This window comes from Lolium perenne, chromosome 3, assembly GCF_019359855.2.
Source record: "Lolium perenne isolate Kyuss_39 chromosome 3, Kyuss_2.0, whole genome shotgun sequence".
In the NCBI taxonomy this organism is placed as follows: domain Eukaryota; kingdom Viridiplantae; phylum Streptophyta; class Magnoliopsida; order Poales; family Poaceae; genus Lolium; species Lolium perenne.
This window is the reverse complement of record NC_067246.2, coordinates 172022544-172094632: the sequence shown is the minus strand read 5'-3', so window position 1 is coordinate 172094632 and position 72089 is coordinate 172022544. Positions and strand designations below refer to the sequence as shown.

At 43.9% G+C, this 72089-nt stretch overlaps 2 long non-coding RNA genes across 2 annotated transcripts; both read right to left on the bottom strand.

The window, feature by feature from the left end:
- Positions 1-36751: 36751 nt before the first annotated feature.
- On the bottom strand, positions 36752-39547 carry LOC127318377 (uncharacterized). The gene is made up of 5 exons (XR_007861796.2): positions 38960-39547; positions 38629-38870; positions 38467-38536; positions 38325-38377; positions 36752-37834 (listed from the first exon to the last, which is right to left on the bottom strand). It is a non-coding gene; the product is annotated as an uncharacterized lncRNA (long non-coding RNA).
- Positions 39548-41465: 1918 nt separating this feature from the next.
- Positions 41466-43454, bottom strand: LOC139829827 (uncharacterized). The gene is made up of 5 exons (XR_007861799.2): positions 43121-43454; positions 42790-43031; positions 42628-42697; positions 42490-42542; positions 41466-42002 (listed from the first exon to the last, which is right to left on the bottom strand). It is a non-coding gene; the product is annotated as an uncharacterized lncRNA (long non-coding RNA).
- Positions 43455-72089: the final 28635 nt, after the last annotated feature.

Genomic DNA, 72089 nt, shown 5'->3' with positions numbered 1-72089 from the left:
AAAAATATGTCAAACTGAACATGCGTACTGAATCCACAAGGGCATTGCATTACCCAAATATGTTAACCCCTCTTCCGCGGCCTACAATACGCAATTCTTCGAAGCCTTGACCACCAACATGAACAAGCTTGTTTGGAAGGCTTGCCCCCCCCCCCCCCCCCCCCGAAGATTAAATTATTTGCTTGGTTGGCTCTTCAAAATCGGATTTGAACGTCGGATCGCCTCGCAAGGAGGGGTAGGACCAATTCCGGTCTTTGCCCGCTTTGCAACCAAACTCAAGAGACGGCGGCTCACCTCTTCTCCCATTGCCGCTACTCCAAGCGCCTTTGGGGAATGGTCAAGGGTTGGATTGGCATCCCCTCCATTCGCACCCATGAGTGGACGGACGACCTCACCCTTGAGGTTTGGTGGGCGAAGATGTTGAAGGATGCAACGGCTAACCGGAAGGCAATGGCCTCCTTAACCATGCTTGTTAGTTGGACCATTTGGAAGGGTGTTCAACCACAAGTCCGCTCCCCCTACCATCCTCCTCGACATCATCAAGACCGAAGCTAAGCTATGGGTGCCCGCGGGTGCGAAGTGTTTGAGTTTTGTAATAACGGGAGAGTAATCCTTTAGTTTGCTTTTGGGTTCGGAACTTTGTCTTGTCAAGACTCTTCTTCTTAATTAATGAATGGTGGCAAATCTTTTGCCCCTTGTTTCAATTTTTTTTTTTGTATCTGTGATCACACGAATGCACACAGATTATTTCTAACTGAACTGGCCGAATTCCATGCGTATGCTCTGGTGATTAATTGCCATTTTGTCTACCCCAGAGATTGCAGATCCCTATTTCCAGTTGAGAGTGCGGAGTCCGCTTGCCCATCAGCGTCCTACTCAGAACCCGGCAATAGCTTTGTACTTTGCCCATCGCGGATTGATCCTGCTCCATCGAGCCCACACGGCTGCACTCGCCATCTTCCCTCGCGGCCGTAGCATCCACCGCAGCGTCCGCTCCGCCCTCGTAGATAGGAACGCTGTAAAATGGAGACACGGGCACACGGCCTCCCGGTCAAATCATGGAGCAGATATTTGCAGCTGTGCCGTCGTCGCAAGCGCCATGGCCCGATGGCCGAGGAAGAAGGTTGCACACACGTACCTGCTCACCAGATCCAGCGGGAAATCCAATTCGTTGATTCAGGTCGCCGGCGAAATCCTGCTCTACTCTTCGCCACTTCGCCGGCACAGTCCCCGCACACCCCGCTTTAGCACCTGCTCAAATCGCCGGAGGGGGCTCTATTCTGCTCGGGAGCGACACCAAGGGTGTGTTTGGTAGCCCGGGGCTACTCAGAATCTCTATCTCTTATCATACATGCTCCCCTTAGTTATGTTGAGGTGAGACTCATCACATGTTTGGCAACCCGGTATGTGTTGAGCTATGCTCACATGAGATGGTGTTTGGTACAACTTATGATGAGGAGAGCATGGCTCACAGCAGTTTTACAAAATGGTCCAACTTTTTAACAAAAAGGCCCTGGAACAAACAGATAGAAAAGCAATCCAGCCCTCAAGATTGCATCTCACGCCATTGACGAGCTGGGCGGCGCGCTGGCCGGAGCTGGGCGGCCATGGGCGGCGGAGGGCGGTGCTGCGCGGCGGAGGGCGGCGCCGGCGACGGAGGGCGGCGCTGAACGCGGGTCTGCGAGGCGCCGTCGGCGGGTCGTGGCCGACGAGGGCGGCGGCCGCGTGGCAGCGGAGGGCGGAGGGCGGCGTTGGCGGCGGCGGCGGCGGCGGCGGCGACGGGTCGTGCCGACGAGGCGGCGCCGGCCGGCGGGTCGTGCAAGAGGGCGGCGGCCGGTGTGCGCCGGAGGGCGGCGGCCGGCGTGCAGCGGAGGACGCGGCCGACAGCGGCGTGGCCTGGGCGCGGCGGAGCTCGTCCATGGCCTTGGCGCGGCGGAGCTCTGCGTGGAGGCGCTCGATTGTGGGAGAGGAGATGGGGGGAAATGAGAAGAAAAGAAGGTGGGGGTGGGGGTCTGGGGGGTGGCGGTGGGTCTGCACAGTGTTTTGCGGGATGAGGAGAGCCTGGGTCTGTTGTGAAGCTCGATTTGAGCTTCGCTCCTCAGCCCGGCTCTCAGACGTTTTCCGTATCTCTTCGGCAGTGCTCAGATGAGAAGAACCGGTCTAACAAACACTGTCTCCCCTTAAAATCTCGGTTGGGAGGAGAGATTCTGAGTAGCCCCGGGATACCAAACACACCCCAAGTTTCAGGCGGTTCGCTCCGGGAGACACACGCCGACGGCCGCACAGACACGCAAATCTGGACCCGTGGTCCAGGAAGCCGCCAGTGCAATGTACCGCGGGTCCAGATCTTCCCCGTAGCGCAGCCGTCTCCTAGGCTGGTTTCTCTCCGTCCGACCAGCATTAATGATGCTGGCCCGTATACCGACCTTACGCGACAACCCCCATGTATTATCCATTTACTAGCGTGCCTACCCCATCTATTTCTGAGTCATCAATCTTCAAGCGTGATACCACGATCCAGATATCAGGTTTATTTGGACCCGGGAGCCAAAACTCCACTCCCCTAAAGTTTGGACTATTACTACCACTAGTAATGTTGATGCTTCACATGTTGCTAAACCTCCTACTATCAATGGTAAAATAATTGGTGTTGGCAATGTTTCTACTTCTAATACAAAGCATGCATAATTGCCTGAAACTGCTGAAATTGTTTGTGATAAAAGTGCTGAAATTTTTCACAGTATTGGGGACAATGATCCCATTGCTTTAGATCATAATGGTTTTGATTTTGATAATTGTCATATCTCTGAAGTTATTAAGTTTTTGCAAAAACTTGCTAGAAGTCCTAATGCTAGTGCTATAAACTTGGCCTTTACAAAACATATTACAAATGCTCTCATTAAAGCTAGAGAAGAGGAATTAAAACTTGAAGCTTCTATTCCTAGGAAGTTAGAAGATGGTTGGGAGCCCATCATTAAAATGAAGGTCAATGATTTTGATTGTAATGCTTTATGTGATCTTGGTGCAAGTATTTCCGTTATGCCTAAGAAACTCTATGATATGCTTGACTTGTCACCTTTGAAATATTTATTTGGATGTTAATCTTGCTGATAATTCTATAAAGAAACCTTTGGGGAGGATTGACAATGTTCACATTACGGTTAACAATAACCTTGTCCCCGTTGATTTTGTTGTTTTGGATATTGAATGCAATGCATCTTGTCCTATTATTTTGGGAAGACCCTTTCTTCGAGCTGTTGGTGCTATTATTGATATGAAAGAAGGAAATATTAAATATCAATTCCCTCTTAAGAAAGGTATGGAACACTTCCCTACAAAGAGAATGAAGTTGCCTTTTGATTCTATTATTAGAACAAATTATGATGTTGATGCTTCTTCTCTTGATGTTACTTGATTTACACTTTCTGCGCCTAGCTGAAAGGCGTTAAAGAAAAACACTTATGGGAGGCAACCCATTATTTTATTTTACTACAGTAATTTTTATATTTGAGTCAAGGTGCTTGTTACTACTGTAGCAATACCTTTGTATCTTTACTTTATTGCATTGTTGTGCCACGTAAAGTCTTTGATAGAAGGTTGATACTAGATTTGGATTTCTGCACAGAAACAGATTTTTAGCTGTCACGAATTTGAGCTGTTCTCTCTGTAGGAGAATCTAAAAATTCTGTAAAAATTCATGAGTAATCCTCAGATATGTATGCAACTTTCATTCAGTTTGAGCTTCTTCATCTGAGCATGTTAAGTGCCTCGAAAAAATTCGTCTTTACGGACTGTTCTGTTTTGACAGATTCTGCCTTTTATTTCACATTGCCTCCTTTACTGTGTTTGAGTGGATTTCTTTGCTCCATTAAATTTCAGTAGCCTTGGGTTAATGTCCAGAAGTGTTGGGAATGATTGTGTCCTCGCTGAACATGTGAATTTTTGATTATGCACTAACCCTCTAATGAGATTGTTTTGAGTTTGGTGTGAAGGAAGTTTTCAAGGATCAAGAGAGGAGGATGATATAATATGATCAAGAAGAGTGAAAAGTCTAAGCTTGGGGATGCCCCCGTGGTTCATCCCTGCATATTTCAAGAAGACTCAAGCATCTAAGCTTGGGGATGCCCAAGGCATCCCCTTCTTCATCAACCACTTATCAGGTCACCTCTAGTGATACTATATTTTTATTCCGTCACATCTTATGCGCTTTACTCGGAGCGTCTGTGTGCTTTTATTTTTGTTTGTGTTTGAATAAATTCGGATCTTAGCATTCCTTGTGTGGGGGAGAGACACGCTCCGCTTTTTCATATTGAACACTGGAGTTCTTAGTTTTACTTTTAATGTTCATGGCGAAAGTTGAAAGCCGCTTCATTTATTGCTATTTAGTTGGAAACATAAAATGCTTCATGTGGTAATTGGTATATCGTCTTGAATAATTTGATACTTGGCAATTGTTTTGAGCTCTCAAGTAGATCATGTGTAAGCTCTTGCATCATGTGGTTTAAACCTATTAGTGGAGAACTACCGTAGAGCTTGTTGAAATTTGGTTTGCATGATTGGTCTCTCTGAAGTCTAGATATTTTCTGGTAAAAGTGTTTGAGCAACAAGGAAAACAGTGTAGAGTCTCATAATGCTTGCAATATGTTCTTATGTAAGTTTTGCTGTACCGGTTCATACTTGTGTTTGCTTCAAACAACCTTGCTAGCCAAAGCCTTGTACTGAGAGGGAATGCTTCTCGTGCATCCAAAACCTTGAGCCAAAACCTATGCCATTTGTGTCCATGATACGCGTGAAGCACACGTCCGTTGGGAACCCCAAGAGGAAGGTGTGATGCGTATAGCAGCAAGTTTTCCTTCAGTAAGAAACCAAGGTTATCGAACCAGTAGGAGTCAAGGGCCACGTGAAGGTTGTTGGTGACGGAGTGTAGCGCGGCGCAACACCAGGGATTCCGGCGCCAACGTGGAACCTGCACAACACAATCAAAATACTTTGCCCCAACGTAACAGTGAGATTGTCAATCTCACCGGCTTGATGTAAACAAAGGATTAAACGTATGGTGTGGAAAATGATGTTTGTTTGCGAAGAACAGTAAAGAACAATGTTTGCAGTAGATTGTATTTCAGATATAAAAGAATGGACCGGGGTCCACAGTTCACTAGTGGTGTCTCTCCAATAAGAAATAGCATGTTGGGTGAACAAATTACAGTTGGGCAATTGACAAATAAAGAGGGCATAACAATGCACATACATATCATGATGACTACTATGAGGTTTACTTAGGGCATTACGACAAAGTACATAGAACGCTATTGTGGTGACCCTGCATACCACTGCATGTTGTATATGCCAGTCGTTGATATAACATTCACGAAGTACCATTCCGCAAATATTACATCCCTCAGAGTAGTACAACAGAACATAGCAGGTCCATAACTCATTCATTTAATATTACAAATATCATACACATATCGTCTCGGAGCTCCTCTTGGGTCCTAAGAGGAATACTCCTGGGTTCGAGGTGAACCCAACTTAGCTTACAATATAGATGTCTCATTAAGTTGTACATTTATTCTCTCGAGCAGCTAAATACTAAGAGTTCGGGCTGCTCGGCTACTACTACTACTTGATGTTCTAGGCTTGATCTCCTCCGGAAGCCTCCCCGGTTCCGTAGACTATGAGATAGTCTACGCCTTCAACACCTCCAGAGAGGTCTGGTTCTTCATAGCCGATGATCTCGGCTCCTTCAGTGTGGTCGTAGTCCTCCTCCAGACGACTCAGACAATCTAAGCAAGGGATTTAAGATTGGGATGAGTACGAGCGTACTCAACAAGTTCATTATAGAGAAGAGGTGTTTAATGCACTAGCTACGATATTAGACCAGAAAGTCTAATACCAATGCAAGTTTTGATAAACATTTCTTCAAGAGATTGCTTTTATTTCCAAGAGCTATGTCCGTCAGCCTTCACCGGTTTACTAGAACTTCATGGAGCTCCTTTCCGGCCGCGTACGCAGTTCCATATCCCGGAACAGGGAGTGACATGTCACGGTTCTTTACACTCTGCAGAGGTGTGTTGCTTTACCCATAAGAGATCTTAACCTTGGTGCCAACCGGGCAGCTTTCCCGTCCACACTTCCTTCGGTGTGAGGCCCGGTATAAGGTCAAGCCAATCATGTTCCTCCGCTACCTCGAACACCCACCCTTTGTTGCATGCCCCAACCCTGGGTCCTCGCCGGTCACATTATTCCCATATATTTCAGGGTGGACCCCGACCACGACGACAGTCTGGGATCGAACCAAACTCCTTCGCCGGTAGCTGCAACCCATCATAGACCGCAATACCGTGGGGACTTAGGACTCCCCAGCCTCACCATCTTGCTCCTTCGGGCGACAAGTGTACTACGGACAATGCCGTGGGGACTTAGGACTCCCCAGCCTCACCAGCTTGCCCCCTTGGTTTACAAGTGTACTACGGTAAAGCGCGTCCGTTGATGAACGAGAGGTGGAAACACTTTTGACTACTCCGTCCCACTCCGGATCTTATGGTTAACACGGGTATTACGGCACAAGAATCACTGGCGACATTTGTTGTTAGTCCTAGATGGATATAAACCCTTGCAATGGAACCTCCACCATATCAACACAATCCATGGTTCCATTGCCAACCACTTAGTCATATTCATAGTTATGAAAATAGTGGTTTTGGTTTTTTGTGCAGTAGTGATAACCATAGTACTTTGCAAGTAATTTGATAGAAATACACAAATGACATGAGCAAGTGATGAACTTGCCTGAACACTGCAAAATTTTGCAGTTGGATGGTGTGGACTGACCCTTGTCCTCTGTCTCTGAAAAATAGCATCATTATCCGATAAGGGCAATGGTTAAAGAAGCAATTATGCATGATTCCAGTTTTTAGGGTTTGTTCCCCCCTTCCGATGTCGTTATTATTTCATGTGAGGGTTAATACTAAGAACAATTTGGAGATACTTAATTTAGGGTAAAATACAATCTTGAAATATTGTCAAGATGTTTTTAAAATCCAATGGCATTAATGGACTTATTTTCTTTGTTGAAAATAATATGTGTGATTTAAATCCTTATTTAAATCATCAAATTAAGACTTATACTTATTTGTCTTTAAAAATTTCTCTTTGTTATTTTATTTAGATAGAGAATTTTATGCTGATCAATTTTCATATTTTTAATTATTTTTTTAGAGTCTTTATCAATTTTTTATTTGATTTCAAAGTTTCTGATTTTTAATGAAATTGTGAAAAGACCAAATTGCCCTTGGGCCCCACCTGTTAGGGTGGCCCAACGGTTTAGGTTGGCCGACCCACCTGGTCCGGCCCAACCCACTCACTCTCTCCCTCTCGCTCTCGCTCGTGTCCGAACCCTAACCCTAACGAGCTCTGGCGACGCCGTGGTCGCCGCCGTCTTCGCCGATATTTTCTGGCCACCTCCGGCCATCGCCGGCGACGAGATTGGTCGCAATCGAACAGCCGCACGACGGCGCACCGTTCGGTCCGCGCCGATCCGTGTTTCACCGCCGCCTCCGTTCGTCCCCAACGCCTCTGCGGCACGGCCGTGGTGATCTGTGGTGCTCCGTCGCCCGCTGTCGATCCAGGCGCCGTGGCGGTGCTGGAGCGCCCTTGCTCGGCGACGCCAGGCTAGGCGCGGCTTGGCGCTGCCATGGTGGCATGTGCCGCCGTGCCGCCATGGCACGCCGGTGCTCTGCTCCAGGTACACGCTCCATTAATCCCCTCCTCTCTCTCCTTCTTGCCTGCTCTTCTCTTCATCCTCTAGCTCTGGCCATTGCTTGCTGTTCCTTGTGCTTATGCTGCTCTGTGGCCGTGCTTATTGCTCTTATTTCTTCTTTGTGCTGCGTGTCTTTGTGTGCTTGTGCTGCTTATGCTGATGTCTTTCTTCTTTGTGTGAAGCCCTGCCTTATCTCTGTGCAAGAATTTCTAGTTTTGAGTGTTGGCTATGATTGCATTCTTTGTCTAGCTCTACCTCTGTGCCTCTGTTCTTGTTAATAAGCTTGCTAGATATCAAGTGTGTTCATGAATACTGCTCTGGCTTGAGTTCTGTGTGTATTACTTGCAATTTTTGCAAGTGCCAGAGCAATGGTGTGCTGTTCCTTGTGCTCAAATTCATGAGCATGCTCAATTGAGCATTACTGTTGGCTTAACTGTATGATTCAGTGATTAGTGATATGTGCTTTATTTGTTTAGCAAGATCCAGTGGTTCATCAAGCCTTTGATGTGCTTCTGGATACAATCATATGATTATTACTTCAGTATGTTTTTATTCAGTTAAGGCTTGGGTGTAATTCTTCAGTAGCTGGCTCATTTCTGGTGCTATGCTTGGTTATAACCATCTGTAACAAGTGTTAGCAAGCTCTGGTGAGCATGTGATCAACAATGGCTTGTTGATTAATTGTTAAGCTTCTGTCTGGGCCTATCTGGTGCTCATTCTGGTGTCTGTGTGACACATGCACTTGTGCTAGTGTAGGCTCTGCCTAATTTAGTGTTTGCTGTTGCTTGCAGTGATCCACTGGATCATTTGCAAGTGTCTGTTTCATGATTTACTTTTGATATCAATTATCTGTGTTGCCTTTGTTGATTGAGTGGATAATTGATGTGAACTGCTGAGCAGTATTGATCATGTAGATTGATTAAGTGAAGCTAGAGGGATGCCAACAGTTGTTGGGTACCCTAGCTCACTCTGAACCCATCTGGGTAATGATGCAGTGGCCTGGTGTGTGGTTTTTATTTACCTATGCTTGTCAGTGAAGCTTGGCTTCCTATTTCTGACAATAGACATGATCAACTTGATGCATTAGTGATCTGGTGCATCCTATGCCCTATCTGGATGGAAACCAACATGTGTTGGCACCTCCTGTGATGCATGAACTCCTTGGAGTGATGATATGCTTCTCTTGTGGCTTTACTTTGTGGCTAGGTAGTTGTTGTGACCCTAGCAATGCTTGATGTGCTAGTAAAGATTGCTCCTACCCCTTCTGTATGCTACTGTGCAATATTACTGGTAGTCATATGGGCTTCCAGTATAATTCATGTTGAAATGAAAATAGACATATAAATGTCTATATTCTGATGGTCTTAGAAGGGCTAGTGTGATCTGGTTGTACTTGGATAAGTCTTTGGGATTGTTTTCTTTCCTATTTCCATTTGGATGATGCTACCACTATTCTGGTTGGCATAACCATGGGTATAGGCTTGGTTGATCCCTGGTCCTTGCCATTTCTTCCAGGTTTCACTTGGTCTCTGACCAAATGATGATCAAAACAGGGTTACCCCACCCTTTGTGTGCTTGTGATCATGCATGTGCAATTTAGGAACAAAACCATCTGGTTTGTTCATGATGATGTGTATACCTCACTCCAGCTCCTAGAAATAGGGTTGGTGTAGAGGGTTTGCTTCAGCAATGACTTGGTGCTTGCCCTGCTCCTCCTGCTGGCTTGTGATGCTTGATTTGAGTCAGTGGTATTCTTGAGCAGGTTGAACAGTGAAGTTGTTCTTCCTGTTCTTGTGTTCTTGGTTTGCTGTTCTTGCTACTGGTTACTTACTCTGGTGCCTTGTTGATGGAATGGTTAGGGTTTGGCTGTGAAAAGCTTAAATATGGCCAGCCTTTGCTTCCCTGGTCGACAGCTTCACATCCCACCCTGGTGATTCATTGTGTGTGTGTGCTGCATGCACACATGCTGTGTGTGCAGCCTGTGTGTGTGAGTGTACAAGCTTGGGACTTGGGCTGATGAGAGGATCAGCTCGGCTGAACCTTGTTCATATCCATTCCATCTCATTTTTATTTGCTAACCTGCCAAGTGGCTTTGCCACTTGGCATAATGCTCTGTTTGTCATGTGTGTGTGCAGGGATCAAGAAGATGATCAAGATGCAACTCAAGATCCTCTTGATCAAAGAATTCATGAAGATCACAATGTAGTTTAAGTCATTTTAATTCCTTGTAATTTTCCTTTTTCTTTTTCTATTTCTTCAATTCTTGTAATGTGTTGTAAATTCATATTTCAATTCTGGATATTGTAATTGACATTGTATTTTTTGTGAATATCAATAAAGCTCAAGTTTCTCTCTAATGAGCTTTGTCTAAGTGTTTTATTATTCATATTCTTGATTAATGATAATTGTTTAATAAATCATCTCAAGTTTGAATTATGTGATAACCATTTGATGTTTGAATTTGAAATTCAAATTCAAATTTGGTTTGAATTCAATCATACAACTTAACTTGTAATTCAATCATGCAACTTAAGATTTCTATGCAATATCACTTCTCTCTTCTCAAAACCCTAATTTAGATAAGTAAGAACAAGTTCATCGCACTCTCGAAACCCTAACCCTGTAAGGTGTCGAGAGAGAAACCTGTCCCCCTTCGATGCAGTTTTGTTTTAAAAGCGAGAAATCCCCGTAAATTACAATGCAATGCACATCCCTTTCTAAAATCTACCCCTCGATCGTCTCTAAACCTGGGACATTACAGCCTTTCCCCCTTAAAGAAAACTTCGTCCCGAAGTTGTGGTTGTAATACCTGAAAAGTTCGGGGTATGTTTTCCTCAGGTCTTCCTCCTTTTCCCAGGTGGCTTCCCTCTCGGGATGATGCTTCCATTGTATCTTGCAATATTTTATGGCTCGATTCCTGAGTTGTTTCCAGTTCTCCTCGAGAATCTTCGCTGGCTTCTCGATGTAGGTCAAATCTGGTTGTAACTCGAGCTCTTCATGTGATACTGGTTCATCTGGGGTCTTTAAACACTTTCTGAGTTGCGACACATGGAATACGTTGTGAACCTGAGATAACCTTCCCGGTAGTTCCAATTCAAAGGCTAACCCTCGGTTTTGACTCAGAATCTTGTCGGGGGGAAGACCCCGGGTTGGGCAATGGACGCGGAGCAGCCGGCTGGCCACTGGCCGGCTCGCGGCAAAGGCCGGCTGAGGTGCAGCCGGCTGGCGCCGTGGCCGGCTGGTCCGGAAGCCGGCTGGCTCTAGGTCCTAGTCGGCCTGGCTACGGCCACCAATGCTGTAGCTGGGCCGGCTTCTACAAGCCATATCCGACTGGGGGTTTGTACCTCAGACCGACTCGAGGCTGGCGAGTCTTGCACTAGAAGGAACCGGGTTGGTGATCCGGGTTCCCAAAGTCCACGCTGACTCATCTTCCGTAAAGCGTGGGGCACTGTGGAGCAATAGTGCCCCGCGCCGGACAGGCCGTCAGGGCTTACGACGATCCGTACTGGCTACAGTGGCTGACGGCGACAGGGACACCTCCTCTCCATACCGCTGACCTTGGCAGCCGGATGGGACAGGCCACGACGCCTCAACGACTCCTGACGTCACCGCCTCGGGAAGGAGCGGAAGCCGGAGCCGGCCAAGCCGGCCAGTAAACTATAGGGTCTTTTATGTAAAGTGCCGGCGCCTATATAAGCCGCACTACCCCCTCTCGTGCAGGGGATCGATCATTCTCACTTCATTCCACCCCTAGCGCTGCCCTGTGAGAGAGACCATCGTCTCCCTTAGCCTCCCAGGAGCAGCCGGACACAGCTCTAGGAGCACCATCGTATTGTGTGATCATCATATACACTCATAGCAGGAGTAGAGGTTTTACCTCCATCGGAGGGCCTCGAACCTGGGTACGTCGCCGTGTCGCTCGTCCCCATACCCGCATCCGGATACCGCCGTGAGATCTCTCAGGAACCACTTCGATTAGCCACCCTATGGCATATGCCGTGACGATACCACGACAAATCTTGAAAGGTCCGATGTACCTAGGGCTTAACTTTCCTTTTACTCCAAATCTCTGCAGTCCTTTCATCGGGCTCACCTTGAGATATACCATGTCTCCAACTTGTGGCTCCCATGTTCTTCTCTTCTGATCGGCATAACTCTTTTGCCGACTTTGAGCTATCTTCAACCTATCTCTTATAATGTCAATTATTTGTTGCTTTTCCTTGACATAATCAGGATTGAACTCTTTGCTTGCTCCGGCTTCATACCAACATATCGGTGATCTACACTTCCTTCCATACAGAGCTTCGAACGGTGCCATCTTGATGCTGCTTTGATAGCTGTTATTGTATGAAAACTCTGCTAGTGGCAAGTGCTCCTCCCATGATCCTCCGAAGTCTAGGGCACAAGCCCTAAGCATATCCTCTAGAATCTGGTTAGTTCTTTCCGTTTGTCCACCTGTCTGAGGATGATAGGCGGTGCTATAGTCCAACTTGGATCCTAAAGCTTCGTGTAGTTGCTTCCAAAATGCTGACGTGAACACGGATCCTCAATCCGACACGATCTTCTTGGGCACTCCATGTTTACTCACGATCTCTTTGATGTAAAGATCGATGAGTTTCTCTCCTTTGTCCTGCTGATTTACCGCTAAGAAGTGTGCACTCTTCGTCAACCGGTCCACGATTACCCATATCATGTCCTTCTTTTTATTGGTCATGGGTAGTCCGGTGATGAAATCCATTCCTATCTCCTCCCATTTCCATTCTGGAATGGGTAAAGGTTGTAACTTCCCTGTCAGACTCTGATGTTCAGCCTTCACTCTCTGGCAGGTATGGCATTCCGCCACGTATTGTGCTATTTATCTCTTCATGTTGTTCCACCAGAATAGCTCCTTTAGATCCATGTACATCTTTGTACTTCCCGGATGAATGGAGTATGGTGTTTGATGGGCTTCCCGGAGTATTACTTCTTTGATTTCAGCAATATCCGGAACACAAATCCTCTTCTTAAACCATAATGATCCCGATTCACCTCGATGAAATTCTGATGGTCTTCCCTCATCTATCCTTCTCATCTCCTCCACGATAAATGGATCGTCCAACTGACCCATCATTATCTCATTCTTCAGGTTAACATTTAGCTCATCGGCTACTTGCAAAGCCGATAGTCCTTCATGAGCTTCCTTCTCCCAAAGTTGTATTTGGGCTTGACTTATTTCCTTCCTCAACTTCGGTGATATCTCTTGTTCCACTCCTCCGGTGCTCTTCCTACTCAAGGCATCTGCTACAACATTAGCCTTTCCTGGAGTGTAATTGATGGTCAAATCATAATCCTTGATCAGTTCAAGCCATCTTTTCTGCCTCATATTGAGTTCCTTCTGAGTGAAGAAATATTTGAGACTCTTATGATCTGTATAGAGCTCACACTTGGCTCCATAGAGAAAATGTCTCCAAGTTTTGAGTGCAAATACAACTGCTGCTAATTCCAAGTCATGTGTTGGATAATTCACTTCATGAGGTCTGAGTTGCCTCGATCCATAGGATATTACCTTCCGATCTTGCATGAGTACGCAACCCAATCCATGCTTGGATGCGTCACAGTACACGGTGTAATCCTTGCCAACTTCCGGAACTGCTAACACCGGTGTTGTGGTAAGTTTCTCTTTTAGAGTTTGGAAACTCTTTTCACACTCCTCGGACCACACGAATGGTGTGTTCTTTCTTAACAGCTTCGTCATTGGTCCTGCTATCTTGGAGAATCCTTCAATGAATCTCCGGTAATATCCTGCCATTCCTAGGAATTCTCGGATTTCCTTGATAGTCTTGGGTGCTTCCCATTCTAAAACTGCTGCTACCTTGCTCGGATTAACAGCTATTCCATCTTTGCTGATGACATGACCAAGAAATTCCACTTGATCCAACCAAAATTCACACTTGCTAAATTTGGCATAGAGTTGATGTTCTCTTAGTGTTTGCAGCACTAACCTCAGATGTTCAGCATGTTCTGCTTTATCTTTGGAATAGATCAAGATATCATCAATGAATACGATGACAAACTTGTCTAGATAGGGCATGAAAATCTTATTCATGAGATTCATGAAAATGGCTGGGGCATTGGCTAATCCAAAAGGAACTACAAGGTATTCATGATGTCCATACCTTGAGACAAAGGCAGTTTTCGGAACGTCTTCCTTCTTGATCTTTATCTGGTGATAACCGGATCTTAGATCAATTTTGGAAAAGACTCCCGCACCTCTAACTTGATCGAATAGATCTTGTATCCTTGGAAGTGGATACTTGTTCTTGATTGTGACATTGTTCAAATTCATGTAGTCTCCGCACATCCTTCTTCCTCCATCTCTTTTATCCACGAAGATCACAGGTGATCCCCATGGTGAAACACTTTCTTGTATGAATCCTTTCTGTTCCAAGTCATCCAGTTGCTCCTTAAGTTCTTTCAACTCCTTAGGCCCCATCTTATATGGTGCTTTAGCAATCGGAGCTGTTCCTGGAATTAGGTCGATAGTGAATTCTATCTCCCTATCTGGTGGCATACCTGGTAATTCCGTAGGAAACACATCCTGGAATTCATTCACTACAGGTATATCCTCTAACTTCACCTCCTTCATGCTGTTCAACTGTAGCTCAACTTCAATCTGTGTATGTTTGTCGCCTTGGTAGATCATTCTACTTCCATCGAGGCTTTTCAAAGATACCGTCTTGTTCACACAGTCGATCAATGCTCCGTTAGCTTCTAACCAGTTCATACCAAGAATGACATCAATGTCCTTCATCGGTAAGATGAACAGGTCTACGTCAAACGCGCACTTATTGATCATGATGACTTGTTTTTGTTTGGTATGGGTTACTACTATCGTTCCCCCCGCAGAAAGTATGGTTATGGGTGTATCTAACTTAGTGCAACTAATCCCATGTTTGATGATGAATTGCTGAGAAATGAATGATGTAGTTGCACAAGTATCAAAAAGTACTTTGCCAGGATGAGTGAGTATCTGGAGCGTACCTATCACCGCCTGATCGGAGTTAACCACCTCCTCCAAGCTGGTGCAGTTCAACTTGCCGAAGGGTTTCTTGTTCTTCCAGTTCCCTCCGGTGTTTCCTCCTCGGCTTCCTCCTCCTCCAGACTGACCTCCTCCATTCTTCTTATTGGGGCAATCCTTCATCATGTGCCCCTCCTGACGACACCCGAAGCAAATGATTCTGGGTTTGCGACAGTCCTTCGAAGCATGTCCTTTAATTCCACAAATACGGCAAACTATTTGATTTGCAGTCTGAAACGCTTGGTTCCTCCTGCTACTGTAGTAGTAGTAGTAGTAGTAGTAGTTGTTGTACCTTGGCTTGAAATTCAAGCTGGTATTGGGCTTGTTATTGGAAAACCTCTTAGGCTCAAACTTGGCCTTCTTCCTCTTTTCCTCCTGCAGTTGTTTGAAATCATCTTCCAGAGTGATGGCGGCATCCACCAACTCTTGGAATTCTGTCGCTCTCATCATTCGGAGTTGTACCTTGAACTGGGGACTTAATCCCCTCAAAAACCTCTTCTTTTTCTTGTCCTCGGTGTTGACTTCTTCAACAGCGTACCGGGACAATTTTGAAAACTCCCTGACATAAGTCAGGATTGCCTTGTCCTTCTGCTCGAGACTTTCAAATTCTCGACGCTTCAATTCCACAATGCTTTCAGGGACATTGGATTCCCTGAACTTCCTCGCGAACTCCTCCCAGGTAAATATTTTTCCAGCCGGATAAACGGCTACGATGTTGTCCCACCATGATGCGGCTGGTCCACACAATAAGTGGGTAGCGTAACGAACCTTCTCCTTGTCGTTGCAACCAACAGTATTGAGCTTTCGCTCAGTGTCCATAAGCCAATCTTTCGCGTCCATTGGCTCGGGCGCGTATGCGAAAGATATAGGCTTGGTGTTCTGGAAGTCTGCTAAGGTGACTCCCTGATTCTCGGGTCTCTCCACCCTGTTCTGCTGCAGCAATTCCTGGAAGAATTTGTTCTGCTGCTCCAACGTGATACGTTGCCTCTCCTCCACCATCTGCATGTACTGGACGAAATTCTGCTGCGTCATGGGTGGTGGTGGTGGTGGAAACTGATTTCTGGCTGCTTCATCAGCCTCTTCCTTTTGCTTCGCTTCGCGCTCCATGCGCTGCGCTTCGGTCTCCTCTCCTATCGCTCCCGACATAACCCCCTAGTTCTGCAACACAAGATGATACTCATAATTACTCCATGCGCAAGTTTTCTGAGCTCAACTTTGTGCACAGAACTAGTCACGCAATGGAAATCAAGAAGCAAATCCAAATCATACAAAACATATACCATGTATATACATACTTAAGTGGTCTTATTACAATACTCAAGTCGATGTAGTATGCAAACTCACTTATTAAAGTATATGTACAAATTTCTACAAATATTACACACTACAATACACGTGGTACTTGTGTATTGTAGTCCCGCCTTCCTTGGTGGACTCTAGTCGATCTTCACTCCCGGTACATCCCAGGCTTCCATCCGGTCGAACGTGTCGTCCTCCTGATAGACCCTGGAACATAAGGTCTCCCCGTCGGCTGGTAGTCAGAATCAGATGATGATCCTAGGGAGAAATCAGTGTTCACAAACTGGTCGTTAAGTGCATCATAGTCCACCCATCGGGTGTACTCCCCTGTAACTCCACCATAGGTGTTTCCAACATTTGTATCCGACTCAACCTGTGTCGGATACCCTCCATCAACACCTTCATTACTAGGATAACTCTGGTTCTGGGTTGTGGCGTCCTCATTCATCTCTCCATCATAATACACTAAAGTACTATGAGTTCCCGTATCAGATCCCCAACGCCAACCCGTGGAGTTTTCTATAGGAGTCTCGGAACGCTGATTGTTTCCGGATTCCTCTCCACCCTCATATCCCCCATACGAACTACCCAGATAGTTCCCAGGTGTAACGGGTGTAGTTTCACGCTCAAGAGGATCAATACTAATGTAGTCACCAGCTGAGTAAACTGGTGTGTGCACCACATTCTCCATTGGTTCTGTTCCCCTAGTCTCCTCCTTGGGTTCAGTAAACTCCTCTAGCATCGTATCAATTGCTCCTATCAAATGATGATTCAGTTGAAAGAGCAATGATAGTAAGTTGCGGCTATTGTCCATGTATTTTGCAGCTGCTATTGGTTTGCGTTTTTCATATTTGAAGTGGTTAAGCATGGGATCCTCTTCCTCCTGCATATGAGGAATGTGGGTGAATTCGGAACCCATAAGCTCTTTCGTCTTATGCTCCCGAATGTCGGTGATGGCTCTCATAACGGCTATATGGTAGGCTGTGTTGATAGTTCTGGCTTCCCCTGCTGGCATTACTACGCTCATTCCCAAAGATTCGGGAAGTCGCAGTCCTACCCTACACTTTGCCAATACAGTACCATCGTAGTACATGTATTTCTTTACTTGGATCTGGGGATCACACCCAAATTCAAGTAACATGGCACGTAGAATATCCGCAAGTCCTCCTTCATATTCACTCAGTGTGGAATCCATCACTTTCACGTTTCGTCCCGGACGTGAACTTGCCATGTTGGCTGTAGAAATAGAAAGAATATAAGATTAGTAATAATGCATCATAATAGAGATAATAAAGAATTATCGCACTAAAAGATATGATTGTTGTATTCTCAATTGAATATACACCATATTTTTAGAGAATTCTTTACTAGTCCTATTTGACTCCTAACATTTGGTCCCATTTACTAGGTTCCAACCTAAGGTCAAAGCTTTTGCTCTGATACCAACTGTGGTGACCCTGCATACCACTGCATGTTGTAGTATGCCAGTCGTTGATATAACATTTACGAAGTACCATTCCGCAAATATTACATCCCTCAGAGTAGTACAACAGAACATAGCAGGTCCATAACTCATTCATTTAATATTAGAAATATCATACACATATCGTCTCGGAGCTCCTCTTGGGTCCTAAGAGGAATACTCCGGGGTTCGAGGCGAACCCAACTTAGCTTACAATATAGATGCTCATTAAGTTGTACATTTATTCTCTCGAGCAGCTAAATACTAAGAGTTCGGGCTGCTCGGCTACTACTACTACTTGATGTTCTAGGCTTGATCTCCTCCGGAAGCCTCCCCGGTTCCGTAGACTATGAGATAGTCTACGCCTTCAACACCTTCAGAGAGGTCTGGTTCTTCATAGCCGATGATCTCGGCTCCTTCAGTGTGGTCGTAGTCGTCCTCCAGACGATTCAGACAATCTAAGCAAGGGATTTAAGATTGGGATGAGTACGAGCGTACTCAACAAGTTCATTATAGAGAAGAGGTATTTAATGCACTAGCTACGATATTAGACCAGAAAGTCTAATACCAATGCAAGTTTTGATAAACATTTCTTCAAGAGATTGCTTTTATTTCCAAGAGCTATGTCCGTCAGCCTTCACCGGTTTACTAGAACTTCATGGAGCTCCTTTCCGGCCGCGTACGCAGTTCCATATCCCGGAACAGGGAGTGACAGGTCACGGTTCTTTACACTCTGCAGTGGTGTGTTGCTTTACCCATAAGAGATCTTAACCTTGGTGCCAACCGGGTAGCTTTCCCGTCCACACTTCCTTCGGTGTGAGGCCCGGTATATAAGGTCTAGCCAACCATGTTCCTCCGCTACCTCGAACACCCACCCTTTGTTGCATGCCCCGACCCTGGGTCCTCGCCGGTCCCATTATTCCCATATATTTCAGGGTGGACCCCGACCACGACGACAGTCTGGGATCGAACCAAACTCCTTCGCCGGTAGCTGCAACCCATCATAGACCGCAATACCGTGGGGACTTAGGACTCCCCAGCCTCACCATCTTGCTCCTTCGGGTGACAAGTGTACTACGGACAATGCCGTGGGGACTTAGGACTCCCCAGCCTCACCAGCTTGCCCCCTTGGTTTACAAGTGTACTACGGTAAAGCGCATCCGTTGATGAACGAGAGGTGGAAACACTTTTGACTACTCCGTCCCACTCCGGATCTTATGGTTAACACGGGTATTACGGCACAAGAATCACTGGCGACATTTGTTGTTAGTCCTAGATGGATATAAACCCTTGCAATGGAACCTCCACCATATCAACACAATCCATGGTTCCATTGCCAACCACTTAGTCATATTCATAGTTATGAAAATAGTGGTTTTGGTTTTTTGTGCAGTAGTGATAACCATAGTACTTTGCAAGTAATTTGATAGAAATACACAAATGGCATGAGCAAGTGATGAACTTGCCTGAACACTGCAAAGTTTTGCAGTTGGATGGTGTGGACTGACCCTTGTCCTCTGTCTCTGAAAAATAGCATCATTGTCTGATAAGGGCAATGGTTAAAGAAGCAATTACGCATGATTCCAGTTTTTAGGGTTTGTTCCCCCCTTCCGATGTCGTTATTATTTCATGTGAGGGTTAATACTAAGAACAATTTGGAGATACTTAATTTAGGGTAAAATACAATCTTGAAATATTTTCAAGATGTTTTTAAAATCCAATGGCATTAATGGACTTATTTTCTTTGTTGAAAATAATATGTGTGATTTAAATCCTTATTTAAATCATCAAATTAAGACTTATACTTATTTGTCTTTAAAATTTCTCTTTGTTATTTTATTTAGATAGAGAATTTTATGCTGATCAATTTTCATATTTTTAATTATTTTTTTAGAGTCTTTATCAATTTTTTATTTGATTTCAAAGTTTCTGATTTTTAATGAAATTGTGAAAAGACCAAATTGCCCTTGGGCCCCACCTGTCAGGGTGGCCCAACGGTTTAGGTTGGCCGACCCACCTGGTCCGGCCCAACCCACTCACTCTCTCCCTCTCTCTCTCTCGCTCATGTCCGAACCCTAACCCTAACGAGCTCTGGCGACGCCGTGGTCGCCGCCGTCTTCGCCGATATTTTCCGGCCGCCTCCGGCCATCGCCGGCGACGAGATTGGTCGCAATCGAACGGCCGCACGACGGCGCACCATTCGGTCCACGCCGATCCGTGTTTCACCGCCGCCTCCGTTCGTCCCCAACGCCTCTGCGGCACGGCCGTGGTGATCTGTGGTGCTCTGTCGCCCGTTGTCGATCCAGGCGCCGTGGCGGTGCTGGAGCGCCCTTGCTCGGCGACGCCAGGCCAGGCGCGGCTTGGCGCTGCCGTGGTGGCCTGTGCCGCCGTGCCGCCATGGCACGCCGGTGCTCTGCTCCAGGTACACGCTCCATTAATCCCCTCCTCTCTCTCCTTCTTGCCTGCTCTTCTCTTCATCCTCTAGCTCTGGCCATTGCTTGTTGTTCCTTGTGCTTATGCTGCTCTGTGGCCGTGCTTACTGCTTCTTGCTATTCTTTGTCTTTGCGTGTCTTCTGTGTCTTGCTTATGCAGATGTGCTGCTGCTGTGTGAAGCCCTGCCTTATCTCTGTGCAAGAATTTCTAGTTTTGAGTGTTGGCTATGATTGCATTCTTTGTCTAGCTCTACCTCTGTGCATCTGTTCTTGTTAATAAGCTTGCTAGATATCAAGTGTGTTCATGAATACTGCTCTGGCTTGAGTTCTGTGTGTATTACTTGCAATTTTTACAAGTGCCAGAGCAATGGTGTGCTGTTACTTGTGCTCAAATTCATGAGCATGCTCAATTGAGCATTACTGTTGGCTTAACTGTATGATTCAGTGATTAGTGATATGTGCTTTATTTGTTTAGCAAGATCCAGTGGTTCATCAAGCCTTTGATGTGCTTCTGGATACAATCATATGATTATTACTTCAGTATCTGTTTATTCAGTTAAGGCTTGGGTGTAATTCTTCAGTAGCTGGCTCATTTCTGGTGCTATGCTTGCTTATAACCATATGTAACAAGTGTTAGCAAGCTCTGGTGAGCATGTGATCAATAGTGGCTTGTTGATTAATTGTTAAGCTTTTGTCTGGGCCTATCTGGTGCTCATTCTGGTGTCTGTGTGACACATGCACTTGTGCTAGTGTAGGCTCTGCCTAATTCAGTGTTTGCTGTTGCTTGCAGTGATCCACTGGATCATTTGCAAGTGTCTGTTTCATGATTTACTTTTGATATCAATTATCTGTGTTGCCTTTGTTGATTGAGTGGATAATTGATGTGAACTGCTGAGCAGTATTGATCATGTAGATTGATTAAGTGAAGCTAGAGGGATGCCAACAGTTGTTGGGTACCCTAGCTCACTCTGAACACATCTGGGTAATGATGCAGTGGCCTGGTGTGTGGTTTTTATTTACCTATGCTTGTCAGTGAATCTTGGCTTCCTATTTCTGACAATAGACATGATCTACTTGATGCAGTAGTGATCTGGTGCATCCTATGCCCTATCTAGATGGAAACCAACATGTGTTGGCACCTCCTGTGATGCATGAACTCCTTGGAGTGATGATATGCTTCTCTTGTGGCTTTACTTTGTGGCTAGGTAGTTGTTGTGACCCTAGCAATGCTTGATGTGCTAGTAAAGGTTGCTCCTACCCCTTCTGTATGCTACTGTGCAATATTACTGGTAGTCATATGGGCTTCCAGTATAATTCATGTTGAAATGAAAATAGACATATAAATGTCTATATTCTGATGGTCTTAGAAGGGCTAGTGTGATCTGGTTGTACTTGGATAAGTCTTTGGGATTGTTTTCTTTCCTGTTTCCATTTGGATGATGCTACCACTATTCTGGTTGGCATAACCATGGGTATAGGCTTGGTTGATCCCTGGTCCTTGCCATTTCTTCCAGGTTTCACTTGGTCTCTGACCAAATGATGATCAAAACAGGGTTACCCCACCCTTTGTGTGCTTGTGATCATGCCTGTGCAATTTATGAACAAAACCATCTGGTTTGTTCGTGATGATGTGTATACCTCACTCCAGCTCCTAGAAATAGGGTTGGTGTAGAGGGTTTTCTTCAGCAATGACTTGGTGCTTGCCCTGCTCCTCCTGCTGGCTTGTGATGCTTGATTTGAGTCAGTGGTATTCTTGAGCAGGTTGAACAGTGAAGCTGTTCTTCCTGTTCTTGTGTTCTTGGTTTGCTGTTCTTGCTACTGGTTACTTACTCTAGTGCCTTGTCGATGGAATGGTTAGGGTTTGGCTGTGAAAAGCTTAAATATGGCCAGCCTTTGCTTCACTGGTCGACAGCTTCACATCCCACCCTGGTGACTCACTGTGTGTGTGTGCTGCATGCACACATGCTGTGTGTGCAGCCTGTGTGTGTGAGTGTACAAGCTTGGGACTTGGGCTGATGAGAGGATCAGCTCGGCTGAACCTTGTTCATATCCATTCCATCTCATTTTTATTTGCTAACCTGCCAAGTGGCTTTGCCACTTGGCATAATGCTCTGTTTGTCATGTGTGTGTGCAGGGATCAAGAAGATGATCAAGATGCAACTCAAGATCCTCTTGATCAAAGAATTCATGAAGATCACAATGTAGTTTAAGTCATTTTAATTCCTTGTAATTTTCCTTTTTCTTTTTCTATTTCTTCAATTCTTGTAATGTGTTGTAAATTCATATTTCAATTCTGGATATTGTAATTGACATTGTATTTTTTGTGAATATCAATAAAGCTCAAGTTTCTCTCTAATGAGCTTTGTCTAAGTGTTTTATTATTCATATTCTTGATTAATGATAATTGTTTAATAAATCATCTCAAGTTTGAATTATGTGATAACCATTTGATGTTTGAATTTGAAATTCAAATTCAAATTTGGTTTGAATTCAATCATACAACTTAACTTGTAATTCAATCATGCAACTTAAGATTTCAATGCAATATCACTTCTCTCTTCTCAAAACCCTAATTTAGATAAGTAAGAACAAGTTCATCGCACTCTCGAAACCCACACCCTGTAAGGTGTCGAGAGAGAAACTTGTCCCCCTTCGATGCAGTTTTGTTTTAAAAGCGCGAAATTTCCCCGTAAATTACAATGCAATGCACATCCCTTTCTAAAATATACCCCTCGATCGTCTCTAAACCTGGGACATTACAGCTATCCAGCATGCATCTATGCCTAAAAAGTCCACCTTCGGGTTAGCATCCGCACCCCTTCCAGTGTTAAGTTGCAAACAACAGACAATTGCATTAAGTATGGTGCGTAATGTAATCAACACAAATATCCTTAGACAAAGCATCGATGTTTATCCCTAGTGGCAACATCACATCCACAACCTTAGAACTTTCTGTCACTGTCCCAGATTCAATGGAGGCATGAACCCACTATCGAGCATAAATACTCCCTCTTGGAGTTACAAGTATCAACTTGGCCAGAGCCTCTACTAGCAACGGAGAGCATGCAAGAACATAAACAACACATATATGATAGATTGATAATCAACTTGAAATAGTATTCCATATTCATCGGATCCCAACAAACACAACATGTAGCATTACAAATAGATGATCTTGATCATGATAGGCAGCTCACAAGATCTAACATGATAGCACAATGAGGAGAAGACAACCATCTAGCTACTGCTATGGACCCATAGTCCAAGGATGAAATACTCACACATCAGTCTGTAGGCGATCGTGGTGATGAAGAGTCCTCCGGGAGATGATTCCCCTCTCCGGCAGGGTGCCGGAGGCGATCTCCTGAATCCCCCGAGATGGGATTGGCGGCGGCGGCGTCTCTGGAAGTATTTCCGTATCGTGGCTGTCGGTAATAGGGTTTTCGCGATGGAGAGTTTAAGTAGGCGGAAGGGCAGAGTTGGAGGCGGCGCAGGGGCCCCACACCATAGGCTGGCGCGGGCCCCATGCAGGCTCGTGGCCCCACTATGGTTAGGGCGCCTCGTGGCCCCACTTCGTATGCTCTTCGGTCTTCTGGAAGCTCCGTGGAAAAATAAGACCCTAGGCGTTGATTTCGTCCAATTCCGAGAATATTTCCTTTGTAGGATTTCTGAAACCAAAAACAGCAGAAAACAGGCACTGGCGCTTTGACATCTCGTTAATAGGTTAGTGCCGGAAAATGCATATAAATGATGCAAAGTGTGTATAAAACATGTGAGTATTGTCATAAAAGTAGCATGGAACATAAGAAATTATAGATACGTTTGAGACGTATCAAGCATCCCCAAGCTTAGTTCCTACTCGCCCTCGAGTAGGTAAACAATAACAAGGATAATTTCTGAAGTGACATGATATCATAATCTTGATCAATACTATTGTAAAGCATATGAGATGAATGCGGTGATTCGAAGCAATGGTAAAGACAATGATTAAACAACTGAATCATATAACAAAGGCTTTTCATGAATAGTACTTTCAAGACAAGCATCAATAAGACTTGCATAGGAGTTAACTCATAAAGAAATAGATTCTTAGTAGAAAGTTTTGAAGCAACACAAAGGAAGATATAAGTTTCAGCGGTAGCTTTCAACTTCAACATGTATATCTCATGGATAATTGTCAACACAAAGTAATATGATGAATGCAAATAAGCAAGTATGTAGGAATCAATGCACACAGTTGACACACGTGTTTGCTTCTAAGATAGTAAGAAGTAGGTAAACTGACTCAACATAAAGTAAAAGAATGGCCCTTCGCAGAGGGAAGCATGGATTACTATTTTTGTGCTAGAGCTTTTATTTTGAAAACATAGAAACAATTTTGTCAACGGTAGTAATAATTCATATGTGTTATGCATAAGACATCCTATAAGTTGCAAGCCTCATGCATAGAATACCAATAGTGCTCGCACCTTGTCCTAATTAGCTTGGATTTACATGGATTATCATTGCATAACATATGTTTCAACCAAGTGTCACAAAGGGGTACCTCTATGCCGCCTGTACAAAGGTCTAAGGAGAAAGTTCGCATTGGATTTCTCGCTTTTGATTATTCTCAACTTAGACATCCATACCGGGACAACATAGAAAATAGATAATGAACTCCTCTTTAATGCTAAGAATTCAGCAACAGATAATATTCTCATAAGAGATTGAGGATTAATGTCCAAACTGAAACTTCCACCATGATTCATGGCTTTAATTAGCGGCCCAATGTTCTTCTCTAACGATATGCATACTCAAACCATTTGATCATGATAAATCACCCTTACTTCAGACAAGACGAACATGCATAGCAACTCACATGATATTCAACAAAGGTGTAATAGTTGATGGCATCCCCAGAAACATGGTTACCGCTCAACAAGCAACTTATAAGAAATAAGATACATAAGCTACATATTCTTTACCACAATAGTTTTTAAGGCTATTTTCCCATGAGCTATGTATTGCAAAGACAAAGAATGAAATTTTAAAGGCAGCACTCAAGTAATTTACTTTGGAATGGCAGAGAAATACTGATACGCGTACAGCACGCGTCCGTTGGGAACCCCAAGAGGAAGGTGTGATGCGTACAGCAGCAAGTTTTACCTCAGTAAGAAACCAAGGTTTATCGAACCAGTAGGAGCCAAGAAGCACGTTGAAGGTTGATGGCGGCGAGATGTAGTGCGGCGCAACACCAGGGATTCCGGCGCCAATGTGGAACCTGCACAACACAACCAAAGTACTCTGCCCCAACGAAACAGTGAGGTTGTCAATCTCACCGGCTTGTTGTAACAAAGGATTAGATGTATAGTGTGGATGATGATTGTTTGCAGAAAACAGTAGAACAAGTATTGCAGTAGATTGTATTCGATTAAAAGAATGGACCGGGGTCCACAGTTCACTAGTGGTGTCTCTCCCATAAGATAAATAGCATGTTGGGTGAACAAATTACAGTTGGGCAATTGACAAATAGAGAGGGCATGACAATGCACATACATGATATGATGAGTATAGTGAGATTTAATTGGGCATTACGACAAAGTACATAGACCGCTATCCAGCATGCATCTATGCCTAAAAGTCCACCTTCAGGTTATCATCCGAACCCCTTCCAGTATTAAGTTGCAAACAACAGACAATTGCATTAAGTATGGTGCGTAATGTAATCAACAACTACATCCTCGGACATAGCATCGATGTTTTATCCCTAGTGGTAACAGCACATCCACAACCTTAGAACTTTCTGTCACTGTCCCAGATTTAATGGAGGCATGAACCCACTATCGAGCATAAATACTCCCTCTTGGAGTTAAGAGTAAAAACTTGGCCAGAGCCTCTACTAATAACGGAGAGCATGCAAGATCATGAACAACACATAGGTAATAGATTGATAATCAACATAACATAGCATTCTCTATCCATCGGATCCCAACAAACACAACATATAGCATTATAGATAGATGATCTTGATCATGTTAGGCAGCTCACAAGACCCGACAATGAAGCACAATTAGGAGAAGACGACCATCTAGCTACTGCTATGGACCCATAGTCCAGGGGTGAACTACTCACTCATCACTCCGGAGGCGACCATGGCGGTGAAGAGTCCTCCGGGAGACGATTCCCCTCTCCGGCAGGGTGCCGGAGGCGATCTCATGAATCCCCCAAGATGGGATTGGCGGCGGCGGCGTCTCTAGAAGGTTTTCCGTATCGTGGCTCTCGGTACTGGGGGTTTCGCGACGAAGACTATATGTAGGCGGAAGGGCAGGTCAGGAGGCGTCACGGGGGCCCCACACGCTAGGGCCGCGCGGGCCCCCCTTGGGCCGCGCCGCCCTAGTGTGGCGGCGTCCCGTGGCCCCTCTTCATCTCTCCTTCAGTCTTCTGGAAGCTTCGTGGCAAAATAGGCCCCTGGGCGTTGATTTCGTCCAATTCCGAGAATATTTCCTTACTAGGATTTCTGAAACCAAAAACAGCAGAAAACAGCAACTGGCTCTTCGGCATCTCGTTAATAGGTTAGTGCCGGAAAATGCATAAATATGACATAAACTATGCATAAAACATGTAGATATCATCAATAATGTGGCATGGAACATAAGAAATTATCGATACGTCGGAGACGTATCAGCATCCCCAAGCTTAGTTTCTGCTCGTCTCGAGCAGGTAAACGATAACAAAGATAATTTCTGGAGTGACATGCCATCATAACCTTGATCATACTATTGTAAGCATATGTAATGAATGCAGCGATCAAAACAATGGTAATGACATGAGAAAACAAATGAATCATATAGCAAAGACTTTTCATGAATAGTACTTTCAAGACAAGCATCAATAAGTCTTGCATAAGAGTTAACTCATAAAGCAATAAATTCAAAGTAAAGGTATTGAAGCAACACAAAGGAAGATTAAGTTTCAGCGGTTGCTTTCAACTTGTAACATGTATATCTCATGGATATTGTCAATGCAAAGTAATATAACAAGTGCAATATGCAAGTATGTAGGAATCAATGCACAGTTCACACAAGTGTTTGCTTCTTAAGGTGGAGAGAAATAGGTGAACTGACTCAACATAAAAGTAAAAGAAAGGCACTTCGCAGAGGGAAGCATTGATTGCTATATTTGTGCTAGAGCTTTGGTTTTGAAAACATAAAGAGTGCATAAAATTAAAATTTTGAGAGGTGTTTGTTGTTGTCAACGAATGGTAGTGGGCACTCTAACCTCCTTGCCAGGCAAACCTTCAAAGAGCGGCTCCCATGAATTATTTTTATTTTTGCGTGGCACTCCTTCCAACCTTTCTTTCACAAACCATGGCTAACCGAATCCTCGGGTGCCTGCCAACAATCTCATACCATGAAGGAGTGCCTTTTTATTTTAGTTTTATTATGATGACACTCCTCCCCACCTTTGCTTTCTCAAGCCATGGCTAACCGAATCCTTCGGGTGCCGTCCAACAATCACATACCATGGAGGAGTGTCCATTTAGGTTAATTAATTTGGGACTGGGAATCCCATTGCCAGCTCTTTTTGCAAAATTATTGGATAAGCGGATGAAGCCACTAGTCCATTGGTGAAAGTTGCCCAACAAGATTGAAAGATAAACACCACATACTTCCTCATGAGCTATAAAACATTGACACAAATCAGAGGTGATAGATTTTGAATTGTTTAAAGGTAGCACTCAAGCAATTTACTTTGGAATGGCGGAGAAATACCATGTAGTAGGTAGGTATGGTGGACACAAATGGCCTAGTGGTTGGCTCAAGGATTTTGGATGCATGAGAAGTATTCCCTCTCGATACAAGGTTTAGGCTAGCAAGGTTATTTGAAACAAACACAAGGATGAACCGGTGCAGCAAAACTCACATAAAAGACATATTGTAAACATTATAAGACTCTACACCGTCTTCCTTGTTGTTCAAACTCTTTACTATAAATTATCTAGACCTTAGAGAGACCAATTATGCAAACCAAATTTTAGCAAGCTCTATGTATTTCTTCACTAATAGGTGCAAAGTATATGATGCAAGAGCTTAAACATGAGCACAACAATTGCCAAGTATCAAATTATCCAAGACATTTTACCAATTACTACATGTAGCATTTCCCGTTTCCAACCATATAACAATTTAACGAAGAAGATTCAACCTTCGCCGTGGATACTATGAGTAAAGCCTAAGGACATATTTGTCCATATGCAACAGCGGAGCGTGTCTCTCTCCCACACAATGAATGCTAGGATCCATTTTATTCAAACAAAACAAAAAAAAAACCGACGCTCCAAGCAAAGTACATAAGATGTGATGGAATAAAAATATAGTTTCACTAGAGGAACCTGATAATGTTGTCGATGAAGAAGGGGATGCCTTGGGAATCCCCAAGCTTAGACGCTTGAGTCTTCTTGAAATATGCAGGGGTGAACCACCGGGGCATCCCCAAGCTTAGAGCTTTCACTCTCCTTGATCATATTGTATCATCTCCCTCTCTTGATCCTTGAAAACTTCCTCCACACCAAACTCAAAACAACTCATTAGAGGGTTACATGTTCAGAGGTGACATAATCATTGTTAACACTTCTGGACATTGCACAAAGCTACTGAAAGTCAATGGAATCGAAAAATCCATCAAGCATAGCAAAATAGGCAATGCGAAATAAAAGGCAGAATCTGTCAAAACAGAACAGTTCGTAAAGACGAATTTTATTGAGGCACCAGACTTGCTCAAATGAAAATGCTCAAATTGAATTAAAGTTGTGTACATATCTGAGGATCACTCACGTAAATTGGCATAATTTTCCGAGTTACCTACAGAGAATTAGGCCCAGATTTGTGACAGCAAAGAAATCTGTTTCTGCGCAGTAATCCAAATCTAGTATGAACCTTACTATCAACGACTTTACTTGGCACAACAATGCAACAAAACTAAGATAGGGAGAGGTTGCTACAGTAGTAACAACTTCCAAGACTCAAATATAAAATAGAAGTACTGTAGTAAAAACATGGGTTGTCTCCCATAAGCACTTTTCTTTAACGCCTTTCAGCTAGGCTCAGAAAGTGTATATCAAGTGTTATCAAGAGATGATGCATTAACAGAGGGGTTTGGAGTTTTCTCAACCATGCATTGTATTTTGGATACATAAGTTTCAGAGGCTCCCTTTTCATTAGTCTTGGGCTTGCTACTCTCATCAAACAAATTTTGAGGGACGAGCCAAGCATAGTTATCATTTAGAGCTTCATGCATAGCTAGGAGCTTGCAAGGTATTGGTACTTTAATTTCCCCACCATCATTAACATTATTAGTGTACTTAATTCTATCCATATCCATCTTTTCAAGTGTTCTTTTAAAATCGGTGATCATACGAAGCCTCTCATGCTTACTGAAAACTTTTCTAGCTTCTTTGGCTATATCCTCAAATTCTCGCACTAGGACTTTTAGAACAAAATCTCTCTTCTCTCCCCTCTCCATATCAGAAAGTGTAAGGAACATGTGTTGTATCATGGGGTTGAGACTAATAAATCTAGCTTCCATCATGCGTACCAAACAAACAGAGGCATCTTCATAGGTAGGGACAGCTTTTGCAAGGGGTATATCTTTAAGATCTTCATGCATACTAACATGGGTGAAAAATTCTTCTATATTATCTCTCCCAATTATAGACCCTTGTCCTACCGGTATATCTTTTACAGTAAAATTAAAAGGAAACATGATGAAATAAGTAAAGCAAATGCAAGTAATTAATTTTTTGTGTTTTTGATATAGAGTGCAAAAAAGACAGTAAATAAAGTAAAACTAGCAACTAATTTTTTTGTGTTTTTGTTTTAGTGCAGCAAACAAAGAAAGTAAATAAAATAAAGCAAGACAAAAACAAAGTAAAGAGATTGGATGTGGAGACTCCCCTTGCAGCGTGTCTTGATCTCCCCGGCAACGGCGCCAGAAAATCTGCTTGATACGCGTACATCACGCGTCCGTTGGGAACCCCAAGAGGAAGGTGTGATGCGTACAGCGGCAAGTTTTCCCTCAGTAAGAAACCAAGGTTTATCGAACCAGTAGGAGCCAAGAAACACGTTGAAGGTTGATGGCGGCGAGATGTAGTGCGGCGCAACACCAGGGATTCCGGCGCCAATGTGGAACCTGCACAACACAACCAAAGTACTTTGCCCCAACGAAACAGTGAGGTTGTCAATCTCACCGGCTTGCTGTAACAAAGGATTAGATGTATAGTGTGGATGATGATTGTTTGCAGAAAACAGTAGAACAAGTATTGCAGTAGATTGTATTCGATTAAAAGAATGGACCGGGGTCCACAGTTCACTAGTGGTGTCTCTCCCATAAGATAAATAGCATGTTGGGTGAACAAATTACAGTCAGGCAATTGACAAATAGAGAGGGCATGACAATGCACATACATGATATGATGAGTATAGTGAGATTTAATTGGGCATTACGACAAAGTACATAGACCGCTATCCAGCATGCATCTATGCCTAAAAAGTCCACCTTCAGGTTATCATCCGAACCCCTTCCAGTATTAAGTTGCAAACAACAGACAATTGCATTAAGTATGGTGCGTAATATAATCAACAACTACATCCTCGGACATAGCATCGATGTTTTATCCCTAGTGGCAACAGCACATCCACAACCTTAGAACTTTCTCGTCATCGTCCCTGCATTTAATGGAGGCATGAACCCACTATCGAGCATAAATACTCCCTCTTGGAGTTAAGAGTAAAAACTTGGCTAGAGCCTCTACTAATAACGGAGAGCATGCAAGATCATAAACAACACATAGGTAATAGATTGATAATCAACATAACATAGCATTCTCTATCCATCGGATCCCAACAAACACAACATATAGCATTACAGATAGATGATCTTGATCATGTTAGGCAGCTCACAAGACCAGACAATGAAGCACAATTAGGAGAAGACGACCATCTAGCTACTGCTATGGACCCATAGTCCAGGGGTGAACTACTCACTCATCACTCCGGAGGCGACCATGGCGGTGAAGAGTCCTCCGGGAGATGATTCCCCTCTCGGCGGGGTGCCGGGAGGCGATCTCCTGAATCCCCCGAGATGGGATTGGCGGCGGCGGCGTCTCTGGAAGGTTTTCCGTATCGTGGCTCTCGGTACTGGGGGTTTCGCGACGAAGACTATATGTAGGCGGAAGGGCAGGTCAGGAGGCGTCACGGGGGCCCCACACGCTAGGGCCGCGCGGCCCCCCTTGGGCCGCGCCGCCCTAGTGTGGCGGCGTCCCGTGGCCCCTCTTCGTCTCTCCTTCGGTCTTCTGGAAGCTTCGTGGCAAAATAGGCCCCTGGGCGTTGATTTCGTCCAATTTCGAGAATATTTCCTTACTAGGATTTCTGAAACCAAAAACAGCAGAAAACAGCAACTGGCTCTTCGGCATCTCGTTAATAGGTTAGTGCCGGAAAATGCATAAATATGACATAAACTATGCATAAAACATGTAGATATCATCAATAATGTGGCATGGAACATAAGAAATTATTGATACGTCGGAGACGTATCAAATACCATGTAGTAGGTAGGTATGGTGGACACAAATGGCATAGTTTTTTGCTCAATGATTTGGATGCACGAGAAGAATTCCCTCTCAATACAAGGCTTTGGCTAGCAAGGTTGTTTGAAGCAAACACAAGTATGAACCGGTACAGCAAAACTTACATAAGCACATATTGCAAGCATTATAAGACTCTACATTGTCTTCCTTGTTGTTCAAATACCTCACCAGAAAATATCTAGACTCTAGAGAGACCAATCATGCAAACCAAATTTCAACAAGCTCTATGGTAGTTCTTCATTAATAGGTGCAAAGTACATGATGCAAGAGCTTAAACATGATCTATTTGAGCACAAAAATTGCCAAGTATCAAATTATTCAAGACATTATACCAATTACCACATGAAGCATTTTCTGTTTCCAACCATATAACAATGAACGAAGCAGTTTCAACCTTCGCCATGAACATTAAGAGTAAAGCTAAGAACACATGTGTTCATATGCAACAGCGGAGTGTGTCTCTCTCCCAAACAAAGAATGCTAGGATCCGATTTTATTCAAACAAAAACAAAAACAAATAAAAATATGCAGACGCTCCAAGTAAAGCACATAAGATGTGAGGGAATAAAAATATAGTTTCACTAGAGGTGACCTGATAAGTTGTCGATGAAGAAGGGATGCCTTGGGCATCCCTAAGCTTAGATGCTTGAGTCTTCTTGAAATATGCAGGGATGAACCACGGGGGCATCCCCAAGCTTAGACTTTTCACTCTTCTTGATCGTAATGTATCATCCTCCTCTCTTGACCCTTGAAAACTTCGTCCACACCAAACTCAAAACAAATCATTAGAGGGTTAGTGCATAATCAAAAATTCACATATTCAGAGGTGAAATAATCATTCTTAACACTTCTGGACATTGCACAAAGCTACTGAAAGTTAATGGAACAAAGAAATCCATCAAACATAGCAAAACAGGCAATGCGAAATAAAAGGCAGAATCTGTCAAAACAGAACAGTCCGTAAAGACGAATTTTTCTGGGGCACTTAACTTGCTCAGATGAAAGAGCTCATATTGAATGAAAGTTGCGTACATATCTGAGTATCACGCACGTAAATTGGAAGATTTTTATGAGTTACCTACAGACGGGGCTACTCAATTTCGTGACAGCAAGAAATCTGTTTCTGCGCAGTAATCCAAATCTAGTATCAACCCTACTATCAAAGACTTTACTTGGCACAATAATGCAATAAAATAAAGATAAGGAGAGGTTACTACAGTAGTAACAACTTCCAAGACTCAAATATAAAATAAAAGTGCAGAAGTAAAATAATGGGTTGTCTCCCATAAGCGCTTTTCTTTAACGCCTTTCAGCTAGGCGCAGAAAGTGTGAATCAAGTATTATCAAGAGATGAAGCATTAGCATCATAATTTTCACAATTTGTCACAATAGGTATATTAGATGCTCCATCATCCGTAGTGGTACTAAGAGCTTTGTCAGTTTTAGGCCTATAATAGTTTTTTTTTGGCTTAGGCACCTTAGCGACATACATGAACTTTTGCTCCTTACCCCCATAAGATTTCTCCTTAAACTTAAGAGAAGAAAAAGTTGAACCCAAGGTTCCCATAGCTTCTTCAAGTTCACTAATCCTATGGGTTTGATTATCATGAGTAGCACAAGTTTCTAAGATGGCAATCCTCTCATTAATTCCACCTAGAGATTTATCAAGTTTATCAATGTTATTAAGTAATATTCCAAATTTAGTATTAATACTTGGAAGATTCTTCTCTATGGTCTCCAACTTTTTCATGACATCTTCAAGAGAGATTTCAATTTTAACTTCATTAATAGGTGGTATTCCAACTAGACTCTCAATAATGCAACTAGCTTCTAAAGCAGGAGTGCCTAGGAAATTACCTCCCGCGAGAGTATCAAGAACATACCTATTCCAACTAGAGATACCAACATAAAAGTTCCTAAGTAGGATAATAGTGGAATGTTTCTTAGTGCACCTATGATGAGCATCACTAATTCTATACCAAGCATCTTTAAAACTTTCTCCCCCTTGTTGCTTAAACGAACGAACTTCAACTTCAGGATTACTCATTTTAGCAATAGTAAATAAAGCAAACTAAATAAAGTAAATGCAAGTAACTAATTTTTTTTGTGTTTTTAATATAGAGAACGCAAACAAGATAGTAAATAAAGTAAAACAAGTAACTAATTTTTTTTGTAATTTTAATATAGAGAAAGCAAACAAAGCAGTAAATAAAATAAAGTAAAGCAAGACAAAAACAAAGTAAAGAGATTGGATGTGGGAGACTCCCCTTGCAGCGTGTCTTGATCTCCCCGGCCACGGCGCTAGAAAAAGAGCTTAATACGCGTGAAGCACACGTCCGTTGGGAACCCCAAGAGGAAGGTGTGATGCGTATAGCAGCAAGTTTTTCCTCAGTAAGAAACCAAGGTTATCGAACCAGTAGGAGTCAAGGGCCACGTGAAGGTTGTTGGTGACGGAGTGTAGTGCGGCGCAACACCAGGGATTCCGGCACCAACGTGGAACCTGCACAACACAATCAAAATACTTTGCCCCAACGTAACAGTGAGGTTGTCAATCTCACCGGCTTGCTGTAAACAAAGGATTAAACGTATGGTGTGGAAAATGATGTTTGTTTGCGAAGAACAGTAAAGAACAATGTTTGCAGTAGATTGTATTTCAGATGTAAAAGAATGGACCGGGGTCCATAGTTCACTAGTGGTGTCTCTCCAATAAGAAATAGCATGTTGGGTGAACAAATTACAGTTGGGCAATTGACAAATAAAGAGGGCATAACAATGCACATACATATCATGATGACTACTATGAGATTTCTTAGGGCATTACGACAAAGTACATAGACCACTATCCAGCATGCATCTATGTATGCAACTTTCATTCAGTTTGAGCTTCTTCATCTGAGCATGTTAAGTGCCTCGAAAAAATTCGTCTCTACGGACTGTTCTGTTTTGACAGATTCTGCCTTTTATTTCACATTGCCTCCTTTACTGTGTTTGAGTGGATTTCTTTGCTCCATTAAATTTCAGTAGCCTTGGGTTAATGTCCAGAAGTGTTGGGAATGATTGTGTCCTCGCTGAACATGTGAATTTTTGATTATGCACTAAACCTCTAATGAGATTGTTTTGAGTTTGGTGTGAAGGAAGTTTTCAAGGATCAAGAGAGGAGGATGATATAATATGATCAAGAAGAGTGAAAAGTCTAAGCTTGGGGATGCCCCCGTGGTTCATCCCTGCATATTTCAAGAAGACTCAAGCATCTAAGCTTGGGGATGCCCAAGGCATCCACTTCTTCATCAACCACTTATCAGGTCACCTCTAGTGATACTATATTTTTATTCCGTCACATCTTATGCGCTTTACTCGGAGCGTCTGTGTGCTTTTATTTTTTTTTGTGTTTGAATAAATTCGGATCTTAGCATTCCTTGTGTGGGGGAGAGACACGCTCCGCTTTTTCATATTGAACACTGGTGTTCTTAGTTTTACTTTTAATGTTCATGGCGAAAGTTGAAAGCCGCTTCATTTATTGCTATTTAGTTGGAAACATAAAATGCTTCATGTGGTAATTGGTATATCGTCTTGAATAATTTGATACTTGGCAATTGTTTTGAGCTCTCAAGTAGATCATGTGTAAGCTCTTGCATCATGTGGTTTAAACCTATTAGTGGAGAACTACCATAGAGCTTGTTGAAATTTGGTTTGCATGATTGGTCTCTCTAAAGTCTAGATATTTTCTGGTAAAAGTGTTTGAGCAACAAGGAAAACAGTGTAGAGTCTTATAATGCTTGCAATATGTTCTTATGTAAGTTTTGCTGTACCGGTTCATACTTGTGTTTGCTTCAAACAACCTTGCTAGCCAAAGCCTTGTACTGAGAGGGAATGCTTCTCGTGCATCCAAAACCTTGAGCCAAAACCTATGCCATTTGTGTCCATGATACGCGTGAAGCACACGTCCGTTGGGAACCCCAAGAGGAAGGTGTGATGCGTATAGCAGCAAGTTTTCCTTCAGTAAGAAACCAAGGTTATCGAACCAGTAGGAGTCAAGGGCCACGTGAAGGTTGTTGGTGACGGAGTGTAGTGCGGCGCAACACCAGGGATTCCGGCGCCAACGTGGAACCTACACAACACAATCAAAATACTTTGCCCCAACGTAACAGTGAGATTGTCAATCTCACCGGCTTGATGTAAACAAAGGATTAAACGTATGGTGTGGAAAATGATGTTTGTTTGCGAAGAACAGTAAAGAACAATGTTTGCAGTAGATTGTATTTCAGATGTAAAAGAATGGACCGGGGTCCACAGTTCACTAGTGGTGTCTCTCCAATAAGAAATAGCATGTTGGGTGAACAAATTACAGTTGGGAAATTGACAAATAAAGAGGGCATAACAATGCACATACATATCATGATGACTACTATGAGGTTTACTTAGGGCATTACGACAAAGTACATAGACCGCTATCCAGCATGCATCTATGCCTAAAAAGTCCACCTTCGGGTTAGCATCCGCACCCCTTCCAGTGTTAAGTTGCAAACAACAGACAATTGCATTAAGTATGGTGCGTAATGTAATCAACACAAATATCCTTAGACAAAGCATCGATGTTTCATCCCTAGTGGCAACATCACATCCACAACCTTAGAACTTTCTGTCACTGTCCCAGATTCAATGGAGGCATGAACCCACTATCGAGCATAAATACTCCCTCTTGGAGTTACAAGTATCAACTTGGCCAGAGCCTCTACTAGCAACGGAGAGCATGCAAGAACATAAACAACACATATATGATAGATTGATAATCAACTTGACATAGTATTCCATATTCATCGGATCCCAACAAACACAACATGTAGCATTACAAATAGATGATCTTGATCATGATAGGCAGCTCACAAGATCTAACATGATAGCACAATGAGGAGAAGACAACCATCTAGCTACTGCTATGGACCCATAGTCCAAGGATGAACTACTGTGACGCCCCGGAACCGGTACCCTGAGGATCCCAGCGATCCCGCCGAAATCCGCACGATATCGATTCCGACACGCCCTCCGACACGACGTGCGCGGCAAAGCACACGTGATGCCAGAGGAATTACCACGAGTAGTAACATTACAACAGGTATACAATAGAGCCCACAAGATACATATATTACAACAACGACTCCAACGAGTCAAGATACAAATATACAATACAAAGATCCAAATCATACAGAAGATCGAATACGTCCGAGTACGGACAAGATACAAATTGGACTAAGAGTCCTGAAGATAACCAGCGGCGTCCATAACCCTGCCCAGGCCAAGCCGGAAGGGTAACCTCGCTAACATCGTCTTCATCGAACATATCTTCATACCTGCCCGGTTATATCCCGTAGAAGCAGCAATAAGTACGGGTTCGTACTTAACAAGACTTCAAGACGTATAAGCATTCGTCAACCAGTCGTCCTTTGTACTTGAGGCACGCAGGGGACTTAGAGGACGCAAGAGGAACGTCATAGGCAATATGGTGGGGTTAAGCGGCAGCGCGCAAGCACTAAAAACCTATAGAGACACTCTACAACATCCGTCTAATCAGAGAAGATGAGAGAGCGCATAACTAACAGTTCTATACTCTGCAAACATAACACAGCCGATGCGTTCCCCCCTCGCAAGGAAGTACTTACAAAGGCACTCACACGGTTGACAAGTTTTAACCATTTATTATTGAAGTTGTGCTAACTTACTACACAAGTTATTATGATTGAAACAACAGGTGTAAGTTGTGTATGGTCAAGTCATACAGCTCCAAGTCGTCACAAAACGAGCAGCTGACCCACCGATGCCTCTGCTAAACAAATATCAACAACTAAAGTAACCATGATTCTTCCCAACATATAACCCGATAAGATAACAATAACGGTAACAAGATAAGACCGCACTAGCATGCACTACGACTCGCAAGGGCAGGCTCGATAACCAAACAATAGCTGTAGGAGGTGGTGGTGGCAATATGGTCTGCTTGAGGTAACAAGTGGAAAGGGACACGTGACAAGAACGCAACTTAAGGATAGCATTAGGGAGAAGGCAAAATAAAATAGGTGAGCGACTTCTGCAGGGGCAGGAGTATAGGGGAAATGCTTGCCTGTTAAGATTGCCGAGGGACATCCGAAGAACTTGTCGTATCTCACTGCACCACTTCGTCATCCTATCCGGGAAGAAGCAAATGCTACAACAAACATCGGATGCAACTCTTACAACTATGGAAGAAGAATCGGCATGCTCGGGATATGGTATGCATGGCATGGCAAACATGATGCGATGCAACTTATCCAATTTAAGCGGGATCGGAACCCCGGACAAACAAGTTAGGTTGGAGTTGCATTTTCTACCGACAAGTAAAGTGTTGATTAGCATGGCAAGACATGGAAGGGGTGCGCTACATCAAAATTAAACGGAGCGGGGGGAAAACCATAGTCGGTATCCGAAATACTCCGCATATACGTTAGGTGAACATGCACGACTATCAACACGCAGCATGATGCGAGATGCAAACAGATGAATGGATGGCATATTAATGATCCTTGCATTTTTCTGATCAAAATTGATATAGAAAACATTGTATTTCGAATTATAGTTTGAGAGATATGAATTATGTAAGATTTGTAAAATAATTAATAACAGACAGAGGGATGGGCTAGCACGGGCTGGATCTGTACCGATTGGGCGGCGAGAAGCTGCCCGCCGCGCGTGGGCTGAGGCCCATCAAGATCTGTGCAAAAACAAAGGAAAAAAGTGGGCTTAATTGCCAGAGGTGGTAATCGAACTCAAGACATCCAACCAACTGGGCCAGGAACGAACCAGTAGGCTGCAGGCTGCAGTTTGACAAGATGGGCTCACGCACGAACTAAATCATCCCTGAATCCAAGATCTGAAAAAGAAACAGAGTCAAAAGGACGGTTTTATTTGCCTTAACCAAGATTTGATCCGGTGATCAATTGAACGGGAAAGAAAGGAGCAGACCATCTGGCTAGTGCATCGGATTATGTTAACTTGAGGATGCCCGACAACTTGAAGCAAGAAGAGGCGAGGACGAGGCTTGAGCGCTGTAGCCATGGCGGACGCACATCTTGCCGAGCACAAAGTCGATGGGGACGGACGAGATGGACGGGGCGCGAGGGTGCGCTAGCTGCGGTTGAACTTGGGGAACCAGGAGCGAGCAGTTTTGGCACTGGGCCTGCCAGAGTACCGCCGGCGACGGGTACCTGCGGCGAAAACGACGGTCAACGTCGGGAGGGAAGCAAACCAGCGGGGAGGAAGGTGCCGAAGGGGTCCAGGGGACGCGCGATGTTACCAGGAAGATGAAGGCGGGCTCGGTTTGGTCGGAGGAGGATGAGGGCGGCCGGAATTGAAGAAGAAAGGCGACGTCCGGCTCGTGAGAAACGGCGAATTGGCGAAGATTGAAGGCCTCCCGGATCGATTCCTTTGACGAGGTGGAAGAGGAGAACAAGGCGGAGCCGCCGGTGGTCGTAGATGGACGAGGGGCAGCCCGTAGCAGCGGCGCCATGGCGGGGAGGAGGTGTAGTGTGGGGTTTCTCATGTTTTGTTTTTCTCACAGAGAAGAGAAGAGAGAAAGGATGGAGGGAGGTAGGTGGCGGCCGTGAGAGGAAGGAAGAGGAGGGCTAGGGTTTGCTCCGGATCGGATGGGGATTAAAGGGAGGGGAAAAGGGCTCGGTGGTTGTGAGGAAAAGGGAGGACCACGGTGGCCACGCTGCTCGCGTGCACGAAGAAGACGACAACAGGAGAGGCTCCTCTCACGAAGGGGTACGGGCCAGGTGGAGGCCAAGGTGGGTTGGGCCGGATCGGGCCAGAGGAGAAAAGGGCTGCTCCAGAAGAAGAAAGGAAAACTAGAGAAGAGGCCTGGTTAGGAGGGGAGGGTTTTATTATAAAACCATATGAGAGGGAAAATAAAATAGCTAGGATTTATAAAATAATTTTATTTTATTAGATAAAACATGAATGAGATTATGCATATGTCATGATGATGCACAAAAAGAAAAGAACAAACAAATCTAGTAGGGGTACTACCCGGGGCCGTTACAATCGACACCACTAACAAGGAACCTCGCCCCGAGGTTCCACGTCAACCTAAGGGGGAGTTGGTTAAACTATCGGATCTTCTTGTACCGTGTTGACAATCACCCGACCTCGAGGTGGAACCTTCTTCTGGCGAAGTGTTGATCTTCTCGACACCAGTAACAAGAGTTCTTGCTCCATGCTGATCGGGCGACACCACTAACAAGAAGTCCTTGTTCCGTTGTTGATGATGCGCTTCCGTCGGGATCCTTCGAAGATCGAACCTATTAGGTGAGGAGCAAGGATCGTCCAACCCGCGTAGAAACCTAAGACTCGGAGAACTCAGATAAGAGGAAGACTCAAAACTCGCATAGATAAGAGGAGAAAGAATGGAGGTAAGGAGAAAAATCAGATCTAATCAGATCTATCCAACGAATTTTAGAAAATAGTTTGGACTCTCTAAACTCAACGACCGTTGGCAAGGTTATCCTAAAGGCTGGACTAGTGGGGTATCGTCAACCTGAGGCTCTGATACCAACTTGTGACGCCCGGAACCGGTACCCTGAGGATCCCAGCGATCCCGCCGAAATCCGCACGATATCGATTCCGACACGCCCTCTGACACGACGTGCGCGGCAAAGCACACGTGATGCCAGAGGAATTACCACGAGTAGTAACATTACAACAGGTATACAATAGAGCCCACAAGATACATATATTACAACAACGACTCCAACGAGTCAAGATACAAATATACAATACAAAGATCCAAATCATACAGAAGATCGAATACGTCCGAGTACGGACAAGATACAAATTGGACTAAGAGTCCTGAAGATAACCAGCGGCGTCCATAACCCTGCCCAGGCCAAGCCGGAAGGGTAACCTCGCTAACGTCGTCTTCATCGAACATATCTTCATACCTGCCCGGTTATATCCCGTAGAAGCAGCAATAAGTACGGGTTCATACTTAACAAGACTTCAAGACGTATAAGCATTTGTCAACCAGTCGTCCTTTGTACTTGAGGCACGCAGGGGACTTAGAGGATGCAAGAGGAACGTCATAGGCAATATGGTGGGGTTAAGCGGCAGCGCGCAAGCACTAAAAACCTATAGAGACACTCTACAACATCCGTCTAATCAGAGAAGATGAGAGAGCGCATAACTAACAGTTCTATACTCTGCAAACATAACACAGCCGATGCGTTCCCCCCTCGCAAGGAAGTACTTACAAAGGCACTCACACGGTTGACAAGTTTTAACCATTTATTATTGAAGTTGTGCTAACTTACTACAAAAGTTATTATGATTGAAACAACAGGTGTAAGTTGTGTATGGTCAAGTCATACAGCTCCAAGTCGTCCATAACCGCGGACACGGCTTATCGATAAGATTGTAACCCTGCAGGGGTGCCCAAATGTGCCCACACGCACGATCAACCCACTTACGACAGGTGGATATCACGACACGCACTCTCCTTCACTACAACAATGTCCAGGAAGCCACCTAACTAAGTTAACCCGTTTCGGAGCCCGATCGAAACTCCGACGCGGACTTAGCTGTTTGCGTCTACGGCTTTCGGATGGAAAACGGTGCCGCGGGGGTGAATCCATCTTCAGCAATACGTACCGCATCCTACGAGCGTGCAAGAGACAACGGGGTTACAAGGCAACATGGCTTCCCCAAGAGTAACATCATATCATCTGACCACAAAGAAACAAGCTTGCACGCCCGGGAGAAACAAAACAAACATCCAAACTAGTTGTGGCCACTGGACAAGGCTGTAGATTACGGCAGTGGTCGAGGGGAGACCCGGTAAGCATACCCACGTGTGGTTAGAGCGCTCAGTTTCGGAACAGATAACAAGAACTCGGGGTCCTAAGATATTTAGGAAACACAAGTGAGCCGTCACAAAACGAGCAGCTGACCCACCGATGCCTCTGCTAAACAAATATCAACAACTAAAGTAACCATGATTCTTCCCAACATATAACCCGATAAGATAACAATAACGGTAACAAGATAAGACCGCACTAGCATGCACTACGACTCGCAAGGGCAGACTCGATAACCAAACAATAGCTGTAGGAGGTGGTGGTGGCAATATGGTCTGCTTGAGGTAACAAGTGGAAAGGGACACGTGACAAGAACGCAACTTAAGGATAGCATGAGGGAGAAGGCAAAATAAAATAGGTGAGCGACTTCTGCAGGGGCAGGAGTATAGGGGAAATGCTTGCCTGTTAAGATTGCCGAGGGACATCCGAAGAACTTGTCGTATCTCACCGCACCACTTCGTCATCCTATCCGGGAAGAAGCAAATGCTACAACAAACATCGGATGCAACTCTTACAACTATGGAAGAATCGGCATGCTCGGGATATGGTATGCATGGCATGGCAAACATGATGCGATGCAACTTATCCAATTTAAGCGGGATCGGAACCCCGGACAAACAAGTTAGGTTGGAGTTGCATTTTCTACCGACAAGTAAAGTGTTGATTAGCATGGCAAGACATGGAAGGGGTGCGCTACATCAAAATTAAACGGAGCGGGGGGAAAACCATAGTCGGTATCCGAAATACTCCGCATATATGTTAGGTGAACATGCACGACTATCAACGCGCGGCATGATGCGAGATGCAAACAGATGAATGGATGGCATGTTAATGATCCTTGCAATTTTCTGATCAAAATTGATATAGAAAACATTGTATTTCGAATTATAGTTTGAGAGATATGAATTATGTAAGATTTGTAAAATAATTAATAACAGACAGAGGGATGGGCTAGCACGGGCTGGATCTGTACCGATTGGGCGGCGAGAAGCTGCCCGCCGCGCGTGGGCTGAGGCCCATCAAGATCTGTGCAAAAACAAAGGAAAAAAGTGGGCTTGCCAGAGGTGGTAATCGAACTCAAGACATCCAACCAACTGGGCCAGGAACGAACCAGTAGGCTGCAGGCTGCAGTTTGACAAGATGGGCTCACGCACGAACTAAATCATCCCTGAATCCAAGATCTGAAAAAGAAACAGAGTCAAAAGGACGGTTTTATTTGCCTTAACCAAGATTTGATCCGGTGATCAATTGAACGGGAAAGAAAGGAGCAGACCATCTGGCTAGTGCATCGGATTATGTTAACTTGAGGACGCCCGACAACTTGAAGCAAGAAGAGGCGAGGACGAGGCTTGAGCGCTGTAGCCATGGCGGACGCACATCTTGCCGAGCACAAAGTCGACGGGGACGGACGAGATGGACGGGGCGCGAGGGTGCGCTAGCTGCGGTTGAACTTGGGGAACCAGGAGCGAGTAGTTTTGGCACTGGGCTTGCCAGAGTACCGCCGGCGACGGGTACCTGCGGCGAAAACGATGGTCAACGTCGGGAGGGAAGCAAACCAGCGGGGAGGAAGGTGCCGAAGGGGTCCAGGGGACGCGCGATGTTACCAGGAAGATGAAGGCGGGCTCGGTTTGGTCGGAGGAGGATGAGGGCGGCCGGAATTGAAGAAGAAAGGCGACGTCCGGCTCGTGAGAAACGGCGAATTGGCGAAGATTGAAGGCCTCCCGGATCGATTCCTTGGACGAGGTGGAAGAGGAGAACAAGGCGGAGCCGCCGGTGGTCGTAGATGGACGAGGGGCAGCCCATAGCAGCGGCACCATGGCGGGGAGGAGGTGTAGTGTGGGGTTTCTCATGTTTTGTTTTTCTCACAGAGAAGAGAAGAGAGAAAGGATGGAGGGAGGTAGGTGGCGGCGGTGAGAGGAAGGAAGAGGAGGGCTAGGGTTTGCTCCGGATCGGATGGGGATTAAAGGGAGGGGAAAAGGGCTCGGTGGTTGTGAGGAAAAGGTAGGACCACGGTGATCACGCTGCTCGCGTGCACGAAGAAGACGACAACAGGAGAGGCTCCTCTCACGAAGGGGTACGGGCCAGGTGGAGGCCAAGGTGGGTTGGGCCGGATCGGGCCAGAGGAGAAAAGGGCTGCTCCAGAAGAAGAAAGGAAAACTAGAGAAGAGGCCTGGTTAGGAGGGGAGGGTTTTATTATAAAACCATATGAGAGGGAAAATAAAATAGCTAGGATTTATAAAATAATTTTATTTTATTAGATAAAACATGAATGAGATTATGCATATGTCATGATGATGCACAAAAAGAAAAGAACAAACAAATCTAGTAGGGGTACTACCCGGGGCCGTTACAACTACTCACACATCAGTCCGGAGGCGATCATGGTGATGAAGAGTCCTCCGGGAGATGATTCCCCTCTCCGGCAGGGTGCCGGAGGCGATCTCCTGAATCCAACGAGATGGGATTGGCGGCGTCTCTGGAAGTATTTTCGTATCGTGGCTCTCGGTAATAGGGTTTTCGCGACGGAGAGTTTAAGTAGGCGGAAGGGCAGAGTTGGAGGCGGCGCAGGGGCCCACACCATAGGCCAGCGCGGGCCCCATGCAGGCCGCGCCGCCCTATGGTTAGGGCGCCTCGTGGCTCCACTTCGTATGCTCTTCAGTCTTCTGGAAGCTCCGTGGAAAAATAAGACCCTGGGCGTTCATTTCGTCCAATTCCGAGAATATTTCCTTTGTAGGATTTCTGAAACCAAAAACAGCAGAAAACATGCACTGGCGCTTTGGCATCTCGTTAATAGGTTAGTACCGGAAAATGCATATAAATGATGCAAAGTGTGTATAAAACATGTGAATATTGTCAGAAAAGTAGCATGGAACATAAGAAATTATAGATACGTTTGAGACGTATCAGTCCACCATAACTACCTACTATGTGGTATTTTTCTGCCATTCCAAAGTAAATTTCTTGCGTGCTACCTTTAAAAAAATTCATTCCTTATCTTTGCAATACATAGCTCATGGGAAAGTAGCCTAAAAACTATTGTAGTAATGAATATGTCGCTTATGTGTCTTAGTTCTTATAAGTTGCTTGTTGAGCGGTAACCATGTTTCTGGGGAAGCCATCAACCTGTCACACCTTTGTTGAATATCATGTGAGTTGCTATGCATGTTCGTCTTGTCTGAAGTAAGGGAGATTTTCCATGAGTTAAATGGTTTGAGTATGCATATTGTTAGAGAAGAACATTGGGCCGCCAAACCAAGCCATGTATCATGGTGGAAGTTTCAGCTTGGACATTAATCCTCAAATCTCTTATGAGAATATTATCTGTTGTTGAATGCTTAAAGCATAAAAGAGGAGTCCATTATCTGTTTTCTATGTTGTCCCAGTATGGATGTCCTCAAGTTGAGATCTATCAAAATTGAGAGATCAAATGCGATCTATCTCCTTGGAACTTTGTACAGGTGGCATAGAGGTACCCCTTTTGTGACACTTGGTTGAAACATATGTAATGCAATGATAATCCATGGAAATCCGAGCTAATTAGGACAAGGATCGGGCACTATTAGTATTCGATGCATGAGGCTTGTAACTTATAGGAGGTTTAATGCATAACCCATATGAATTATTACTACCGTTGACAAAATTGTTTCCATGTTTTCAAAATAAAAAGCTCTAGCACATGAGTAATCCCTGCTTCCCACTGTGAAGGGCCTTTCTTTTACTTTATGTTGAGTCAGTTTACCTACTTCTTTCTATCTTAGAAGCAAACACCTGTGTCAACTGTGTGCATTGATTCTTACATACTTGCTTATTTGCACTCATCATATTACTTTGTGTTGACAATTATCCATGAGATATGCATGTTGAAAGTTGAAAGCAACAGCTGAAACTTAAATCTTCCTTTGTGTTGCTTCAAAAACTTCTATTAAGAATCTATTTCTTTATGAGTTAACTCTTATGCAAGACTTGTTGATGCTCGTCTTGAAAGTACTATTCATGAAAAGTCTTTGCTATATGATTCAGTTGTTTAGTCATTATCTATTTGTTAACAAACTATATACCATTGCTTTGAATCACTTCATTCATCTCATATGCTTTACAATAGTATTGATCAAGATTATGATGGTAGCATGTCACTTCAGAAATTATCCTTTTTATCGTTTACCTACTCGAGGGCGAGTAGGAACTAAGCTTGGGGATGCTTGCTACGTCTCAAACGTATCTATAATTTTTTATGTTCCATGCTAGTTTTATGACAATACTCACATGTTTTATATACACTTTATATCATTTTTATGCATTTTCTGGCACTAACCTATTAACAAGATGCCGAAGCGCCAGTTCCTTTTTTCTGCTGTTTTTGGTTTCAGAAATCCTACACAGGAAATATTCTCGGAATTGGACGAAACAAAAGCCCACGGTCTTATTTTCCACGGAGTCTTCCAGAACACCGAAGAGGAGACGAAGAGGGGCCACGAGGCAGCCACACCATAGGCGGGCGCGGCCCCACCCCTGGCCGCGCCGCCATATGGGGTGGGCCCCTCGGGCGTCCCCCGACTCTGCCCCTTCGCCTATATAATCCTTCCGTCGCGAAAACCCTAGTACCAAGAGCTACGATACGAGAAAAGTTACTCAGACGCCGCCGCCATCAACCCCATCTCGGGGGGTTCTGAAGATCACCTCCGGCACCCTGCCGGGGAGGGGAATCATCACCGGAGGGCTCTACATCACCATGCCCGCCTCCGGACTGATGCGTGAGTAGTTCATCCTTGGACTATGGGTCCATAGCAGTAGCTAGATGGTTGTCTTCTCCTCTTGTGCTATCATGTTTAGATCTTGTGAGCTGCCTATCATGATCAAGATCATCTATTTGTAATGCTACATGTTGTGTTTGTTGGGATCCGATGAATATGGAATACTATGTCAAGTTGATTATTGATCTATCATATATGTGTTGTTTATGATCTTGCATGCTCTCCGTTGCTAGTAGAGGCTCTGGCCAAGTTGATACTTGTAACTCCAAGAGGGGGTATTTATGCTAGATAGTTGGTTCATGCCTCCATTGAATGTGGGACAGTGATAGAAAGTTCTAAGGTTGTGGATGTGTTGTTGCCACTAGGGATAAAACATCAATGCTTTGTCTAAGGGTATTTGTATTATTTACATTACGCACGGTACTTAATGAAATTGTCTGTTGTTTGCAACTTAATACTGGAAGGGGTGCGGATGCTAACCCGAAGGTGGACTTTTTAGGCAGAGATGCATGCTGGATGGAGGTCTATGTTCTTTGTTGTAATGCCCTAAGTAAATCTCATAGTAGTCATCATGATATGTATGTGCATTGTTATGCCCTGTCTATTTGTAAATTGCCCAACTGTGATTTGTTCACCCAACATGTTATTTATCTTATTGGAGAGACACCACTAGTGAATTGTGGATCCCGGTCCATTCTTTTACATCTGAAATACAACCTACTGCAATCATTGTTCTCTGTTGTTCTTTGCAAGCAAACATCATTCTCCACACCATACGTTTAATCCTTTGTTTACAACAAGCCGGTGAGATTGACAACCTCACTGTTAAGTTGGGGCAAAGTATCTTGATTGTGTTGTGCAGGTTCCACGTTGGCGCCGGAATCCTTGGTGTTGCGCCGCACTACACTCCTTCACCAACAACCTTCACGTGGCCTTCATCTCCTACTGTTTCGATAACCTTGGTTTCTTACTGAGGGAAAACATGCTGTTGTATGCATCACACCTTCCTCTTGGGGTTCCCAACGGACGTGTTCTTCACGCGTCATCAATCTTCCATTCCAAAAGCTGGGTCAACTTGATTTTTACAAATCCTAGCAATGTGTCTAGGGATTCCACAATGTTTGCACTTACATTTTCGAATCGGTGCACCACCCTCTGCACTAGCTCTGATCCTATTCTTCCTTGGCCTACCTGCCGGTCTAGTCAAAACTGGAGAGTACTGAAGGAGATATGCCCTAGAGGCAATAATAAAGTGGTTATTATTTATATCTTTATGTTTATGATAAATGTTTATATATCATGCTAGAATTGTATTAACCGAAACATTAGTACATGTGTGATATGTAGACAAACAAGAAGTCCCTAGTATGCCTCTTAAACTAGCTTGTTGATTAATGGATGATTAGTTTCATAATCATGAACATTGGATGTTATTAATAACAAGGTTATGTCATTGTGTGAATGATATAATGGACACACCCAATTAAGCGTAGCATAAGATCTCGTCATTAAGTTATTTGCTATAAGCTTTCGATACATAGTTACCTAGTCCTTATGACCATGAGATCATGTAAATCACTTATACCGGAAAGGTACTTTGATTACACCAAACACCACTGCGTAAATGGGTGGCTATAAAGGTGGGATTAAGTATCCGGAAAGTATGAGTTGAGGCATATGGATCAACAGTGGGATTTGTCCATCCCGATGACGGATAGATATACTCTGGGCCCTCTCGGTGGAATGTCGTCTAATGTCTTGCAAGCATATGAATGAGTTCATAAGAGACCACATACCACGGTACGAGTAAAGAGTACTTGTCAGGAGACGAGGTTGAACAAGGTATAGAGTGATACCGAAGATCAAACCTCGGACAAGTAAAATATCGCGAGACAAAGGGAATTGGTAATATATGTGTATGGTTCATTCGATCACTAAAGTCATCGTTGAATATGTGGGAGCCATTATGGATCTCCAGATCCCGCTATTGGTTATTGGTCGGAGTGAGTACTCAACCATGTCCGCATAGTTCTCGAACCGTAGGGTGACACACTTAAAGTTGGATGTTGAAATGGTAGCACTTGAATTATGGAATGGAGTTCGAATATTTGTTCGGAGTCCCGGATGAGATCCCGGACATCACGAGGAGTTCCGAATGGTCCGAGAATAAGATTCATATATAGGATGTCATTTTATGTGAAATAAAATGTCGCGGAAGGTTCTATGGAAGGTTCTAGAAGGTTCTAGAAAAGTCCGGAAGAAACCACCAAGGAAGGTGGAGTCCACAAGGGACTCCACCTCCATGGCCGGCCAGCCCTAGATGGGGTGGAGTCCCAAGTGGACTCCACCATAGGGGGCCGGCCACCCCCACATGGGAGGTGGGAATCCCACCTTTGGGTGGGAGTCCTAGTTGGGCTAGGTTTCCTCCTATGGAAGGTTTTGGTTTCGGGTCTTATTCGAAGACTTGGACACCAACACTTGGGATCCACCTATATAATGAGGGGCCAAGGGAGGGGGCCGGCCACCCCAAGACCATAAGCTGGCCGCCCCCATAGAGTGGCCGGCCACCCCTCCCAAACCCTAGCCAAGCTCCTCCACTCCATATTGCCCGCATTGCTTAGCGAAGCTCCGCCGGACTTCTACACCGCCACCGACACCACGCCGTCGTGCTGTCGGATTCAAGAGGAGCTACTACTTCCGCTGCCCGCCGGAACGGGGAGGTGGACGTCGTCTTCATCAACAACCGAACGTGTGACCGAGTACGGAGGTGCTGCCCGTTCGTGGCGCCGGAACCGATCGTGATCAAGATCTTCTACGCGCTTTTGCAAGCGGCAAGTGATCGTCTACCGCAGCAACAAGAGCCTCATCTTGTAGGCTTTGGAATCTCTTCAAGGGTGAGACTCGATACCCCCTCGTTGCTACCGTCTTCTAGATTGCATCTTGGCTTGGATTGCGTGTTCGCCGTAGGAAATTTTTTGTTTTCTATGCAACGTTATCCTACAAAGTGGTATCGAGCCGTGTCTATGCATAGATGGTTGCACGAGTAGAACACAATGGTTTGTGGGCGTTGATGCTCTTGTTATCTTTAGTTTGAGTACTTTGCATCTTTATGGCATAGTGGGATGAAGCGGCTCGGACTAACTTTACATGACCGCGTTCATGAGACTTGTTCCTCGTTCGACATGCAACTTGTATTGCATAAGAGGCTTTGCGGGTGTCTGTCTCTCCTACTATAGTAAAGATTCAATTTACTCTTCTATTGAAAACATTAGTATCAACGTTGTGGTTCATGTTCGTAGGTAGATTAGATCTCTCTCGAAAACCCTAAACCACGTAAAATATGCAAACCAAATTAGAGACGTCTAACTTGTTTTTGCAGGGTTTGGTGATGTGATATGGCCATAATGTGATGATGAATATGTATGAGATGATCATTATTGTATTGTCGCAACCGGCAGGAGCCTTATGGTTGTCTTTAAATTTCATATTGAGTAGTATTTCAAAGTAGTTGTAATAGTTGCTACATGGAGGACAATCATGAAGACGGCGCCATTGACCTTGACGCTACGCCGACGATGATGGAGATCATGCCCGAAGATGATGGAGATCATATCCGTGCTTTGGAGATGAAGATCAAAGGCGCAAGAACAAAAGGGCCATATCATATCACATATGAACAGCATGTGATGTTAATCCTTTTTATGCATCTTATTTTGCTTAGATCGCGACGGTAGCATTATAAGATGATCCCTCACTAAAATCTCAAGATAATAAAGTGTTCATCCTTAGTAGCACCGTTGCCAAGTCTTGTCGTTTCGAAGCACCTCGTGATGATCGGGTGTGATAGATTCAATAAGTACATATAACGGGTGCAAGACAGTTTTGCACATGCGGATACTAAGGTGGCCTTGACGAGCCTAGCATGTACAGACATGGTCTCGGAACACGTGATACCGAAAGGTAGAGCATGAATCATATGGTTGATATGATGAACACTTTGAGTGTTCGCCATTGAAATCACACCTTTTCTCGTGATGATCGGGTTTAGGTGCGGTGGTTTTGGTTCGTGTGATCACTAAGACAATGCGAGGGATATTGTTTTGAGTGGGAGTTCACTTAGGTTTTTAATTATGTTGAATTAAAATTTGAACTCAATTTGTCATAAACTTAGTCTAAACTATTGCAAATATATGTTGTAGAGATGGCGTCCCCAATCAATTTTAATCAGTTCCTAGAGAAAGAGAAACTTAAGAGCAACGGTAGCAACTTCACCGACTGGTTCCGTCATGTGAGGATCTTCCTCTCTGGCGGAAATCTGCAATTTGTGCTTGATGCACCGCTAGGTGACCCTCCTGCAGAAGATGAATCCGATGAAGTAAAAGCTGTTTACGCGACTCGGAAAACTCGGTACTCTCAAGTTCGGTGTGCCATCCCGTGCGATGCGGAATCCGATCTTCAAAAACGTTTTGAGCACCATGATCCTCATGAGTTGATGAATGAGCTGAAAGCTATATTCGAGACTCATGCGGCAGTGGAATGCTATGAAGCATCGAAACATTTCTTCACCGTATGATGGAAGAAGGCAGCTCCGTTAGTGAGCACATGCTCGCCATGACCGGGCATGCGAAGAAACTCGATGACTTGGGAATAGTGATTCCTAACAGATCGGGATTAATCGTGTCCTTCAATCACCGCCACCAAGTTACAAGAACTTTGTGATGAACTACAATATGCAGAACATGAACAAGGAGTTACCTGAACTTTTTGGCATGCTAAAAGCTGCTGAGATTGAGATCAAGAAAGAGCACCAAGTGTTGATGGTCAACAAGACCACCAGTTTCAAGAAACAGGCAAGTCTAAGGGAAAATTCAAGAAGGGTGGCAAGAAAGCTGCCACGCCTCCTATGAAACCTAAGAACGGCCCTAAGCCCGATGCTGAGTGCTATTATCGCAAGGAGAAGGGACACCGGAAGCGTAATTGCTCCAAGTATCTGGCTGATCCGAAGAGCGGCCTTGTCAAGAAGAAGAAAGAAGGTATATTTGATATACATGTTATAGATGTTCATTTCACCGGTTCTCGTTCTAGTACAGGTATTTGATCTGGTTCGGTTGCTCATATTTGTAACTCGAAACAGAACTAAAGAATAAACGACAATCGCTGAAAGATGAAGTGACGATGCGCGTTGGAAACGGATCCAAGGTCAATGTGATCGCAATGGCACACTTCCTCTACATCTACCTTCGGGATTAGTTTTAAGCCTAAATAATTGCTATTATGTACCTGCGTTGAGCATGAACATTATATCTGGATCTTGTTTAATGCAAGACGGTTATTCATTCAAGTCTGAGAATAATGGTTGTTCTATTTTTATGAATAATATCTTTTATGGTCGAGCACCACAAAAGAATGGCTTATTTCTATTAGATCTCGATAGTAGTGATATGCATATACATAACATTGATGCTAAGCGAATTAAACTTAATGATAATTCTACTTATATGTGGCACTGTCGTCTTGGTCATATTGGAGTGAAACGCATGAAGAAACTCCATACTGATGGATTACTTGAATCACTTGACTTTGAGTCACTTGATAGATGCGAAGCATGTCTAATGGGTAAAATGACAAAGACTCCATTTTCTGGTATGATGGAGCGAGCTCCTGACTTATTGGAAATCATACATACAGATGTATGTGGACCAATGAGCGTAGCATCGCGCGGTGGTTATCGTTATGTTCTAACCTTCACAGATGATCTGAGTAGATATGGGTATATCTATTTCATGAAACATAAATCCGAAACTTTCGAGAAGTTTAAGGAATTTCAAAGTGAAGTAGAAAATCAACGTAACAAGAAGATCAAATTTCTACGATCTGATCGTGGAGGTGAATATCTGAGTTATGAGTTTGGCATGCATTTAAAGAAATGCGGAATACTTTCACAATTGACACCGCCGGGAACACCTCAACGAAACGGTGTGTCCGAACGTCGTAATCGAACCCTCTTAGATATGGTTCGTAGTATGATGTCTCTTACTGATTTGCCGTTATCATTTTGGAGTTATGCATTAGAGACAGCCGCATTCACTTTAAATAGAGCACCATCAAAATCCGTAGAAACGACACCGTATGAATTATGGTTTAATAAGAAACCTAAGCTGTCGTTCTGAAAGTTTGGGGTTGCGAAGCCTATGTAAAGAAGTTACAACCGGACAAGCTAGAACCCAAAGCGGAGAAATGCGTCTTCATAGGATACCCTAAGGAAACTATAGGGTACACTTTCTATCACAAATCCGAAGGCAAAATCTTTGTTGCTAAGAACGGAACCTTTCTTGAGAAAGAATTTCTCACTAAAGAAGTGACTGGAAGAAAAGTAGAACTCGATGAGATTGATGAATCTATACTCGTTGATCAGAGTAGCGCGATCGGAAGTTGTACTGCATCGCCTACACCGGCAACAGAGGAAGCTAATGATAATGATCATGAAACTTCGAACGAGGAAACTATCTGAACCTCGCAGATCGACAAGGGAACGTGCCACTCCTGATTGGTATGATCCTTGTCTAAATGTCATGATTGTAGATAACAATGATGAGGACCCTGCGACGTATGAAGAAGCGATGATGAGCCCGTATTCCAACAAATGGGAAGACGCCTTGAAATCCGCAATGGGATCCATGTATGATAACAAAGTATGGACTTTGGTAGACTTACCTCATAGCAGAAAGGATGTCGAGAATAAATGGATCTTCAAGAGAAAAACAGATGCCGATGGTAATATTACTGTCTATAAAGCTCGACTTGTCGCAAAGGGTTTCCGACAAATTCAAGGAGTTGACTACGATGAGACTTTCTCACCTGTAGCGAAGCTAAAATCTGTGAGGATTTTGTTAGCAATAGCTGCATTTTTCGATTATGAGATTTGGCGGATGGATGTCAAAACGGCGTTCCTTAATGGAGATATTGAGGAAGAGTTGTATATGGTACAACCCAAAGGTTTTGTCGATCCTAAAAATGCTGACAAAGTATGCAAACTTCAGCGTTCAATCTATGGACTGAAGCAAGCATCAAGAAGTTGGAACCGACGCTTTGATAAGGTGATCAAAGACTTCGGGTTTATACAAAGTGTCATGGAGAGGCCTGTATTTACAAGAAAGTGAGTGGGAGCTCTGTAGCATTCCCGATATTATATGTAGATGACATATTATTGATCGGGAATGATATAGAACTATTAAGCAAAGTGTTAAGGGTTATTTGAATAATAGTTTTTCAATGAAAGACCTTGGTGAAGCATCGTATATATTAGGCATCAAGATTTATAGAGATAGATCAAGACGCCTAATAGGGCTATCACAGAGTACATATCTGGACAAGATTCTAAAGAAGTTTAGAATGGACGAAAGTAAGAAAGGGTTCTTACCTATGTTACCGTGCAAGGTATTGAGTAAAACTCAAGGACCGGCTACGGCAGAAGAAAGAGAAAGGATGTGTAACATCCCCTATGCCTCGGCAGTAGGATCTATCATGTATGCCATGCTATGTACTAGACCGGATATAGCACATGCTGTTAGTTTGACTAGCAGATATCAAAGTGATCCAGAATGGAACATCGGACAGCGGTCAAGAATATCCTGAAGTACTTGAAAAGAACTAAGGATATGTTTCTTTGTTATGGAGGTGACCAAGAGCTCGTTGTAAACGGTTACACCGATGCAAGTTGGAACACTGATCCCGATGACTCTAAGTCACAATGCAGGTACGTGTTTATATTGAATGGTGCTGCAGTAAGCTGGGCAAGCTCGAAGCGATTGCACGGTGGCGAAGTCTTCAACAGAATCGTAGTACATAGCGGCTTCGGAGGCTTCATCGAAGCGGTATGGATGAAGACGGTCACTGTAGAGCTCGGTGTGGTTCCTAGTCCATTGGACCCCATAATCATTGCCCGAGAGAACATGGGTGCCATCGCCAATGCACAAGAGCCAAGGTCACACAAGAGGCTGAAGCATATCAAGCTGCGTTACCACTCGATTCGCGAGTACATCGAAGATGGAGAAGTAAAGATTTGCAAAGTACACACTGATCTGAATGTAGCAGATCCGTTGACTAAAGCTCTCCCTAGGGCAAAGCATGACCAACACCAGAATGCCATGGGTGTTAGGTATATTACAATGTAATCTAGATTATTGACTCTAGTGCAAGTGGGAGACTCAAGGAGATATGCCCTAGAGGCAATAATAAAGTGGTTATTATTTATATCTTTATGTTTATGATAAATGTTTATATATCATGCTAGAATTGTATTAACCGAAACATTAGTACATGTGTGATATGTAGACAAACAAGAAGTCCCTAGTATGCCTCTTAAACTAGCTTGTTGATTAATGGATGATTAGTTTCATAATCATGAACATTGGATGTTATTAATAACAAGGTTATGTCATTGTGTGAATGATATAATGGACACACCCAATTAAGCGTAGCATAAGATCTCGTCATTAAGTTATTTGCTATAAGCTTTCGATACATAGTTACCTAGTCCTTATGACCATGAGATCATGTAAATCACTTATACCGAAAGGTACTTTGATTACACCAAACACCACTGCGTAAATGGGTGGCTATAAAGGTGGGATTAAGTATCCGGAAAGTATGAGTTGAGGCATATGGATCAACAAAGGATTTGTCCATCCCGATGACGGATAGATATACTCTGGGCCCTCTCGGTGGAATGTCGTCTAATGTCTTGCAAGCATATGAATGAGTTCATAAGAGACCACATACCACGGTACGAGTAAAGAGTACTTGTCGAGACGAGGTTGAACAAGGTATAGAGTGATACCGAAGATCAAACCTCGGACAAGTAAAATATCGCGAGACAAAGGGAATTGGTAATATATGTGTATGGTTCATTCGATCACTAAAGTCATCGTTGAATATGTGGGAGCCATTATGGATCTCCAGATCCCGCTATTGGTTATTGGTCGGAGTGAGTACTCAACCATGTCCGCATAGTTCTCGAACCGTAGGGTGACACACTTAAAGTTGGATGTTGAAATGGTAGCACTTGAATTATGGAATGGAGTTCGAATATTTGTTCGGAGTCCCGGATGAGATCCCGGACATCACGAGGAGTTCCGGAATGGTCCGGAGAATAAGATTCATATATAGGATGTCATTTTATGTGAAATAAAATGTCGCGGAAGGTTCTATGGAAGGTTCTAGAAGGTTCTAGAAAAGTCCGGAAGAAACCACCAAGGAAGGTGGAGTCCACAAGGGACTCCACCTCCATGGCCGGCCAGCCCTAGATGGGGTGGAGTCCCAAGTGGACTCCACCATAGGGGGCCGGCCACCCCCCACATGGGAGGTGGGAATCCCACCTTTGGGTGGGAGTCCTAGTTGGGCTAGGTTTCCCCCTCCTATGGAAGGTTTTGGTTTCGGGTCTTATTCGAAGACTTGGACACCAACACTTGGGATCCACCTATATAATGAGGGGCCAAGGGAGGGGGCCGGCCACCCCAAGACCATAAGCTGGCCGCCCCCCATAGAGTGGCCGGCCACCCCCTCCCAAACCCTAGCCAAGCTCCTCCACTCCATATTGCCCGCATTGCTTAGCGAAGCTCCGCCGGACTTCTACACCGCCACCGACACCACGCCGTCGTGCTGTCGGATTCAAGAGGAGCTACTACTTCCGCTGCCCGCTGGAACGGGGAGGTGGACGTCGTCTTCATCAACAACCGAACGTGTGACCGAGTACGGAGGTGCTGCCCGTTCGTGGCGCCGGAACCGATCGTGATCAAGATCTTCTACGCGCTTTTGCAAGCGGCAAGTGATCGTCTACCGCAGCAACAAGAGCCTCATCTTGTAGGCTTTGGAATCTCTTCAAGGGTGAGACTCGATACCCCCTCGTTGCTACCGTCTTCTAGATTGCATCTTGGCTTGGATTGCGTGTTCGCCGTAGGAAAATTTTTGTTTTCTATGCAACGTTATCCTACAAGTACAGTTTGAAGCCTGGATCGACTTTCATCCATTGGTATTTTCCCAACAAGGTAGGAACATTCATAGCATATGCAACCCTAAATTTGGCAACAGAGAAATACTCTGACACATACTGATCAACTTCACCTTCTTCACCCCCTATAACACTCATAAAAAACAATGTGTGTATGCAGGGTATCCCACGGATCTGCCATCGCCTACAATGACATGTCCTATCAACCAAATTCACTGGATACCTCCACTGCCTGTTTTTATTATCGGTGTAGGTTACCTCAGCCTCCATTCCTTTTTTGATGCATTTCATCTTCATTTTTTTTGCCCTGGCATGCAAAGACTTAAAACAGGCAGTACTACGATACACCCCCTATACTTGTGGATCATCAAGACTATTTTCTGGCGCTGTTGCAGGGGAGTGAAGCGCTATTGAAGAGTGGAATTGGTAAAGGAAACTTTTACTGTAAGTGATGTTTTTAATTATGTGTGCTACTACTTAATTTCATTATGGAGACGTCTCCATTTGACTCTCTATTTGGGATTACTACTACCACTGCTACGGTAGTAGATGAACCACCGCATGCTCAATTGGATCCTTTTAAAATACCTATGAAAATTGTTGAACGTGTTATGAATAACTGCTTTTGGGAGATGGAACTGTCCATCCAGGTGATCATTTGCTATTTATACATGAATTATGCGAGTTGTTCAAGTGTGCAGGTATCTCAATGGACCAAGTTAAGAGGAAGGTATTCTCTTTATCACTTAAGGGAAGAGCTGCGGAATGGTATAAGATGCTGAAGAATGGCCGATCTATTGGATGGGAGGAAATTGTACCTCTCTTTTATTCCAAATTCTATCCTCCAAGTGAGATTCATAAAGGTCGGAATCAAATATATAATTTCTAGCCTCAAGATGGAGAGAGTATTTCCCAAGCGTGGGGGAGATTGAAGTCACTAATGCTCAAATGCCCCATTCATGAGCTCCCTAGTAATATTGTTATTAATAACTTCTATGCAAGGCTTTCTCTTCATGATAAGGATTTATTGGATGCTTTTGTTCCGGATCATTCACACGTATGAAAGAAGAAGCTAAATGGGATCTTCTCGACCGCATTCAGGAAAATACTGAAGGATGGGGGAATGATAAAGGAAGAAAGTCAGGTATTAATTATGATTATGAATGCATTGATTCTTTTATGCAAACTGATGACTTTCGCAATACTAGTACTGTTTATGGTCTTGATTCTCAAATTCTTGCTATTTTTTTTAAGGATTTTGCCTCTTATCTTGATGTTCCCCAAAAGGAGTGGAACAAGTACAATGCACCTTATAAACATATTGTTAATTGTGTTCCTGCTATAAATATTGAAGTTTGTACTGCTGATCGTGTTTTGCCTGAACCTTATATTGAGAAAGTACCTTTTCCTGCTAAGGTAATAGAACATTCTATTATAACTAGTGTGGTTAATAAAAGTAAAAAAATAAAGCTATAGAACCTGATGAACAAATAACTATTGAACCTGCGGTACCAATAGTAATGGACCTGGTTACTGAAAATGTAGAAGATGGACATATTATTTTCTGTGAAGATGCTTCTAATCCTGTTTCGCGTCCTAGTAAATCCAAACAAACTAGTGTTCATGCGCTTTCTGTCAGAATAGGTGATCATTGCGATTATGGTTTATGTTATATTGGTGCAAATTCTAGTGCTATTCCATATGAGCTTTACAGTGAAATTATGCATGAAATTGGTTCTTGTGAACTTGAAGAAATTGATGTGGTTATTCAGCTTGCTAATAGATAGTCAATCTCTCTGATTGGTATTTTTAGAGATGTGGAAGTTTTATGTGTAAGATTAAATATCCTGCTGATTTTCTAGTACTTGGTTCAGCTGCTAGTAAGACTTGTCCTATAATTTTTGGTAGACCTTTCTTGAATACTTGTGGTGCTATTATAGACTGTAAGAAGGAGAAAATTCTTACTAAATTTGATGGAGAGTCTTATGAGTTTATTTTTTCTAAGTTTGCTAAAGCTCCTTATAAAACTGAATTGCCTAATGAAGATTTTAGAGTTGAACAACTTGCCTCTATTGCTCTTGCTCCTAACGATGTTTTGCAGCAATATATGAAGGACCACGAAAGTGAGATTTTATGGAGGAAAGAAGTGAGATTGATGAGATTTTTCTTCGTCAATCGGAGATGCTTAAGCACAATTTACCCGTGGAAGGCTTGGGTACCACGCTACCACCCAAGGAGGATCCTGTTTTCGATTTAAAACATTTACCTGATGATCTTAAATATGCTTGTATTGATGATAAGGAAATATATCATGTTATTATTAGTTCTAAACTTTCAGGACAGGAAGAGGAAAGATTATTGGGAGTATTGAAGAAACACCGAGGAGCTATGGGATATACTCTTGATGATTTGACAGGGATTTCTCCTACTATATGTCAGCATGCTATCAATATGGAACCGGATGCAAAGCCAGTTGATGAACATCAACTTCGTTTATTTCCGAAGATGAAGGATGTGGTAAGAAATGAGTTATTGAAACTTCTCGATGTTGATATTATTTATCCTATTACTGATAGTAGATGGGTTAGTCCTATGCATTGTGTCCGTAAGAAAGGAGGAATTACTGTTGTGCCTAATGAGAATAATGAACTTATTCCTCAAAGAGTAGTAGTTGGTTATAGGATGTGCATTGATTTTAGAAAAGTTAACAAAGTTACTAAGAAAGATCATTACCCTTTACCTTTTATTGATCAAATGTTAGAAAGGTTATCTAAGAAAATTCATTTTTGTTTCCTTGATGGTTATACTAGGTTTTCTCAAATTGCTGTTAAAAAGCAAGATCAAGAGAAAACCACTTTTACTTGTCCTTATGGAACTTGTGCTTATAGATGTATGCCTTTTGATTTGTGTAATGCTCATGCTACATTTAAAAGATGCATGTCTGCTATCTTTCATGGTTTTTGTGAAGAAATTGTGGAAGTATTCATGGACGATTTCTCTGTCTATGGGACTTCTTTTGATAACTGTTTGCACAATCTTGATAAAGTTTTGCAGAGTTGTGAAGAAACTAATCTTTTTCTTAATTGGGAGAAATGCCACTTTATGGTAAATGAAGGAATTTTTCTTGGACATAAAATTTCTCAAAGAGGTATTGAAGTCGACAGAGCCAAAGTGGAAGCAATTGAGAAAATGCCATGTCCAAAGGATGTTAAAGGTATTCGTGGTGTTCTTAGTCATATTGGTTTCTATAGGAGATTTATTAAAGATTTCTCTAAAATTTCAGAGCCTCTTACTAATATTCTCCAAAAGGATGTACCTTTTGTCTTTGATGATGATTGTAAGGAATCTTTTGCAACTCTAAAGAAGGCTTTAACCACTACTCCTATTGTTGAACCACCTGATTGGAATTTACCCTTTAAAATTATGTGTGATGCTAGTGATTTTGCAGTAGGTGTTGTTCTTGGACAACGAGTAGATAAGAAGTTGAATGTTATTCATTATGCTATTAAGACTCTTGATGCTGCTCAAAAGAATTATGCTACTACTGAATAAGAATTCCTAGTTGTAGTCTTTGCTTGTGATAAATTTAGACCTTATATCGTTGATTCAAAAGTTACTATTCATACTAATCATGCTGCTATTAGGTACCTTATGCAAAAGAAAAACACTAAGCCTAGGCTTATTAGATGGGTATTGCTTTTACAAGAGTTTGATTTGCATATTGTAGATAGGAAGGGTGCTGAAAATCCTGTTGCTGATAATTTGTCTAGATTGGAAAACATTTCTTATGATCATATTCCTGTTAATGATAGTTTTCCAAATTAACAATTGGCTGCAATAAAAGTAACTTCGCGTGAGTCCTTGGTATGCTGATTATGCTAACTTCATTGTTTCCAGGTACTTGCCTCCAACATTTACGTCCCATCAAAGAAGGAAATTCTTTTATGACTTGAGGCATTATTTTTGGGATGACCCACATTTATATAAAGAAGTGGATGGTATTATGCGAAGATGTGTTCCGGAATATGAGCAACATGAGATATTGAGAAAATTTTATGGTAGTGCTTATGGAGGACATCATGCTGGAGATAGAACTGCGCAATAGGTTCTACAATCAGGTTTTTATTGGCCTACCCTTTTTAAGGATGCAAGAAAGTTTATTTTATCTTGTGATGAATGCCAAAGAATTGGTAATATTTCTAGACGCAATGAAATGCCTATGAGTTATTCTCTTGTTATTGAACCATTTGACTGATGGGGATTTGAATTTATGGGTCCTTTTCCTCCTTCGGAAGGTTATACTCATATACTTGTTGTTGTTGATTATTTTACTAAGTGGGTAGAAGCTATACCTACAAAGAGTGATGATGGTGAGACCTCATTAAAAATGCTTAAAGATGTTATTTTCCCTAGATTTGGTGTGCCTAGATATCTTATGACTGATGGAGGTTCTCATTCTATTCATGGTGGTTTTAGAAAGACCCTTGATAGATATGATGTTAATCATATAATTTCTCACCCTATCATCGTCAAACAAGTGGGCAAGTAGAATTATCAAATAGAGAGATTAAATCTATCTTGCAAAATATTGTTAATAAATCAAGGAAGAATTGGGCTAGTAAGTTAAATGATGCTTTATGGGCTTATAGAACTGCTTATAAAAATCCTATGGGTATGTCTCCTTACAAAATGGTTTATGGAAAAGCTTGTCACTTGCCTTTAGAATTAGAACACAAAGCTTATTGGGCAGTGAAAGAACTTAATAGAGACTTTAAACTAGCTGGTAAGAAAAGTTGCTTGACTTAAGTTCTCTAGATGAATGGAGGAATGAAGCTTATGAAAATGCTAGACTCTTCAAATAGAAGGTTAAAAAGTGGCATGATAAGAGAATTCTTAAGAGAGAGTTCCATGTTCGTGATAAAGTTCTATTGTATAGGTCTCGTCTCAGATTTTTTTCAGGAAAATTACTCTCAAAATGGGAAGGACCTTTTATTATTGAAGAGGTGTATCATTCCAGTGCCATAAAAATTGCTTCATTGAAGGATAAGACTACACAAGTGGTGAATATGCAAAGACTCAAACATTATATTTCTGGAGATTCTTATAATGAAGACATTGATATTATTCAAGTGGTGACTCCGGAAGAATTCATTAAGGAGCAAATCCAGGAATCTGTGGAGTCCGTTTTTGAATAGGTAACAGTTTTAGTAAGAAAAAATTTGCGTAAAACTTTCCAGCTTATATTTTTGTTGTTTCTATTAAATATGAAAAATTACGAGACGAAAATGGGCAGGAGACGGTGCCCAGGGGAACCAGACCACCCCTAGGTGCGGGCCAGCTCCAGGCCGCGCCTAGGCCTGGTCTGGGCGCCCTGGAGCCCCTCTTCGGCCCGGTTTCGCCTTGTTCCCTTCCTTTTGTTACGAAACTTTTTGCTATATAATCCCCCGGATCCCCCGAGGTCCGCATATCGTGTTTTCGTTTCGATCTGTTTCTACCAGGATTTGTTCTCGGTTTTAGAGGCACCATGGTCTCCACCAACAACGACAAGGGCAAGGAGCTGCCTGAAGATGATCTCCAAGATCCCAAGCCGGAGGAGGAGGTCAAGAGTGAAGCTTAAGAGGAAGTAGGAGAAGACCGGCGCTCATCTCATCGCACCATCATTGCAAGCATTGAAGTGGTGGAAGACCCTCTCAAGTTCAAGAAAGAAGCACAGATACGCGCCGGAGGAGGGGTTCCACGTCACATCCTAGCTGAGAGGACATCGTCTTTAGGCAACCGTAACCCCTTCCATACTTTAATTCATAAGCATCAATTCGAAAGGGTGCCTCAGGCGGAGTTACCCTCTGGTTGGGATATGGATCATTCTAACAATGCAGGGAAAGGAAGACCTGAGTCTGAGGAAGGATGGGGAATAATTCCAAGAGCTGGGACTCACAGTCTGACAGGTTCATGAGGGTGACTTCTTTTGGGCTTGTGCTTATGCATAAGCCAGCTTATATAAAATGGTGGGGAAAAACTATGGTGTGAACAAGCTCCTCGAAACTGATTTCTCCTATTCTTTTGGGCTTCTAGAAATTTGGCTTTTTGATGTGTTGAGATGTAAAATATCTGGAATGCCCCTTCTTTTGAGCTCAATACCACTCGATCCAGAAATTTACTCAGATGTATGTGATAAATCATACTGAAATTACTACCAGAACATCACTGCACATCAAGAGATCAACTGAAATTAATTTGCCCAGCAAAACATCATAACACCACAAGTCCAAAACTGGAAGGAGCATATTGTCGTGGGTTGCTGCGATGAAGTCATCGATGGGGAGGAAGAGCTCGATGAAGCTACTTGGGCGTTCGAGACGACGTTGCGGCCACCGCGTAATGGGGAGCTCACTGCTTCGGGAGGACGACGACGACGGTCGGGGGCAGAGCGGCCAGCTCGTCCTTCATGCGGACCTGTGGGTGGAGTCGCGGGCGCCAGTCGCTCTTGCTGCTGGATATGTAGCCACGAAAGACGAAAAAGGAAGGAGCCAGGGCGTGCCCCGCCGGAGTGGCGGAGCTGGTGGCGGGTCCGGCGGTGGAGGGGTGGCGGGTCCGGCAGCGGCGGTGCTCGCGAACCCTAGCGGCCTCTTGTTTTGTTTGTCGCAGGTCCAACGATTGGAGCGAGACGAGTCGTTCGTTTGCTCTTTTTTTTCCTTTTTGCCTTTTTCAGTCGTTCCCCAAGCGTTGCCTCCCTAGTGGCAATCTGGTGTAAAATTGGAGCAATGAAAAGGGCAATCATGCGTACCGTTTCGTGAGAATTTCGGGAAACACTCAGAAGCAGGTCGCGAGGAGTTTCTCCAAATAGACAGGAACTGGGCTTCTCGGTGGAAATAAGCCACACAGGAGTCGGAGAGTTCTTTGGGGCTTCAACGGTTCACCACCTCGAAGCTGGTCTAGAAGCCCAAAAGAAGTCACCCTGAATCGTATTGATCACAACACGGAGTTGATTCGTATTCTCACCTAGAAGATTGATGAGTTGAAGGAGTTGGTTGATAAGCTTATTTAGGATGCACCACTACCACCGAAGGAGTGATTCATCATTGGTATTGGCATCCCCTTGGCTTGTTCCAAGCTTGGGGGAGTGTCGCGGTATCACACTATTATCTTTTACCTATTTACTTTTCAGTAGAGTCATATAATGAGTAGTGAAGTTGTCATATAGGATAGTTTGTAGTGTGAAAGTATCTCTCCTTTAGTCGATTATCTATGTATCCCTTGGTGTGAGTTGCCGTTATGGAATATTAATGAGAAGTTTTTACCATTTACTTTCTGCACATCTTATTTTAGTTTGTAATTTCTGTCATATGATTAATCTTGTTGGTTAGTATTGGTATCACTTTGGGAGCATCAAGTAATTCTAGTTGGTCTTGGAAAACTTAGCATTGGTCAGTAGCAACAATACTTTGAGGCTTAAGTAGAAAAGAGAGAAATACATGTAGATACATTATTCCATTATGTTTCTTTCTTGTTGGCTCATAAGCTTAGTATTCTCAAGATTAAATCGGTTGTACTTCCAATTAAGATTGTATGATTGTTTTCTATCACATGTATATTTGTTTGTTTCGCTCAATTCTTATGCTTACTGACAAGGGATTAACTTGTCAATGCCTGCGGGTTGTAGACTAGGGTTTAGTTGGAAGTAGAGGGCAAGTAGATCTCGAAGGTTTCAGCCGAAAAGTACTCGACGATTATGAAAACTAGGGTTTGAGAGACAATGATTCGATGCTTGCTTCGTCCCTCGACCCCCCTTATATAGGAGGTGGAGCCGAGGGATTCGTATTGTACAAGTTACAGAGTCCGGGAAGGTTTCTAACTCATCCCGCAAGATTACAAATGATACTTCCTATTACAACTCTAGCTTTCCTTAACAATATCTTGGGCTTCCGAATCTTCTTATTCTTCGAGTAGTGGGCCTTCAGTAAACCCCGGGTACTATCTTTGGCAGGCCCATTGGGGATGCCTATGTCAGTAGCCCCCGAGATTTTGCTTGAATCGTAGAGTCAGGGAAAATCTCCACTGTTTATTTTTACTCGACAACTTAAAACTCTTCTATATTTCTTCATATAAATTTCTATATTGTACAGGGATAATGGTAGTTGGGGCTAGTTCATCTGACGAATCAGGTACTAGTTAACTGCTCTAGTGGCAATCCGCAAAAACCTACTTCAAGATCACGTCCCTGGACATGATCCCGGGATACTGGTGTAAACTTTGACAGGTGCCGCTTAAGGTCTTACCATTCTGTCGAGTCCCAGTCATATTTATCGGGTACCTAATGCGTCCGTTAGGATTTTTCTTCGTATCTATTGATCGGATAAAAGTAGCAAACCGACGTCAGAGACAGCGCCACGCCACACAGAACGGATCTGGGGTCTCACCTTCGCAAAGTTTTGCGGCATTCAGAAATTGATCGCAACTTTGGCGTTCTGAGAATATATTGTCGAGTGCTTATTCGGTTGTTGGAATGGCACATTTTATTGAGTCAACGTATGACTTATATTGTTCTCCCGATGGGAGTATATGTAGAGTTACTTGGAACTCGAAATATACTCTCTTGCTCTTCTATTTTTCGTCTTCTCGCCTTTTCTTTCTTTTTCCTCTCCCTTTCCTCTTCTTCCTTTTTTTTTATAATCTCATCGGGCACGCGAACAGCGTTCCCGATGGGAGTAGCCCCCGAGGCTACAGCCAAGGACTTGTGCTTGGGTGTAGGCTCCACGCCTTATGCTGCTATATTTTCCTTCTCTCCCGAAGTTTTCAAATTTCTCGGGTGCGCGAACAGCGCTCCCGATGGGAGTAGCCCCCGAGGCTATGAGCAAATATTTGTATTTGATCATAGGCTCACGCCATTTCTATTTTGTCTTTCTTGATCTTTTCATTTTTTCAAAGTATCCCCCGAGCATTTGATCAAAAACTTGTATTTGACCAAAGGCTCTCCAATATTTTTCCATGTCGCCTTTTTTATGAAGCTGTTGAGTCGAATTTTTCTCCTGCCAAAGTGACGTTACTGCTGACGACAGCCACGATTGCAAGTCCTGAAATCGCGAGAAGTCTTCTCCCGCTGCCTGGCGGGCCCAAATTACCCATTATCTTGACACGTCGTGCAAGTGGGGGACACACGTCCTCCGCTTTTCCTGGCGCACGTACTGTAACTTCTTCAGGGTTAAAGTACTTTTTTACCCCTATTCCACGTGGTCATCATCTGCTGCACACTTTTTCCATCCAACGGTCCGCCGCTTCGCCGCACCTCTATATAAGATCCCCTTCTTCTTCCTCGAGCACTTCCTCTCGCGCCGTTCTCCTGCTCTCCTCTGCAAAATCTCCTCCTGCGCCCCACAACTCCCTGAGCTCATCTTCTCAAAGCTGCATTCCTGCGCCATTGTTAATTCCACCGCGTAGATTGATCAGACACAGCACTCCGGAATCGACGATGGCTGCCGTGGATCTGGGAAGCGCGGAGTGGGAGAGGTCCAAAATCTCCACCCAAGACATCAACCTCTTGAAGAAACTGGGGATCAGCAAGAAGCCCAAGTCGCTGTGCTTCCCTAGCGAAGAAAGCTACCCAACCACTCCAATGGGGTATCGGGTTAGTTTTATCGACCATCTCATCCGCGGCCTTTCTGCCCCCATTCATCCTTTACTACGAGGATTGCTTTTCTTTTATGGTCTGCAACTTCACCACCTCACGCCAAATTCTATCCTCCACATTTCCATTTTCATCACCCTCTGTGAAGCCTTCCTTGGCGTCCAACCTAACTGGGCGCTATGGAAGCGCATTTTCTTTTGTCGCCGCAATGGCTCTCCCAATGTTGCCTATAATATAGGCGGCGTTGTTATCTGCGTCCGCCCTGATGTTGAGTATTTCGACGTCAAATTCCCTGACTCAGTTCAAGGGTGGTGCAAGAAGTGGCTGTACATTCAGGAGGAGAACCATGGATGCGCTGAAGACAACATTCCTCCTTTCGACGGTGCCGAGAAAATCTATCGCCGCCGCTCCTGGGATGCAGAGGCTACCGAGGAAGAAAAAATGTCGACAGAGGCACTGATGACTCGCATCCACAAGTTGCAAAACTCTCGCGGCAAAGAGCTGTCAGGTATCCAAATCACGGCGTATTTCCTTAGAATCAGAGTGCAGCCTCTTCAGGCTCGCAAATACCCTCTCTGGAAGTATGCTGGCGACAAGGATGCGGATCGGTTGTCGGTGGATTTAGAGGTCAAGGACTTAGAAAAACTTGTCCGGAAAATCTCCTCCCTCAGCAAGAAAGATCCTGTCCCTTCTTCTTGTCGCGTAAAACCATATAGCGCCACCAATGCGCTTCCCAAGGTAACCTTTTGTCGACTTATTTGCTATTGTTTTGCCATACTTTGCGTTCTTTTTTTTTTATTGACACCTCCCCTTGTTTTTGTATAGAACCATCCAAATCTTGTCTCGCTTCCTCCCCTTCCTGAAGGTGGAGAAGTCGACGAACGGGTTGTTGTCACCGATGACAACCAAGATGCCCCTTCATTTGAGAATGAACCCGCAGATTCTCAAAAATCTGCGGGATCTTCTGAAAAGGAGGCTGCCTCTGAAGCTACTGCATCGGCACAGTCTCCTCCTCCTGCTGTTTCTCCAAGGAACAAAAGGAAAAGGGCTGAAGTCAAAGACTCCGGCACCTCCAAAGCCGAAGAAGCTGCTCCTTCGCGTCAGAAGGCAGCTTTTGATCCATACCTTGAAGCCCTCATCAGCTCGTAAGTCATCTTTTATTTCTCCTTATTTCTGTACTCAAAGATTTTTGTCTATCTTGCTTTTTATGCTGCCGCCATTTAATTGTAGTGGTGACGAGGAAGAAATGCCAGCTTTTGATGCGACTGCTCGAACGAGTACGTCGCACACTCTGGTTGTTTCTGAGGTGCAAGTTGGAGGAGAAGAATCTTCGCATCCTCAACAAAACCTCGACGCTCCTACTCCTCCTTCAAGCCCCCTTGTCCCTTCACCAAAAAGGACAAGGGTTGAAACAATCGCGGAGCCTGCCCTACAATTGGGTAGCTCCTCGAGTCCTCTGTTGGATGATGTAAGTCTTTAATTTCTTGCTGTCATTGTCTATATTTCCTCTGTTTGCTTCTTTGTGCCATCATATTTTTCCCATACCGACGCTCTCTTTCTTTTTCTTTGACAGCCTATGATCAAAGAACTTATTCGCATTGGTGCCCAATTCATTGGGTACCGTGAGTATGCCAGCAAGACCGAAGGTATTGACTCCTTGCTTGCCTTTGTTCATGACTTACTCCTGTTTTGTCGCTATATTGACTATGTTTAACTATTTTGGCAGAAAAACTTGCGGAGGCCAACAAACTTGCCGACACGCTTGCTCAGAAATTAGAGCAAAGTGAGGCGGCTCGCAAGGAGGCCGAACTTGATGCTGGCAAAGCTAAAGAAGAGGCTGATAAGGCCAAGGCAGAAGCTGTTGGTGTCGAAGATCTGCAGAAAAGGCTTCATGATGCCGAAACTTCTTTGAACGAGCATAAAGCTGCACAGGCTGCTCGTGAAAAAGCAATTATCAAGCGCTTGAACTCGCAGAATCGGCGCTTTGTCAGTAAGTTTGTCGATCTGTTCTATCTTCTTTAGACTTGCCTTTCTTTACTTGCTTGTCGACCAACATATATTTTCTTCGGCAGATAAAACAAACCAAGAATTTGAGCTTGAAGATCCCGACAACGATCCTCTTCTCGACGCACTCTCTGTCCTTGAGTTTCATGGAACAAAAACTCGTGAAGGCATTGAACAGGCTGACGCAGGGTTGTCACGGTTGTTCCCCTACTTCTTCCCGAAGAAAACGGAACCCAAGACTTTCCTTGCTCTTGCCAAGGACTTCAATCCACCAGAAGATCTTGGACTGAAGATGCGCCAAGAAAACATGAAGATTGCTGTTGAAAGCACTGTCGCCTTGGTTGCTGACAGCCAGCAAACTATCGACTGGACGAAAGTGGGCGACACAGAAGAGATGAAGACCACGAAGTGGCGAGCACTGATCAGGGCGGCAAATCCTAACACGAAGAAAATCCTGGCCTATCTCGGAATCAAGACAACTTCGACTCCTAGCTCGTCGAAGCCGGAGGTCTAGTTGAATGCCCCTTCTTTTCTTTCTTTATTTTTTCTGTTTCTTTTGCTGTTGTCGCCACAATAGCTTTGGCGAGAATTGTCCTAGTGGTCCTTTTAAAGAACTCCTTCTGTAATATCTGTGTAAATTTCCTGAAGATCAATGGAATTCTATCTTGTGCGATCATTTGATATTGAAATTTTCTTTTCTAGTTGATATTTGATAACTACTCTGCCAATCCTCATCCTGCCGATACTTCTCCTGCTTCCTCTTTCTCGAAGAAAACACTTGTCGATGATAACCTCATCGAAGGTTCTTCAAGTAAACCTTTGTCGCAAGATTTGCAAGAACTTCGCCAACAACTTCAATCCATGAAAAAACAAACTCTGGCAATGATGGAGCAATCTCGAAAAGCATCCGAAAGAGAGAAGGTTGCTCTCCAACAAGCTAAACAAGCCATAGCTGCCAGGGATGCTGCTGTGTCGGAAGCTGAGAAAGCAACTACTCGAGAAAATAGCATGCTCGAGCTAATGTCTGAAGCTAGCGTGGATATGCTAGGTATGTTTTTCCAACCTCATACTGCTTCTGCTTTTTGCTCTGCCTCTCCTTAAATTTCTTGCTCTGTCGCTCAATAGGCTCGGTTCTCGACGCTGCTGCTGAAGATGAGAGAGTGAATGTGAGAACGAACCTCCTCGTCAATCTTTCACTTAATCATGGCCGTCTGTTCTGGGCCACTCCTGAGCGAACCCAACAGATTGTCAGGTTCCAAGATCGCGCTTGTCAGGTGCGCGAATTTATTAACTTCTGCACGAAAACCTTGACCCTTGTTTACAAGACTTTGTTTCCTCGAGATGAGGCTCCCGAAACTCTTCTTGGATTGATGGAGAAATTCAGAGATGCCCCTCGTATTCATAACTTTGTGCGGGATCAATTAACCGCTGGAGCAAGGTTCGCCATGATCATGATACACATTTGCCATCCCAAATTGGACCTGACGAAAATTGTTGCTGACTGCTTGGCCAAGAAATCGCGGCGAAAAAATAACATTGACGCAATCAATGACATGGTGACTCCTGTGGCCGAGTCGATGATGGATGAACTTCTTCGGATGGATTCAGAATTCTTCATCAAAGGGACCTATGCTGAACACAAGACAACCAAAGGCTTATCCATAGATAGTATATTAGGCCTTGACTGAGCTGTACTATATTGCGAGAAATTATGTCTATATTTTGTCGAACTCTTTTGTACCGATGAATTTGTTTATATTGTAAAGTGGTCTATATTGTGAAGCCCTCGAGCCATTGGCTGGAGCTTATACTATTTTGTCATCTCGAAGATTTTTCTTTGTTGCAAGAATATACATTTTGCTGTCAATGGGTTATAAGCCCCCGAGTGTCTTGGTGGCGACATTCTATATTTTTGTTGCGAGGTTTTCAGGCCAAAGCAATAGAATTTTGACGAGTGCACTATATTTATAGTTGTTAACCCCCGATGTTCTATTTGGCGAGGTATTTTTGTACCAAGGCGAAATATTTCAGTAAGTCTGGTTCATCTTTATTGCGTATATTTTGTAACTTGAAGGCATTTAGCCCCCGAGCGTGTCGAAGAATAAGAGGTATATCTCCACTATCTTTATTATATTGCAGCACCGCGAGCCCGCCTCATTAAAAACCTTTCCAGCCCCACTCGGTGCCCTGAAAAGGAAAAGAGTGCGTCTGAAAACTCGCGGGCGTTTCAGTACATTGTATTTTTACAGAGGAGGACTATATTTCGACTCTAAGCGTAGAACCGCCTGAGCTGCGCCACGTTCCAGGGGTTTTTCTCGGGAACCCCTGTCTTCTTGTCCTTGATCCTGTATGCTCCTCCGTCGATTACTTCTGTGACGACGTAAGGGCCCAACCATGGTGACTCGAGCTTTTCAGTACTCTGCTGGTTGAGCCGTAGGACCAAATCGCCGACATGGAAAGATCTTGGCCGCAATCGTCGACTGTGGTAGTTTTTCAGGTCCTGCTGGTACTTGGTGACTCGTGATAGTACTTCATCTTGAGCTTCATCGAGTGCATCCACATCGTCCTCCCGAGCTTTTGGTGATGTTTCCTCGTCATACTCTGTCACTCTTGGAGAGTCATGCTCTATTTCAATTGGTAGTACTGCCTCGGCGCCGTGGACGAGAAAAAACGGAGTTTCTTGTGTCGCCGTATTTGGTGTTGTTCGGATGCTCCACAAAACACTTGGCAATTCTTCTGGCCAGGTATGTGGAGCTTTTTCAAGCGGTCCTAGCAATCGCTTTTTAATGCCGTTGCAGATGATACCATTGGCTTTCTCGACTTGGCCATTGGATTGCGGGTGTCCAACTGACGCGAAGTGCAGTTTGATGCCTATTTCTGCGCAGTATGCCTTGAACTCCTTAGCTGTAAAGTTACTACCGTTGTCTGTCACGATGCTATGAGGTACTCCAAACCGAAAAACGAGGCCCTTCACGAACTTTATTGCCGACGCCGCGTCTGGTGAGTTTATTGGCTTCACTTCTACCCACTTGGTGAATTTGTCGACAGCAACCAACATGTACTCATATCCTCCTGGCGAAGCTTTGTGCAATTTGCCCACCATGTCAAGTCCCCATTGGGCGAAGGGCCACGACAATGGTATTGGCATCAGCTCTGCTGCTGGAGAATGAGGTTTTGCGGCGAATCTTTGGCACGCGTCGCAGGTTCGTACTATCTCTTTTGCATCCTCGATTGCTGTCAACCAGTAGAATCCTGCCCGAAAAACCTTGGCCGCAATAGCTCGGCTGCTTGCGTGGTGACCACATATTCCCTCATGCACGTCCTTTAGGATTATCCTTCCTTCTTCGGGTGTAACGCACCTTTGCAGGACGCCTGAAATGCTTCGCTTATATAACTCCCCTTTGACCACCGTGAAGGCTTTGGATCGGCGAATAATTCGCCTTGCTTCAACTGGATCGTCGGGTATTTCTTTTCTTAGGATATACGATATGTACGCTTGCATCCATGGAACTTCTACCATCATCACCAGCTCTTGGTCCTCTTCGTCATCCGCAGCTTCTTTGAGGGGTGCCGAAGTTTTCTCTTCCTTCGTTTTCTTCTGCGCCTTCTTTGGCTTTGTGGATCTCTCTGCTATTTCTTCCCAAATTACACCTGGCGGGATTGGAAGGCATTGCGACCCGATGTTTGCGAGAACGTCGGCTTCATCGTTGCTCAACCTGCTGATGTGGTTTACTTCGCATCCATCAAACAGCTTCTCAAGCTCATTGTACACCTCCTTATATGCTATCATGCTATCATTGACTGCATCACATTGGTTCATAACCTGCTGAGCTACCAACTGTGAGTCGCCAAAGATTTTTAGTCGAGTTGCGCCGCAAGCTTTCGCCATCTTCATCCCGTGTATGAGAGCCTCATATTCTGCTTCATTGTTAGATGCGTTTGGGAACGCCATCCGTAGGACATACTTTAATTTGTCGCCTTCCGGTAATATGAGTATTACCCCTGCGCCAGCTCCTTCTACTCTCTTGGATCCATCGAAGTTCATGGTCCAAGTTCTCGATAAATCAGGGGGTCCTGTATTTTGCAGCTCCATCCACTCTGCAATAAAATCTGGCAAAACTTGCGACTTGATTGCCTTTCTTTTTTCATATGTGATGTCCCGAGGGGAAAGCTCTATGCCCCAAAGG